Source organism: Leptodactylus fuscus, chromosome 1 (genome assembly GCF_031893055.1).
Source record: "Leptodactylus fuscus isolate aLepFus1 chromosome 1, aLepFus1.hap2, whole genome shotgun sequence".
NCBI lineage: Eukaryota > Metazoa > Chordata > Amphibia > Anura > Leptodactylidae > Leptodactylus > Leptodactylus fuscus.
The window spans coordinates 193717854-193789942 of NC_134265.1; the positions used below are offsets into that span (position 1 = coordinate 193717854).

Sequence of the window (72089 nt, forward strand, 5' to 3'; positions counted from 1 at the left end):
CCATGTCTCTCAAATAACACCAAACTATGAACAATTTGTATTTTTTTTTTATTATGGTTTCCACATTTATATCACAATTTGTCCACCGAAAGGACCAAAATTAGCAAAGTTGCCCTCTTCTGCATATCAGAAATACAGAAGACTTACTGTACATTCAACTAAGGCTTTTGTTTTTTTCTTTTTAGGTTTTATTTTTTGCAAAGAAAAAAAAAGAAAAAAGAAAAAAAAAATTATGTTTATGATGAAGATCCCATAAGGCAGATTACATCTAAAAGGAATGATAGCAAGTAGTTTTGTTTTTGTGTTTATTTTTGTTTTCCCAGCATACAAACCAGCCCCCTCTGTATTATGTCTGGACATTTTAGAAGCTGTTAGCACCATCCGTCACCTTGAAGTTTTGGAGGTGAGGGTCGTTTGAAGAACTGACAAAGGATGGGACCTGAAAACACTGAAAATAAAGTGATAAAATGTGCTTTTTAAAACAAGAGTCAATACCAAATCTGATTCAGTATTGGGCTTCTACACACAGTGATTAGCAGCAGCTTAGGGATCAGTTCCTAACAAATACAGAGGCTGAGGGAGGTTAATACAAATCTTTAAACGAAAAAGTAAAACTTAGTAGGGAATGAATGGTTTTAAGACTCTTCCCCTACTCTTGATACAGGGACCAGTTGTGATGCTTGGAACTGAACACTTGAATAATTTGCCCCTCCATTTGGGACACTTTACTGTTAAATTTTCAAATGGAAATAAAATATGTAAAAAAGAAAAAACGGGGAAAAAAAAGAAAAGAAAATTTCAAATAAATAAATGCATACTCTGTAATGGTAACTTACTCTCAACTTAATTAAATCCTCTTTCACATAAGTTTTAGGTACCTGTCTCATATATATATATATATATTTTTTTTACTCCAGCCCTTTATCAGGTACCGGAAAATTCACTTTTTTTGCATTTGAAAGGGTAGATTTGAACTTAACACTTGAATTTTCACATATTTTTTGTTTTTTATTACAGCCAACTTGCTATAGGAGTTTCAAAACTCCAAACGCACACCCTTCCATTGCATTTCTTGACCCCCTTCTTCAATCCTTTAGTAAACCGGTAGCAGCATTTAGCACAAAAGAACAGGTGTAGCAGACAGTAGGGGGAGCTCCGGCAGGGGAAGGCAATTCCCAAGATGTAGTGGACACAAAGCTTCTCCTCTTCCAGGCGCTCTACAACCCCACCCTCCACATTCCCTGAAACAGGGAACTCCTCTCTCATTTAAATCTTCCATATTGAGCAGTGGTCGCCAAGCGACCTATGGTTTGCAGTGAAGACTGCAGATATGAGAAAGCAGATTTTGGACAGGTGCTCAGTCTAGGCAGACATAAGGCAAGATGTTTAATCTACCATCATCACCATGTGGATCCAAGGCAATGCACTGCGTCCAATCATACCAATTGCCCTGTGTATCGTGACAGCCATTGACACCAGGCCAATGTTGTTCATGTAGTCTGTCTATGTCAGCACTAGTTATTTCCCTGTTTTTTCCAGGCAGGTCACTAGGTAGGGCAAGTGGCACTAAAACATGAGTTTTTCTGGCTTCTCGCTTAGTGCATTCCTCCTGTTTTAAATATTCAGACATATAATAATGCGCACTCTGCGTCTGTACACCAGAGGAAGACAACAAGCTGCTTTGCCGATTGAGATAGGACTGGATGATCTCATTTCGAGATAATTCCTTCCAGTTTGTCTGCTCAAAAGGACTTGGCAGACCAAATTTGGGGTCCTGTTTATCTGTCTCAGTCCTGTGCTGTTCTGAGGGGGCTGAACTCTCATTCTGAGCTGGATCTTTGTGAGTTAAGGGTTTTATTTGCCCAGTCATGAAATCAAATTTTAATTTACGATCCTTTTTTACTCGTGTCTGTTTGCTAGTCCCATCTGTAGAATACCCTTCTTGTTCACCCCGATATCGGGATTTCTTTTTCTTTCGACTGTCTGATCCAGATGTAGCATCATCGCTATCCACTCTGGAGGGCTCTGGTGAAAAGCCACTGCGTGGTGTCAGAGGGTCTATATAGGGCTGACTGATTCGTGGCGTGTGCTGTTGTGTAATCCTAGGAGACTGCTGGTGGTGCCAGTCAGCAGGGAGTGGCTGCTCCACAGATCTGTGAGGTGAAGAGATTGCCATCTCTCTTATCGGAGACTCAAGTCTTTTTGCTATGGCAGGAGGTGTAGCAGGGTGGCCAGGGGATTGAGAAGAAGGTGTATGTGCAGTGTCCACTCCAGGCAGCCTTTGGGAGGGGCTGGGCGCAGAACCCTTTGGTGCATATGTGGTGTGCTGCCGTGCCACTAGCTCTGCTCTAGTGCCACGAGGGCTGAAAGAAGAACAGCGGGGACTACGTGGTTGATGAGAATGGGCATCTTCAAATGCTACGCTATGTTGCTGCAGGACGGCCGCTTTCAACAACGAGGAAGTGCTTGGGTGTTTTACAAGTCCTGGGGAGTTGGTGTGAGGCCGCACAGCATTTACAGGGATTTTGCCATGCTTATCATTCTCAGTCTCCAGCCGGTTAGTCTGTGAGCTGCCATCAAGTGGACTGAGCAAACTTTCAGGGGGGCTACCACCAATTCCATTTGTTGGTAGGGGTGAGGAATTTGGAAACAGCTCATGACTAGGTTTGGCCACTTTGTTAGCAGGCCCCTGGGTACCATCTCTAAGATCCCCCTTTCTTTTCCTATTAGCCAATTTTTCAGTCTTGGGAGAATTTGCCTTCTGAATATCATTCCGAACTTTGAGGTCTTGAACAGGCTTGCCACTCAACAGTACAGATGGGGTTGTCTCCCCCTTACAGTTGTGGGTACTGCCTCCATTGGCAGAACCTGGTGGATTCGGAGTGCCTCTGGCCGATTGCTCATTCTGCTGTACAGGCTCTATCAGTTTTTGCCAGCTACGCAGCAGTTTCTTTGCACGTTTGGCAAGCTCCTCGTTGCTGGTCTTTTTCCGAACATCATTGATCAATTTTCCTAATCTGGTTTCCTGTGTAATAAATAAGTAAATAGGTATTAGAATATTTTCACATTTTATTTCTTAGGTGCATTTAATTTTTAATCTCTACAGTGACCCAGCCAATTCCGTTTTCCTGCCTAATGAAACACTCAGTTATGCAAGCAGCACTAGAGAAAAACATCTACATCTAAAACCTTAAAGTCTGCACAGGAGAATGCACCTAATTTATGACAAGGGGCACACCACCAAAAATCAGGCACATCTTCTGATGGACTATAATCTATGGTAGCTGGTAAGTGGTTTTAGATTTCAGGCATCAGTTACACTATCAAACTGGTGAAAATGATAAATGGTGAGGCCCTGCCAAGTTGTGTGCATGTAGCCCAACTTCTCTTTTTACTTTACCATTCACAGGTAAAAGAGACGCCCCCACCTCACTCAAAAAAGTACTTTATGGCCAAGGCCCCACGTTGCAGAAACACAGCTTTTTGTTGCAGTTTTATGAGCCAAAGACAAGAATGGCTAGAAAAGGAATTGGAAATATATAGAAAGCTTCTTATACTTCAACCTTTTGCTCAATCCACTCTTGGCTTTTGGCTCAAGAAACTGCAAATCTGCAACAAAAAAAAGCTGCGTTTCTGAGAGGTGGGGTTTTAGCTTATAACGCATGTGAATGAGATGTAAAAAAGAAAAAAAACACCTATTCAAGAGCAGTGGGGAAAAAAAAATAATTCCGATTTGCAGATTTGAGAGTATACTGCAGGTTGTAGTAAGCGTTTCTATTCAGCCAAGCATATATGGTTTATTTCAAAGGGGAGAGGAAAGTGAGCTTTGAATCCTATGGGAACAAAGGACTTGGTATGTTGAGACAACATTCAAATCCTTTTTTTTTACATGACTGCTGCTAGGGAAAAGATGAGGGGCCCTCAATTTACTTTAGGCACCCAGCTGATTATATTTTGTATATAGTCAATAGTTGACACTGGGGCATCACAAGTATTGGTTTTGAGTGAGGCTGTGACTCAATGTGAAGTCTCACTACAAAGTTGCAGGCGAGTAAAGCAGGGTTCACACTAGCGTCGGTGTCCGATGCTAATGTCCGCGGAAGATTTTAGCATCGGACGCTATCTGTGTCCATTTGCAATTTGCATGATTTTAAATGGGACATCATGTAGTGTCCGTGGGTGTCCTTAAGTGTCCGTTTACAAAGATGTCCGATTTTTCAAGGGGACAGCTAAATCCTACATGTAAACGGACACTTAAGGACACCTACAGACACTACATGATGTCCCATTTAAAATAATGCAAATTGTAAAGGACATAGCTAGTGTCCAATGCTAAAATCTTCCGCGGACATAAGCATCGGACACCGACGCCAGTGTGAAGGCCCCCTAACAATGTTTTGGTTGCACGACTTGCATGGGTAGCCACAGTCCCCATGTTGCTCTAATAAAACCTGAAGCTTGGGTTTGTAATTGTGAATCCCACATTTATCAAAAATACTACACCTACCTCCAGTGCCTCTTTGGTAATGGGATACTTCTCCAAGCTGGAGATCACTTCTAACACAGCCACCATGTTAAGAATCTGCATAGAGATTAAAAAATAAAATAAATAAATTTGAAGTCAATAAATGGATTGTAGTCAGTCAAGGCAAAATTTCCTCATAACTTGTGTTGCATTTCTGTGCTGGACAGCTAGTTCAGCCAGTGCGGTGACTTACTTTTTGTAATAAAGACAGAAGTTACAAACCCATAGTCCACCAGAATGCAAAGAACGGGAGCGAAAGCAAGACTTAGAAATTAGACCAATTTGGTTTAGTTCAATAACTAGTTTGCACTATTTTGTACATCTAACCTTTATTAGTAAATTAGAAATGCTCCTGTAATTTTTTTTACAGACAATTCTAGCATTTTATTCTACTATGCCAGATATTTTTTGTCAAATACGTTTCAATATTTGCAATTCAAAAGTGGGAGGCTAACCCATCCATGCCAGTTTTATGGCATAGATGGGCGTAAATGAAGCACATCTCTGGTGCACAATGTGCCAAATTGTTCATTTAGAAACTTGCTCATCATTTTTAATGAAAGCGAATGGAGCATGGTGGCCACAGCTCAGCACGAAAATTTTTTCCTGTGACTTACGACAGAAAACTGGCGTGTGATATATCTGAAATCTACCGTATGCCAGTTCCTGGCTAGCAGATACTTAAATTATGGCGCATGGGATTATTGAGGCCTCAAAGCAAGCAAAAATCGCAACACCAACGCACACAGATTTTGAGGCAAAATCTGCCTAATAAAACGTCTCCCATTCATTTCTATGAGCCACTAGCTGGAAGAATACCAGAATAGCTGTTTCTTGGTTATCTCCTTTCAAAACCATGAAGATACATAAGTCTTAAAAAAATATAGCCAGATAAAATGTCAGTTTTATGCACATTATGTGGGTTTTTTTTTCAGTAGGGAGATTTTTGACATAAAAAGAATTTTACTATGCCACTTGTATTTTAAGTAATTTTAGTGGTGGTAGACTCCCATTAAAGAGGACCTTTCATCACTTGGAGCACATGCGGTTTTATATACTGCTAGAAAGCCAACAGTGTGCTGAATTCAATGCACTGTCTGCTTTCACAATCTGTGTCCCGGGTGAAGAGCTATCAGTGCCGGTACCGTAACTCTTCACCGTCAGAAGGGTGTTCCTGACAGTCAGTCAGGGACACCCTTCCTCACAGCAGCGCCTATAGCACTGTACAGTGTGAGCGGGGAGGAACGCCCCCTCCCTCTGCTCGCAGTGCTCGCCCATAGACGAGTAGTATCAGGAGGGGAGGGGACCTTCCTCCCCGCTCACACTGTACAGCGCTATAGGCGCTGATGTGAGTGTCTCTAACTGACTGTCAGGAACGCCCTTCTGATGGTGAAGAGCTATGGTACCGGGACCGATAGCTCTTTACCCGGGGCACAGATCTGGAAAGCCGATAGTGCGCTGAATTCAGCACACTGTCTGCTTTCTAGCTATATATAAAAACCACATGTGCCCTAAGCGATTGAAAGGTCCTCTAAGTATTCAGTAGGAAACTACAATTTCCAGCTCATCCTAAAGTGTTTAAATCACTTGCTTTTATTCTACACCATGACAAAAAAGTTCCCAAATCAGTTATTCTTGCATATGTTTACATTGGGATGTTTGATACACTTGTTAATAAAGCCTAATAAAGACTACTCTGTATTCGGTATCTGAACTTAAAAGGGTCATTCTTTTATTAGGCTTTGCTCACATTTTCAGCTAGCTTCAGGTTTTAAATTTTTTTTTTTTGACTGACTCAAACACATTACTCCAGGCAAAAACTGACAAGAAGGAAACTAAGGTTTGGTTCATATCTGTGCTAGCTTGCACCAGTTCAAAAAGGATCAGTCAGAATCCTTGCCAGAAATGTAAAGAGAACCTTATATGTTTATTCTACACATTTAGCTTACAGATGTTCTCATTAGAATGTTATATCGGCCTTCAGAACTGCATCAATACCTTTAGCTAGTCTTTGCCATGGACATATATACTCGTACACGGATCTCAGCAGACTCTGGAATACCAAACACCATTACTCCACTAGCCTCACCACTTTTTTTTTTTTTTTTTTTTGTTAATTCATGCTGGTCGTGCCAGAAGTTGACCCTCCCAGAAACTTGGTGCAACAGAAATCTGGATTTATTTGATGAGATTGAGATGATGCTTTTCCTCTGCCCTGTGATCCCAATATTTCTGCCCTTTCATCCTCCACGGTCTTATCCGTTTCCCTAAGGACAATGGCACTTGACCTCATTGTTAAACATTCAGACATGTTAGTAGGAGCGCCAGTGTTGAATCTGGTTGATCAAAACACAATTTTGGGATTTGGTGCATATAATTAAGTTAGCATTAATCTATTTAGTTACTCCATTATGTCTGTATAAAAACACAATTAATTTTTGCCATCTGTTGGGTCATGTGATCTTATAGACACCTGCTGAAAATGACATGTCTTTTCAGGGATAACCGTTCCACCTGAATTTTGGGCAAGCTGAAATTGCCTGGACTGTTCCACACAAGTTCTCCATCTTGTTATAGCTAAAGATTAGACATTTCCTGACACACAAGTCATACTGAAGATGACAGTGTAGCCTCCCTGGCTTTACACTTATGAGCCCATGAATGGTAATATTTAAAGAAATAGTTTCTTAGGAATTATAATTGATAATTTTTTTCTAATGAATTAAGTGGAGCTTAAACACTTCTGCCTAATCATGGCCATCAGCTATTGATAAAAGGAGTCAAAGTCGGACTGTAAAAATAAAGGAGTTGCAGCTCTGGTGAATAGTGGTGATAGGAAGCAGCTAGTAATGAAATCTCTGGTGTAAATACCTACAAGTATGATGGCAGCAGTTGTTAGGATTTCAATGCCTGTCACAAGCAGGACAGATGACGGGGAGGAAGAAAAGAAATCAGACCCATTGTCTCTTACTTATGCAAGTAATTGATCTTTTTATATTGTCTTCTGAAAGTAATTTCTTTTAGGAAAAGGTGGGATAGTTAGAGAGACAGGGAGGAGAGAGAGGAAGGAGGAGGAGGGGCTTGGTGAGGAATGAGGGGGTGGTGAGGAAGGAGGAGAAACCCGGAAAACTCCTTTAATGTGCGGCATAAAATACACAACTTTATTCTGCAGTTTGGAAATATTATGGGGATAATAAGTGTATAGAGTAAAGTAGTAAAGTTCTAACTCCGACATTATAAAGTCTACAAACTTGCTTTTGGTGTCATATGAAATGAGAATTTAATATCTATAAACATTAAATAAGAAAGCTTATCTAGTGAAGTTTCCGCTGCAAACTTCTATCGATCTTTGGAGCAGCAGCCTGTCCCGTCAGTTGTAAAATAGGCAGTTGTGTACCTAAACTTTTACAACAATTTTTTTTTTTTCACTGTAAAACAATAGTGCAGGTGTTGGCCACTTTCAGGCCAACACTGACACACCAATGTGATTTGTCTAATAAGAGAATATCCACCTATACCTTTTTAGTTTTCCAGTGGGGACAGAATTCTTGTTCGGCTGAACAAATCTACGTATAAGCAACAGGAGTAGAGCAGAGACAGAGAGGTCTCAGAATGCCACAGCGCTGAAGAGTCTGAACCTAGAGACAACTGGAACCCATTGCCAAAGATGGAGCAGAGCAAGAGCGTACAAACATCAGCATTTTCTGGCAGGATTCCTACGAGACTGCTTGTCAAGACCAAGCAGAAAGTGCTTCAGATACAGTGAGGATAACCATATTTATTTCATTTTAGTTTTAGGGAAATAATGCTGGGTTGCACAAACAAAGGGGGTCAGGTTCAATGATAAATAATAAAAACAATTTTTTTTTAAGTAACTAACTTTCAAAAAGGATATGCTCACCCTTAGGAGGTGTTCACACTACTGTTGGAGACAGTCAGTAGTTTCCATTGCTATTGTCCGTTACAAGATTTTAGCAATGGGCACTAGCAGAACAGTCACAAAACCGTTAAACTTTCCAAACATTTCAATGGGATTTCATCTGTGTCCATTAACGTCAGTTATATGCCCATTCAATCACATGTCCATTTTTTTTTGTGGACAAAATATCCTACATGCAGGACTTATGTCTGTTCAAAAAGGATTCATGACGGACATCAGGTGTCTGTTATTTTCCAATATTGAAGTCTATGGGTAACTGATAGCCATCATTTACTGTCTGTTGCTTCTGCGCATACTCACACTGACGATAATGTGCCAATTTCCCAGACCCCTACATAACAGAATCCAAAAGGTAGTGTCAACCCTGCCTTAACCCCTTAACGACCGGCCCATAGGGAATCTACGTCGGCACTTGCAGGTCCTTCCTGACTGCCCTATAGGAAAACTACGTCGGGCAGTCAGGGAAGGATTCCCTGTAAGTGCCGACATAATTGGATGGGATTTTAGCTGTATCTAACAGCTAAGACCCCATTCCATAACCCCCCATCGGAGGGGTCTCCGATCGGGGGTTTTTAACCCCTTCAGTTCCGTGATCAAACATGATCACGGAACTGAAGCGGTTCCGTGACGGTGCCGGCCGAATCGGCACCCCCCGCGGCGAGATAGAGGGGTGCCGATGTCTCTAACATGGAGCCTGGGGTCTGGCCAGTGACCCCAAGCTCCAAGAGACCCCCAATACCTGGTTGATCCTGCCGCTTTAAGAGGAAGTCAGACGCAGGCAGCCCCTGCGTCTGACTTCCTCCAGACGCTGCAAGACACTGACAGCTGTGTCCTGCAGCGTCTAATAGAGAATTAGTGATGCTTTTATCAGAGCATCACTAATCCAAGTGTCCTAAAGGGACACATGAAGTAGTAAGAGAAAAAAAGTGAAAAATAAATAAAGTGTCTGATAAAAATGAATAAACTTATAAAGCCCCAAAATTCCCTTTTTTCTATAGAAAATGAATTATATTAAAAAAAAAACCTAAAAGTTAATAAAAACAATACATATTTGGTATCGTCGCGTCCGTAACAATCTGAACAATAAAACTGCAACAATATTTAATGTATACGGTGATCGTCGGAAAAAAAACCCGGAAAAAACCCGCTGGAAGTAGTGATTTTTCGCCATCTCACCTTACAAAATATGCTATAAAAAGTGATCAAAAAGTCATAATCACTGCACAACAGTACCAATAAAAAGCGCACATTGTCCTGCAAAAAATAAGCCCTCAACCAACACTGTCAATCAAAAAATAAAAATGTTACGCCTCTCAGAAGATGGCGATACAAAAAACATTGATTTATGTCCCTAAATGTGTTTTTATTCTACAGAATTAGTATCGCATTAAAAAATAACAAATGAGGTATCGCTGTAACCGTACCGACCCGCAGAATAAAGGTCACATGTTACTTATACTGTACGCTGCATGGCGAAAAATTTAAAAGGTAGAATGCAATGCCAGAATTGATTTTTCTTTAGAAAATCCAGCAAAAAAGAGTTAATAAAATGTATTCAATAAGTTGTAGGCACCCAAAAATGGTGTCATTACAAAATGCATCTCATCCCGCAAACAACAAGCCCTTATATGGCCACGTCACCAGAAAAATAAAGAAAATATAGCATCTAGTAATGTGAAGGCAAACAACCCCAAAAATCGCCAAATCATTAGAACACAACTGGCTGCGGCAGGAAGGGAATATATAAGCTGTGCGAGCGAATATCAGGGGACACCCCAGATTTAGAGTTTATGAGGGAACAGACACCAGAAGTGACCCCAAAGTGACCCCCAGAGTGACTCCCCCAATCATAGGAGCTACTGGGACATAGTAGGGAATTTGGTGTTTGCAATGTTCTCCGCACAGCTTATATATTCCCTCTTCGCCATCCGCTGTGCAGTCACATCTGGGATACTAATACTCACTACACCCCCTGAGAAATTCTTTGAGGGGTGCAGTTTTCAAAATGGGGTCACTCCTTTGGGGAATCCAATTTTCTGGTACCTTACAGGCTCTACAAACATGACATGGCATCCAGATACCAAACATCTGAATCTGTACTCCAAAAGCCGCATCGCGCTCCTTCCCTTCTGCGCCCTGCTGTGTACCCCAACTGCAGATTAAGCCCCATGTATGCCACATGTATGACACTGGTGTACCCGGGATAACGTACATAATGTCATATGTGGGTATAAACTGATATTAGGGCACAGCCGGACACAGAAGGGAAGAACGGTTATTGGGTTTTTGGAGCACAGACGGTTTGGTTTTTGGATGCCATGACACTTTTGCAGAGCTGAAGCGCCAGTAACGTGGAATCCCCTCGTATGTGACCTTATTTTGGAAACTACACCCCTGAAGGATTTATCCAGGGGTACAGAGAGCATTTTAACCCCCAAATGTTGCTATAACTTATTATCCATAAATGAATACGCAGATGATTGTGAAAGGTGAAAATGACCATTTTTCCAGGAATCTGTCATTTCAGTGCATAATATGTTGTGCCCACCTTGTATCAGAGATGAACGCTCTAAAAGCTGTTGTGCCCGGGATACCTGCTTACCAGAGTTTGGAGTGTCTCTGCTGACATAAGTCGGGCACAACATATCAGATACTGAAATGGCGAATCTCTGGAAAACTTCATTTTTAACTTCTCATTATCAGCCGCAATTTCATTTCTGAAAAACAAATAAATGCAACACTCAAGGGTTAAAAATGCTCGCTACACCACTTGATAAATCCCATCTGTGGGCTAGTGTCCAAAATGGGGTGACATGTCTGCGGATTCCACTTTATTGGCAATTCAGGGGCTTTGCAAAAGTGACGTCCAAAAACCAAACTGTGCTCCAAAAACCAAAATAGCGCTCCTTCCCTTCTGTGCCCGGCTGTACCCAAACAGCCGATTCTACCCACACATGGCATTAAGTCCGTTATCCAGGGTACACCAGTGTCATACATGTGGGCATACACTGCCATTTGGGTACACAGCAGGGCGCAGATGTGAAGGAGCGCTATGTGCTTTTGGAGTGCAGATTTAGATTGTTGGTGTTTGGACACCATGTCATATTTGCCGAGACCCTAAAATTTCCCCTACAAAATGGGGTCACTTCTTGGCGAATTCCAGTTTACTGTCACCTCCAGGGCTCTGCAAAAACAACATGGCGCCCCAAAAGTCCCTCTAACGCTGTACCCCAATAGCTAAAAAGCGCAGTGCTCCTTCCCTTCTGAGCCCTGCTGTGTGCCCAAGCAGCAGTTTACACCCAGATATATAATTTTCTGCCCCTCGGGATGGCCCCTTAATAGTTTTAGGAGTGCAGGTCTCTGACAACACAAAGTGGGTGCAACGTATTGGGCACCGAGATGGCAGATTTCTTTAAAAATTAAAATTTTCATTCTGTACATTAATTTTTGGGAAGCATTTTTAGGCTCAAAATGATAATACCCCTTGATACATTCCTTGATGGGTGTAGTTTTTAAAATGGGGTCACATCTGAGGACTTTCCATTGTATTGGTACTTTAGGGGCTCTGCAGATACGACATGGCACCTGAAAACTATTCCAGCAACATCTGCCCTCCAAAAGCCAAATAGCGCTCTTCCCATTCTAAGCCCCACCATGTCCCCATACAGCAGATTATGGCCACATATGGGATATTGCCGTGTTCAGGAGAAATTGTGTAACAAACTGTGGGGGGCTTTTTCTCTTTTAACCCCTTGTGAAAATGAAAACTTTGGGGATAAAGGGACATTTTAGTAATTTTTAACCTACACATCCCAAGGTTAGTAAAATCTGTGAAACAGCTATAGGGTCAAAATGCTCACTATACCCCTCAATGAATACCTTAAGGGGTCTAGTTTATAAAATGGGGTCATTTATGGGGGTTTTCAATTGTTTTGTTAATTCAAATCTTGTTTGAATGTGCAATGGGCCTGAAATATCTGCAAGCAAAATTTGTGTCTTGAAATCCAGTTGGTGCTCCCTTCTTTTTGGGCCCTACCGTGCGTCCGTACATAGGATTAAGGCCACAAAGTGTACATTTTTGAACACAGGAGAAATGGGGTCATCTATTTTGGGGTGTTTTTCTTCATTTTCATGTGTTATGTGCAAAAAAACTGCCTATAAAATGACACTTGTGTAAAAAGTATGATTTTTTTTTGTTTGACGCAAATTTTCTCAAAACTTATGGGGTCAAAGTACTCTCTATACCCCTCAATGAATACCCTAAGGGGTCTAGTTTATAAAATGGGGTCATTTATGGGGGGGTTTCAATTGCTTTGGTAACTCAAATCTTGTTTGAATGTGCAATGGACATAAAATAACTGCAAGCAAAATTTGTGTTTTGAAATCCAATTGGCCCTCCCTACCTCTTAGGCCCTACTGTATGTGCGTACATAGGACTAAGGCCACAAAGTGAACATATTTTAACACGGGAGAAGTGGGGTGATATATTTTGGGGTGTGTTTCTTTTTTTTAATGTGTTGTGTGCAAAAAAACTGGCTTTAAAATGACATATATTTGAAGAAAATGAAAATGTCATTTTTTTCATCATTTGTAATAATTCTTGCAAAACAATATTTGATCAAAATACTCACTATACCCCTCAAAGGATACCTGAAGGGGTCTAGTTTTCCAAATTGGGTCATTTAATGGGAGGTTCTGTCATTATTCCACCAATTCCTGTCTGCAAACAGAGCTTGGTACAGGAAAAAATGACAAACTCAAAATTTCCAAAATTTGCTTATAAACTTGATAAACTTGTAAATTGTCTAAGTTACTCAAATATGCTAAAAATAATTCAAATATGCTTGAAACACAAAAGGAACATTTGGAAGTATATAACTACTAACTTTTTTGCCCTGTATTATTGTGTATATGTGAGATATCGCAGCTAAAAATGGAAAACATTGAAAAATTTTCATAATTTTCAGCATTTGGGAGTTTTTAAATAAATTTACACAAGTTATATCAGTCTAATTTTACCTTCTCAGTAAAGTACAACATGTCACGAAAAAACAATATCAGAATCGCTTGGATGTGCTATACTGTTACAGAATTATTCACTGATAAAGTGACACAGGGCAAATTTCCAAAATTTGGCTTGGTCATTAAGGTCCAAAATAGGCTGCTCACTAAGGGGTTAAAGGGGTATTCCCATGCACATAATCATATCTATATTTGTAGATAATTAAAAGTTAAACAGTTTTGCAAATATAAGTAATTAAACATTCTGCAGAGTTTTAAAGATTTTCTCTAACTATCTTAGTGGTGACAGTCTTTTATCTTGATCGGTTGCCATGGATACGACTAGAGATGAGCGAACACTAAAATGTTCGAGGTTCGAAATTCGATTCGAACAGCCGCTCAATGTTCGTGTGTTCGAACGGGTTTCGAACCCCATTATAGTCTATGGGGAACAGATACTCGTTAAGGGGGAAACCCAAATCCGTGTCTGGAGGGTCACCAAGTCCACTATGACACCCCAGGAAATGATGCCAACACCTCTGGAATGACACTGGGACAGCAGGGGAAGCATGTCTGGGGGCATCTAACACACCAAAGACCCTCTATTACCCCAACATCACAGCCTAACAACTACACACTTTACACACTCAATACCACCTCTCTGACAGTAGGAAAACACCTTGAAACATGTGTATTTGGCACTTGCAGTGAGGAGAGCTTGTCACCAGCAGTGAATTTGGCCCTTGTAGTAAGTTGAGGTTGGCACCAACATTTGTTTTGAAAATCAGGGTGGATTGAGCCTCTAACCAGCAGAGTTTGGGCAAATTCATGGTGGAGGGAGCCTCTAAAAACCCCAGTTTGGACCAATTCATGGTGGAGGGAGCCTCTAACCAGCCCAGTTTGGGCAAATTCATGGTGGAGGGAGCCTCTAAAAAACCCAGTTTGGACCAATTCATGGTGGAGGGAGCCTCTAACCAGCCCAGTTTGGGCAAATTCATGGTGGAGGGAGCCTCTAACCAGCCCAGTTTGGACCAATTAATGGTGGAGGGAGCCTCTAACCAGCCCAGTTTGGACCAATTAATGGTGGAGGGAGCCTCTAACCACCCCAGTTTGGACCAATTCATGGTGGAGGGAGCCTCTAAAAACCCCAGTTTGGACCAATTCATGGTGGAAGGAGCCTCTAACCAGCCCAGTTTGGACCAATTAATGGTGGAGGGAGCCTCTAAACAGCCAAGTTTTGGGAAATTCATGGTGGAGGGAGCCTCTAACCAGCCCAGTTTGGACCAATTCATGGTGGAGGGAGCCTCTAACCAGCCCAGTTTGGACCAATTCATGGTGGAGGGAGCCTCTAAACAGCCCAGTTTGGGCAAATTCATGGTGGAGGGAGCCTCTAAAAAACCCAGTTTGGACCAATTCATGGTGGAGGGAGCCTCTAATTAGCCCAGTTTGGACCAATTAATTGTGGAGGGAGCCTCTAACCAGCCCAGTTTGGACCAATTAATGGTGGAGGGAGCCTCTAACCACCCCAGTTTGGGCAAATTCATGGTGGAGGGAGCCTCTAACCAGCCCAGTTTGGACCAATTAATGGTGGAGGGAGCCTCTAAACAGCCAAGTTTTGGGAAATTCATGGTGGAGGGAGCCTCTAACCAGCCCAGTTTGGACCAATTCATGGTGGAGGGAGCCTCTAAACAGCCCAGTTTGGGCAAATTCATGGTGGAGGGAGCCTCTAAACAGCCCAGTTTGGGCAAATTCATGGTGGAGGGAGCCTCTAACCAGCCCAGTTTGGACCAATTAATGGTGGAGGGAGCCTCTAAACAGCCAAGTTTTGGGAAATTCATGGTGGAGGGAGCCTCTAACCAGCCCAGTTTGGACCAATTCATGGTGGAGGGAGCCTCTAAACAGCCCAGTTTGGGCAAATTCATGGTGGAGGGAGCCTCTAAACAGCCCAGTTTGGGCAAATTCATGGTGGAGGGAGCCTCTAACCAGCCCAGTTTGGACCAATTAATGGTGGAGGGAGCCTCTAAACAGCCAAGTTTTGGGAAATTCATGGTGGAGGGAGCCTCTAAAAAACCCAGTTTGGACCAATTCATGGTGGAGGGAGCCTCTAATTAGCCCAGTTTGGACCAATTAATTGTGGAGGGAGCCTCTAACCAGCCCAGTTTGGACCAATTAATGGTGGAGGGAGCCTCTAACCACCCCAGTTTGGGCAAATTCATGGTGGAGGGAGCCTCTAACCAGCCCAGTTTGGACCAATTAATGGTGGAGGGAGCCTCTAAACAGCCAAGTTTTGGGAAATTCATGGTGGAGGGAGCCTCTAACCAGCCCAGTTTGGACCAATTCATGGTGGAGGGAGCCTCTAAACAGCCCAGTTTGGGCAAATTCATGGTGGAGGGAGCCTCTAAACAGCCCAGTTTGGGCAAATTCATGGTGGAGGGAGCCTCTAACCAGCCCAGTTTGGACCAATTAATGGTGGAGGGAGCCTCTAAACAGCCAAGTTTTGGGAAATTCATGGTGGAGGGAGCCTCTAACCAGCCCAGTTTGGACCAATTCATGGTGGAGGGAGCCTCTAAACAGCCCAGTTTGGGCAAATTCATGGTGGAGGGAGCCTCTAACCAGCCCAGTTTGGACCAATTAATGGTGGAGGGAGCCTCTAAACAGCCAAGTTTTGGGAAATTCATGGTGGAGGGAGCCTCTAACCAGCCCAGTTTGGACCAATTAATGGTGGAGGGAGCCTCTAACCAGCCCAGTTTGGACCAATTAATGGTGGAGGGAGCCTCTAAACAGCCAAGTTTTGGGAAATTCATGGTGGAGGGAGCCTCTAACCAGCCCAGTTTGGACCAATTCATGGTGGAGGGAGCCTCTAAACAGCCCAGTTTGGGCAAATTCATGGTGGAGGGAGCCTCTAACCAGCCCAGTTTGGACCAATTAATGGTGGAGGGAGCCTCTAAACAGCCAAGTTTTGGGAAATTCATGGTGGAGGGAGCCTCTAACCAGCCCAGTTTGGACCAATTAATGGTGGAGGGAGCCTCTAACCAGCCCAGTTTGGACCAATTAATGGTGGAGGGAGCCTCTAACCAGCCCAGTTTGGACCAATTCATGGTGGAGGGAGCCTCTAAAAACCCCAGTTTGGACCAATTCATGGTGGAGGGAGCCTCTAAACAGCCCAGTTTGGGCAAATTCATGGTGGAGGGAGCCTCTAACCAGCAGAGTTGGTGGAAATCAGGGTGGAGGGAGCCTCTAACCAGCAGAGTTGGGGGAAATCAGGGTGGAGGGAGCCTAGTATTAGCAGAATTGTGCAACGCTTATGGTGGATGAGTATGAGGATGCGGAGGAATTGGAGAGGTTGAGTACAGACATGGAGTTTCATGTTGGGGTGCTTTACACAGGTGGGCACAAAAATGACGGCTCTACCCAGTGGTGGTTCATTTTTATCAAAGTGAGCCGGTCGGCACTCTCAGCTGACAGACGGGTGCGCTTGTCAGTGATGATGCCACCGGCTGCACTGAACACCCTCTCAGATAGGACGCTGGCGGCAGGACAGGACAGCACCTCCAAGGCATATAGGGCAAGTTCAAGCCACAGGTCCAACTTCGACACCCAATACGTGTAGGGCGCAGAGGGGTCGGAGAGGACAGGGCTGTGGTCGGAAAGGTATTCCCGCAACATGCGCCTATACTTCTCACGCCTGGTGACACTAGGACCCTCCGTGGCGGCACTTTGGCGAGGGGGTGCCATCAAGGTGTCCCAGACCTTAGACAGTGTGCCCCTCGTTTGTGTGGACCGGTGAGAACTTGGTTGCCTACTGGAGGAACTGCCCTCCCTGCCGCCAACGTCACATGCTGGAAACATCTCCATCATATTCTGCACCAATTGCCTGTGGCAAGCATTGATGCGATTGGCCCTCCCCTCTACCGGAATAAAAGACGAGATGTTGTTTTTATACCGGGGGTCAAGGATAGCAAAGATCCAGTACTGGTTGTCCTCCATGATTTTGACAATACGCTTGTCGGTTGTAAAGCACCCCAACATGAACTCAGCCATGTCTGCCACAGTGTTAGTTGGCATGACTCCTCTGGCCCCACCGGAAAGTTCAATCTCCATTTCCTCCTCATCCTCCATGTCTACCCATCCGCGCTGCAACAATGGGACGATTCGAAGTTGCCCGGAAGCCTCCTGTATCACCATCACATCATCGGACAACTCTTCTTCCTCCTCCTCCTCCTCCTCCTCCTCCATTAAACGCAGTGAAGCGGACAGATGTGTGGACCTACTCTCCAGCTGTGACGGATCGGATGCTATCCCTAACTCCTCTGTGTGATCTGAGTTATCCCTGATGTCAATCAGGGATTCTCTCAGAACACACAAGAGCGGGATTGTAAGGCTCACCATCGCATCCTCAGAGCTCACCCTCCTTGTGGACTCCTCAAAGACCCGTAGGATGTCACAAAGGTCTCTCATCCATGGCCACTCATGGATGTGAAACTGAGGCAGCTGACTTTGTGGCACCCTAGGGTTTTGTAGCTGGTATTCCATCAAAGGTCTCTGCTGCTCAACCACTCTATTCAACATCTGAAACGTTGAGTTCCAGCGTGTGGGGACGTCGCACAAAAGCCGGTGTTGTGGCACATGCAGGCGTTGCTGGAGAGATTTTAAGCTAGCAGCGGCTACTGTCGACTTGCGAAAGTGGGCGCACATGCGCCGCACTTTCACCAGTAGCTCTGGAACATTGGGGTAGCTCTTTAGGAAACGTTGCACCACTAGGTTGAAGACGTGGGCCAGGCATGGAACATGTTGGAGTCCGGCAAGCTCCAGAGCTGCTACCAGGTTCCGGCCGTTATCACAAACGACCATGCCTGGGCCCAGGTGCAGCGGCTCAAACCATATTGCCGTCTCATCGAGGAGGGCATCCCTCACCTCGGAGGCAGTGTGCTGTCTGTCCCCCAAGCTGATCAGCTTCAGCACAGCCTGCCGACGTCTACCAACGCCAGTGCTGCAACGTTTCCAACTCGTAGCTGGGGTCAATCTAACAGCGGAGGAGGAGGCGGTGGCGGAGGAGGAGGCGGTGGCGGAGGAGGAGGCGGTAGAGGAGGAGGAGGAGGGGGGTGTTCTTCTCGTGTCCCTGCCAGGAATGTTAGGCGGGGAGACGAGGTACACCGGGCCAGTTTGGGAAGCAGTCCCAGCCTCAACTACATTCACCCAGTGTGCCGTCAGTGAAATGTAGCGTCCCTGTCCGCATGCACTTGTCCACGCGTCGGTGGTCAAGTGGACCTTTGTGCAAAGCGCGGAACTAAGGGCCCGCCTGATGTTGAGTGACACGTGCTGGTGCAAGGCGGGGACGGCACACCGGGAGAAGTAGTGACGGCTAGGGACGGCATAGCGAGGTGCCGCAGTTGCCATCAGGTCCAGGAAGGCGGGAGTTTCAACAAGCCGGAACGCCAACATCTCCTGGGCCAGCAGTTTAGCGATGTTGGCGTTCAAGGCTTGCGCGTGTGGGTGGTTAGCAGTGTATTTCTGCCGCCGCTCCAATGTCTGAGAGATGGTGGGTTGTTGTAAAGAAACGCCTGATGGTGCCTTTGATGGTGCAGGAGAAGGAGATAAGACAGGACCAGGGGAGGATGAGGTAGAAGTCAACAAAGTGGCGGAGGCAGATGAAGTGGTGTCCTGGCTCGTCCTCTGGAGTGCATCGCCAGCACAGTCAGCAGTGGCAGTGGCAGAGGCAGAGGCAGAGGCAGTGGCGTGAACGGCAGGCGGCCTTTGTCCTGCCGTTGCTGCCTGCCACTGATTCCAGTGCTTGGATTCCAAATGACGGCGCATTGAAGTGGTGGACAGGTTGCTCTTCTCAGAGCCCCTAATCAATTTCGAGAGGCAAATTGTGCAGACAACACTATATCTGTCCTCGGCGCATTCCTTGAAAAAACTCCACACCTTCGAGAAACGTGCCCTCGAGGTGGGAGTTTTTCGGGGCTGGGTACGAACTGGAACATCTTGGGAGATTCCGGGTGTGGCCTGGCTTCGCCTAAGCTGCTGACCTCTGCCTCTGCCTCTAGCTACCCTTTTTGGTGCTGCACCTGCCTCAACATCCACACTACTTTCCCCGCTTGACATCCCCCCTGTCCAGGTCGGGTCAGTGTCCTCATCATCCACCACTTCCTCTTCCAACTCCTGTCTCATCTCCTCCTCCCGCACAATGCGCCGGTCAACTGGATGCCCTGACGGCAACTGCGTCACATCATCGTCGATGAGGGTGGGTTGCTGGTCATCCACCACCAAATCGAACGGAGATGGAGGAGACTCTAGTGTTTGAGCATCTGGATACAGATGCTCCTCTGTTAGGTTCGTGGAATCGTGACGTGGAGAGGCAGGTTGAGGGACAATGAAAGGAGCGGAGAACAGCTCTGGGGAGCAGGGACAGTTTGGGTTATTGTTCTGTAAAGCTTCGGAATTTTGGGAGGAAGGAAGACAAGACTGTTGGGTAATAGGAGGAGAGGAGGCAGAGTCTGACTGGCTGCTGGACAATGTGCTGTAAGCGTTCTCTGACAGCCATTGCAAGACCTGTTCCTGGTTCTCGGGCCTACTAAGGTTTGTACCCTGCAGTTTAGTTAATGTGGCAAGCAACCCTGGCACTGTGGAGTGGCGCAATGCTTGCTGCCCCACAGGAGTAGGCACGGGACGCCCTGTGGCTTCACTGCTACCTTGCTCCCCAGAACCATTCCCCCGACCTCGCCCACGGCCTCGTCCACGTCCCTTTCCGGGAGCCTTGCGCATTTTGAATTCCTAGTTAGAAATTGGCACTGTATACCAGTAGTAAAAATTGTGGGTGCACGTAACCCCAATATATTCTTTGAATTACCAGTCAGAAACTGGCACTATATGGCAGTAGCAAGAAATGAGGGTATTTGTATTCCCAATATACTCTTTGAATTCCCAGTCAGACAATGGCACTGTATACCAGTAGTAAAAATTGTGGGTGCACGTAACCCCAATATATTCTTTGAATTACCAGTCAGAAACTGGCACTATATGGCAGTAGCAAGAAATGAGGGTATTTGTATTCCCAATATACTCTTTGAATTCCCAGTCAGACAATGGCACTGTATACCAGTAGTAAAAATTGTGGGTGCACGTAACCCCAATATATTCTTTGAATTCCCAGTCAGAAACTGGCACTATATGGCAGTAGCAAGAAATGAGGGTATTTGTATTCCCAATATACTCTTTGAATTCCCAGTCAGACAATGGCACTGTATACCAGTAGTAAAAATTGTGGGTGCACGTAACCCCAATATATTCTTTGAATTCCCAGTCAGAAACTGGCACTATATGGCAGTAGCAAGAAATGAGGGTATTTATAACCCCAATATATTCTTTGAATTCCCAGTCAGACAATGGCACTGTATACCAGTAGTAAAAATTGTGGGTGCACGTAACCCCAATATATTCTTTGAATTCCCAGTCAGAAACTGGCACTATATGGCAGTAGCAAGAAATGAGGGTATTTGTATTCCCAATATACTCTTTGAATTCCCAGTCAGACAATGGCACTGTATACCAGTAGTAAAAATTGTGGGTGCACGTAACCCCAATATATTCTTTGAATTCCCAGTCAGAAACTGGCACTATATGGCAGTAGCAAGAAATGAGGGTATTTATAACCCCAATATATTCTTTGAATTCCCAGTCAGACAATGGCACTGTATACCAGTAGTAAAAATTGTGGGTGCACGTAACCCCAATATATTCTTTGAATTCCCAGTCAGAAACTGGCACTATATGGCAGTAGCAAGAAATGAGGGTATTTGTATTCCCAATATACTCTTTGAATTCCCAGTCAGACAATGGCACTGTATACCAGTAGTAAAAATTGTGGGTGCACGTAACCCCAATATATTCTTTGAATTCCCAGTCAGAAACTGGCACTATATGGCAGTAGCAAGAAATGAGGGTATTTATAACCCCAATATATTCTTTGAATTCCCAGTCAGACAATGGCACTGTATACCAGTAGTAAAAATTGTGGGTGCACGTAACCCCAATATATTCTTTGAATTCCCAGTCAGAAACTGGCACTATATGGCAGTAGCAAGAAATGAGGGTATTTGTATTCCCAATATACTCTTTGAATTCCCAGTCAGACAATGGCACTGTATACCAGTAGTAAAAATTGTGGGTGCACGTAACCCCAATATATTCTTTGAATTCCCAGTCAGAAACTGGCACTATATGGCAGTAGCAAGAAATGAGGGTATTTATAACCCCAATATATTCTTTGAATTCCCAGTCAGACAATGGCACTGTATACCAGTAGTAAAAATTGTGGGTGCACGTAACCCCAATATATTCTTTGAATTCCCAGTCAGAAACTGGCACTATATGGCAGTAGCAAGAAATGAGGGTATTTGTATTCCCAATATACTCTTTGAATTCCCAGTCAGACAATGGCACTGTATACCAGTAGTAAAAATTGTGGGTGCACGTAACCCCAATATATTCTTTGAATTCCCAGTCAGAAACTGGCACTATATGGCAGTAGCAAGAAATGAGGGTATTTATAACCCCAATATATTCTTTGAATTCCCAGTCAGACAATGGCACTGTATACCAGTAGTAAAAATTGTGGGTGCACGTAACCCCAATATATTCTTTGAATTACCAGTCAGAAACTGGCACTATATGGCAGTAGCAAGAAATGAGGGTATTTATAACCCCAATATATTCTTTGAATTCCCAGTCAGACAATGGCACTGTATACCAGTAGTAAAAATTGTGGGTGCACGTAACCCCAATATATTCTTTGAATTCCCAGTCAGAAACTGGCACTATATGGCAGTAGCAAGAAATGAGGGTATTTGTATTCCCAATATACTCTTTGAATTCCCAGTCAGACAATGGCACTGTATACCAGTAGTAAAAATTGTGGGTGCACGTAACCCCAATATATTCTTTGAATTACCAGTCAGAAACTGGCACTATATGGCAGTAGCAAGAAATTAGGGTATTTATAACCCCAATATATTCTTTGAATTCCCAGTCAGACAATGGCACTGTATACCAGTAGTAAAAATTGTGGGTGCACGTAACCCCAATATATTCTTTGAATTACCAGTCAGAAACTGGCACTATATGGCAGTAGCAAGAAATGAGGGTATTTATAACCCCAATATATTCTTTGAATTCCCAGTCAGACAATGGCACTGTATACCAGTAGTAAAAATTGTGGGTGCACGTAACCCCAATATATTCTTTGAATTCCCAGTCAGAAACTGGCACTATATGGCAGTAGCAAGAAATGAGGGTATTTGTATTCCCAATATACTCTTTGAATTCCCAGTCAGACAATGGCACTGTATACCAGTAGTAAAAATTGTGGGTGCACGTAACCCCAATATATTCTTTGAATTCCCAGTCAGAAACTGGCACTATATGGCAGTAGCAAGAAATGAGGGTATTTATAACCCCAATATATTCTTTGAATTCCCAGTCAGACAATGGCACTGTATACCAGTAGTAAAAATTGTGGGTGCACGTAACCCCAATATATTCTTTGAATTCCCAGTCAGAAACTGGCACTATATGGCAGTAGCAAGAAATGAGGGTATTTGTATTCCCAATATACTCTTTGAATTCCCAGTCAGACAATGGCACTGTATACCAGTAGTAAAAATTGTGGGTGCACGTAACCCCAATATATTCTTTGAATTACCAGTCAGAAACTGGCACTATATGGCAGTAGCAAGAAATGAGGGTATTTATAACCCCAATATATTCTTTGAATTCCCAGTCAGACAATGGCACTGTATACCAGTAGTAAAAATTGTGGGTGCACGTAACCCCAATATATTCTTTGAATTCCCAGTCAGAAACTGGCACTATATGGCAGTAGCAAGAAATGAGGGTATTTGTATTCCCAATATACTCTTTGAATTCCCAGTCAGACAATGGCACTGTATACCAGTAGTAAAAATTGTGGGTGCACGTAACCCCAATATATTCTTTGAATTCCCAGTCAGACACTGGCACTATATGGCAGTAGCAAGAAATGAGGGTATTTGTATTCCCAATATATTCTTTGAATTCCCAGTCAGACAATGGCACTGTATACCAGTAGTAAAAATTGTGGGTGCACGTAACCCCAATATATTCTTTGAATTACCAGTCAGAAACTGGCACTATATGGCAGTAGCAAGAAATGAGGGTATTTGTATTCCCAATATATTCTTTGAATTCCCAGTCAGACAATGGCACTGTATACCAGTAGTAAAAATTGTGGGTGTATATAGCCCCAATTCTATTGCTAGGGGACTTGCAGGGTATTTCTGGGGTGAAGGTGGGGGGGCACACCGTTGGAACGGGTATCGGGGTATATATCGGGTATACGGGAATACACTGACAGTGTATTCCATTCAGGATCCTGGGAAAGCTGGGTTGCGGCGATTGAGCCCGTCAGTGCCACGTTACACTGACAAGCTTCTCCCTGGAATTTAGCTCTTACAAGAGCTGTTGGTTGTCTTCTCCTTCCTATCCTAGCCTGTCCCTGCCTACCCAGAATCTAAGCCCTAGCTAGCTGGACGGAAACCTCCGTCCTCGGTGAATTGCAAGCTCAGAATGACGCGAAGCTGGGCGTCGCTGTTCTTTTAAATTAGAGGTCACATGTTTTCGGCAGCCAATGGGTTTTGCCTACTTTTTTCAACGTCACCGGTGTCGTAGTTCCTGTCCCACCTACCCAGCGCTGTTATTGGAGCAAAAAAGGCGCCAGGGAAGGTGGGAGGGGAATCGAGTAATGGCGCACTTTACCACGTGGTGTTCGATTCGATTCGAACATGCCGAACAGCCTAATATCCGATCGAACATGAGTTCGATAGAACACTGTTCGCTCATCTCTAGATACGACCACTAATGCAGAAACTTTCTATGGTCTGGGACTTGTCAGGAACCCAGCTATGATTTTCTTATTGTAGCCGGGTTATCAGGCAGGGACACTACATGTATCAGAAGATATCCCGGCCACAATAAGGACATCATGGCTGATTTTCTGACCTTAGAAAGTTTTTGCATTGGTGGTCGTATCCACTGGCAACTGATCAAGATAACAGACTGTCACCACTGAGAAGGTGAGAGAAAATCTTTAAAACTCTGCAGAATTTTTACTTCTATTTGCAAAAATGTTTAACTTAATTATCTACAAATTTAAAAATTATGTAGATGGGAATATCCCTTTAAAAACAGTGTGTGATGTCAACAGTGAAAGGGTCATAATGATTCTTGCACGAGTGCCACAAACCCCAAAATGCTGATCAGTAAGGGTCCTTGGTGTTGCACCCATCTCAGAGGATGGACCTGTCACATAAGTCTTCTGACAGGACAGCTCTCCTGTTTACAAAGTCTTTCAAGTCAATGATCAGATGATTGGAAGAGGAGCAAGTGAATGCAGATGTCTTCACTAACTTCTTTATAATATTCCGGCACAATTGGAATTTTTTTTTTTTTTATGTAGATTGTGAGCCCCACATAGAGCTCACAATGCACATTTTTCCCTATCAGTATGTCTTTGGAATATGGGATGGAAATCCACGCAAACACAGGGAGAACATACAAACTCCTTGCAGATGGTTTTATGCCCTTGGCGGGAATTGAACACCAGGACTCCAGCGCTGCAAGGTTGCAGTGCTAACCACTGAGCCACCGTGTGGCCCCACAATTGGAATTTTTATCTCTAGTCCACACAGTTACTGAGCAATCAATGCTGTTAGTTTTGGTGCATGATATGCTATTTAGGCTCTGTAGTGCCCAAACCACAGTGTCACGCAGGTGCAGTCAAAGGGTGCGATTCTGCGGTCTGACAATAGCCGTCTCTGAATGGAGCTGTGAATCACACCCCCCTCCCCCCCCATACCACCCTTCTGACATTACAGACCTTATGCTGTGTGCACACTCGTGCCTGATGTCCGCCCAGGGGTTTCTGTCCTAATCCTCAGAGAAATTGCATAGCGGACAGCTTTCCGACAGTTTTAAACCTATTCCTTTGAATGGGATTTTAAAGCAAACCGCCAGGTGTCCATATTTTTTTTATTTTAATTTTTTTACACAGACACAAAGTCAGATATGCATGACTGTGTCCGTACAAAAAAAAAAACAAAAAACTTTCACCGTGGAGAGACGGCAATACAGACACCGGTGGTTTGCTTTAAAATCCCATTCAAAGGAATAGGTTTAAAACTGACTGTCGGAAAGCTGTCCCCTAAGCAGTTTCTCTGGGGCTTACGACAGAAACCCCATAGGCGGACACGGTTGCAAATGAGAAAACCCCCTTGAACAGCATATCAGAAATTTTGAGGGCTATAGCAAAAACTCCAAGTGCGCTAGAATCAATGGAGCATTGCCTACTAACACATGCTAAGAACTTGAACTGATGAAGGAGGTGAAAGGTCCTCTTTAAACATGGATGTGTCAACCACTGCTGTGCATTACCAGTAAAGTATGGGGTTAAATTTTAAAGAGGACACTGCACCTTAGTCTGTTTACAGTTCAGGGCTCCCGCCCCATAATGCCCTGGGTCAGTCCTCTATAAATAGAGAGCAGAGTGCTATTCATAGGAGCGTTTGTCAGGACAGCGATCAGGTTATAAGTGATTAGCACACAGGGCAGTGGCACTATAAAGATGCAGAGAGGGCTGGAGCAGAGCGGACACACTATGCAGCCCCAAACCACACTGCCATGTCATAACTTACATAGGAACGTTACTTGTCGCTCAGATTGCCAGGCAAATCCTCATGAAACAGCTGACAATGTTCTCTTCAACTAGAGCACACCATGTTACAGACTTCAATATATGTGACAAAACCTGCATTCATCTCCAGGAACAGGAGAAAAACCTTTCATAGAGCTGGGAATTGTATCAGTAACGGCTAGGAGCCATCCGTGATCAGCTCATTCACAAAGGTCAAATCTGTACCCATTATACAATATTGGCCCGAACCCTCAGAGTATCAGATACAGTAACAAAGTTCAGAGGAAATATACACACAATGTAGTAAACCCTACATCTCCTAATCCAGTTTTCCCGTTAACACTTTCCCAGTATCAACAGGAAAGGGTAAAAGTGGGGTGGGGGATTGTCTAACCACTGGAACACCCCGATCTTTCATGAAACCTAGGCTCTCCAAATTACTATGTGTAACAGTTGCGGACGTACACACGCAGGACCATCGCTTCACTCACACCAGTAGCACTAGCAGAGATCTGTACTCAATCTCCATCGGTCATAAAGAAGTAAATGCTGTGCAGGTCAAACAATCCAACACCACAATGGACTCTAGGCCACCACATCTCGGGATTAGCAGAGGTCCCAGTTATAAGACCCCATCCTGTAAAAATAAGTGGTGTTCGTGGGAAAACTAAAAGACTGACCAGTATGTCACCAAATTACAGCTCTCAGGCTACTAAATAAAAACTAACAGCACACTGCGTACTTGAGTATTTGTTACTGAAGAGACGCTCTAGACTCCTCCGCCATCTTAAGATGGAGGAAAGTCTTAGCACCCCCTTTTTAAATTCATGGCAAAGGGTTTTTACAGTTATATTGTAAATAAGCAGAGCTAAATCAATTACTAAAGGGAAGGGGGTCACTTCAAATGGCTTTATCTTCAATTTTTCCGCCTTGTGTTTTTTTTTGGCGCGGCATCCCGCTTTTGATTAGGCCCAAATGATTGGGCCTAGACAGGAGCGAGTCTCGAGTCACGTGCGCTGTGGATGACTCAGCCACGAAATCCAGGGCAAGGTCATGTCGGCTTCTTTTTTTCCCCACTACTAGCTAGCGGGGGGAAAAAGCGAACGGCTCCCATTGAAGTCAATGGCAGCCATTTTTGCATGCGGATTCCGTGTCAAAATCCGCCTGCAAAAAAAACTGTGTGAACATACCCTTACACTACCTAGAAAAACAGTCTGAATTTAACTTAATATGTAGCAGTTCACTCGTGCTGCATATAAAATTACATTCCCAAGTGGGTTTTCAACTAGTGATCTTTCAGATTCCATTACAGCTAGTTCTTAAACCTTGGCATCGTAAGAAAGCTGATAATATCTGGAATTGCTAGGTGGTATAATACTGAAGATACAGCCATGTGAAGTGACCATCCCCCATTTGGGAAATACTTCAGCTCTATATAACAGTACAGACAAATGGCCAACAGGAAGGCAACCTTCCAAGACAGAAGGTAGTCTGCCAACTTGTTGTATGCGCCTGGAATGTTAGATCATTGACAGAGCTGTAACATACTGCTCCAACCTAAAGAATAGAGTAGAAGGCTTCTTGTAAGGCCGTACAGCTTCTAGTGCCCCCTGAAGGTTCAGGTAAGCAACCATAGTGGAGCCGTTGGTCTGGAGTCTGACCGGACGCCCTTGGAGGAGAGAGATTCAATGAGTTCCAGAAGGTTGATCTGCAGGGAGGCCTCGGATTCATTCCACAGGCCCTACACAGATAAGGCATCGAAGACCGCTCCCCAGCTGGAAAGACTGGCGGAGGAGATCACCTGCCAATGGAGGGGAACAATGAACTAATAAGGGAAGCTGACGAAGTAGTAAGATTTTGTAGTCTTAACTAAAATTATTAAACATATGGGAACCGGAGCTCTGTCCTGGCAACTTTGCACCTCCACTTCACATAACCATTCAAAATGCAAATTAGGAAACCCCATTTTAATAATAATAAAAAAAAGTGCATATACATGTATCTTTTAGGGAGAAAAGTTAAATTTGACTTCCACAATTATACCTAACTCAAACCTCTAAGTTAAAGCTGGTCTGGCAAACCACTTATTATTGAGTGAAACTTCAGTCCAAAATGTGGCAATACAGGCCAAATATCTTATGCCTATACTTGGATTACCAGAGTAGTTAGTCGGCCTGTACCCCTGAGGCTAAGTTCACACTCACTCCAGGCTGTCACTCGGGTCCCTCTTATCTCTAAAATAGCAGTTACCTGTAGAGACTCCATAGACTATTATGGAGTCCGCAGTTTTTATACTGAAACCAGCAGAGAGAAAAGTCCTTTGTGCAGGGACTCAGCGGAGCCTCAGACGCACATGTGAACCTAGCCTAAGACATCAGTTGCTCCAACTGGGCACATGGAATGGTGCTGGCAAGCATGACAGGAACAAATGCAAAATGCCAAATATAGACCTCTGCAATACCTATGAACTTTGGGGGTCTATACAACATGGTTCATCTGGTCACAAAACACAAAGGGTGGGTCTGGTGGACAGCAGAGTCCATAGCTAGCTACATTATAATATCTTATAAAGGAGGAAAAAAAGGAAAAACTCAGGATTCAATTTATTATTTATTACACTTGTACTTGATATTATAGTGCCTTAGATTATTCATAAAACAGAACAAAAGATTTATCATATACTTCAGAGAGAGTAATGCAGCGTTTCACACTTGTGCCTTGACCTGTCTGTCATGATTCCACCTAAATCCCAGGAAAAACTGCTCAGGGACAGCTTGCCAGCGGTCAGTTTAAAAACCCATTCGTTTGAATGGTTTTTAAAGCAAACCGCCGGTGTCCGTGTGCAGCCTCTCCTCCATCAAACCGGGTTTTTTTTTTTCTTCTTTTGGGGTAGGGGTGGTGGTGGTTGCATGGATACAAAGTCAGAAATGCTTGACTTTGTGTCCGTGCAAAAAAAAAAAAAAAGTTTCACAGCAGAGAGGCTGCATACGGACACCGGCAGTTTGCTGTAAAAACTGTTTGAAATGAATGGGTTTTTAGTAGAGATGAACGAACACTGTTCGGATCAGCCGATCCGAACAGCACGCACCCATAGAAATGAATGGAAGCAACTGTGACGCCGGCAAAGTCAGCGTCACAGGTGCTTCCATTCATTTCTATGGGTGCGTGCTGTTCGGGTCGGCTGATCCGAACAGTGTTCGCTAATCTCTAGTTTTTAGGGCAAGTTCACACTGGGCTTGTGACTACATATTTTGGTTCCGATTCTGACACGGGAAGCTGCGTCAGAATAGGACCAAAATATGCCTGCTGCGACTTCAGACAGTCGCAGCTTCCCACTCAGGAGTAGGTGCAAATGAATGGGCCTAGTCTGGTTGGTGCTGTCACGAGGCGGACGCCGCGGCTCAATCAGCCGCAGAGTCTGCTTGAAGAAAAGGCAGCTTGCTTCTTTTTTCCGTGAGCGGGAACAAACCGTTCACGGAAAAAAAGAATGCTAATGGTCTCCATAGACCTCTATTGTGAGAGGGTGGATTCTGCGGTGGATTCAGCGTCAAAATCCACCCCCCTCTTGCCCCATGTGAACGAGCCCTTAAAGGGAATCTATCACTGACTAGTGATTTTTAACTAAGCATATATTTGCATAGCTTTTAGAAAGGCTATTCCAGACATACCTTTTATCCAGTAATCCTGCCAGCCGTTTTTTGAATTAGCCCGCTGATATTGATATGCTAATTTGCCTCCACAGTGCATCAAAGTGTCTGATGTGGGCCAATTTAAAAATGACTGGGAGGATTACTGGATAAAAGGTATGTCTGGAATAGCCTTTCTAAAAGCTATGCAAGTATATGCTTAGTTAAAAATCACTAGAGCCAATAATAAAATTCCTTTAAACTGACAGCTGGCAAGCCTATGCAGTTTTTCCTGGATTTAGGCGGAATCACGGCGGACAGGTCAAGGCGCACGTTTGAACGCCGTATAATACATGCGCAAACAAAGGTGAGGCCAAATATGGAAATGCAGTGATTTTATGATAATTTTGCCTGTGTAAATGCTGTGTTTTCCCCTTACAATAAAATGGCACCCAACAGTTTACTCACAATTGACTGAAATAGCCATAATTGGAAACAAAAACAATCCACTTTCATTTTAAAAACAGACACTTGACGGACCCCATCATAGGCAATATGGACCAGAGCAATGGACAGCTGACTTTATTGTGAACCTGCTGAATAACCCATTTAGAAGGAAGAAAACACTAATCTCCCCAACACACACAAGCAGTAGTCATGTTTTAACACAAGTGTCTGGTACACAGGGAGCATAGTTACTTGGTGTTCCTAACAATTGATCCAACAACAACCAGTACTGCATTCCAGGGCAAAGGTTTCCAGGAAGCCAAACAGCAAGACAAACTGCTGTCTAACCAGACCACAAATGAATCAAGTCATTAGTCTACTAATGCTCTTATCTCAGTCACTACTCTTACAGAAAACTTTTGACAAGTCAAAGTCACGTCACAAACTTCAATCACTGTGGGTCTAGGAGAGATGAGGATCACTGAACTTTGGCACTGTTCCATGTCAGTCTTGATAATCCCTGCACCCATTTTATGATCAGGTGCTCACCAGGTTTCAGCCATTTTCGACATTACCTTACACACCACCATACCGTACTACATAACATGTCCCATATTACCCAATAAAAGCTTGCAGGTCCTTCAATCTTAACAGCTTTACTGAAATATCCCATTATCAGAATTACAGCACAGAAGTCGCTATCACATGTCCACACTAACTGCTGTGTCTAGTAGGCACCACCCAAAGTCCATGTTCAATCAGGTGGTTTAGGGTTAGAGCTGCACTTAGCAGAGGCACAGGTACTTAACCTGGACAATGGCAACAAATGCCAAAGCAGAGAGAATGTTAGCTGTGACAGAATGGCAAGCCAAGTCCACCAGACCACAGCGCGATCACACTCGAAGCAGAAACCCCACTACCTATTGGGTCCACGTGGCCAAAAAGAAGATCATTATGAACAGGTCTCCATTATCAATCATTGTATATACCTTATATTGTCAGAGGATCAGCACAAATATGGCCTGTGTCACAATCGTGTGAGGCTAAGGCCCCATGCGGCTGCAGCGGAAATGCATAGCAGTTTTTCCCACAGCACTTTTCACAAAAAAAAAAAAAAAAAAAAAAAAAAAAAAAAAAAAAAAAAGGAAAACACTGCAGACTTACTGCTTCAAATATACTTATAGAGAAACCTGCTAACATTTCTGTAAGTATAACTGACATGCTGAGATTCCTAAAAGCGCAGTTTTGGAAATTGCAACATTAGCCCTGCTGACATTTTCTGCACAACCCACTTTGCAAGGACTGTAAAACGCCACAGTTTTTGCCAAGCTGTCTACCATACATGGGGCCCTGCCTAAAACTGGCATTCATCTGGTGCAGCCTCAAGGATTTGCTTTTTTTTTTTATTTTTTTTAACGTTTTTATCTACTAGTAGTAAGTCGTCCACTTTACAACTTAAAGGGGTATTCCCACGTAGGCATACTCACCAGTCTTCGTTGCTGTAAAATCTTCTGTCTTCCAGCTTTGTTGCGTCATTGGTGGGAGGGGTTACATATGTAAAGCCAGCGGCGAGATGCCGCTGGCCCTGCATGAAAGCTCATAGATGGTGAGACCAGTCTAGCCTTCACAATGCGAATACAGACCCGGCATCCGCCTCTATTACAGCGGATGCCGTGTCTGTATTGGCATTGTGAAGGCTAGACTGGTCTCACCATCTATGAGCATGGACGCAGGGCCAGCGGCATCTCGCCGCTGGCTTTGCATATGTGAATACAGACCTGGCATCCGCTGTAATAGAGAGGCGCATGCCAGGGATGGTTAGATGCCGGCACAGATGCCTGCGACATCGCTATGCTCCTGCCCAGGGCAGGAGCATAGCGATGTTGCAGGCATCTGTGCCGGCGTCTAACCGTCCCCGGCATCCGCCTCTCTATTACAGCAGATGCCGGGTCTGTATTGGCGGCCCCTTCCCCCCAAAGGGTAAACCACCACCCCCCTTCCAGGCTCGCTCCTGTGCACTTAGCCCCTCCTCCCTCCCCCCATCAGAGCAGCAGATACATCACTTGACTTATGACCAGATAAGTCAAGGGATGTGTCAAAAAAAAAAAAATGAATAAAGTAAGATAGTGGACAAACAAAGCAGTTTTGCTGAAGCAATGTATTTAGGAAAAGTCTTACATTCACATTAGCAAGCAGTATAGATAGGATCCTTGTGATGGGACAACCCCTTCAATCCTACATGGAAGACACAGTGGAACTGTTGTCTATACCAACCAGATTACTATCATTTTTCAAAAGGATAACAGCTGACATCAAATTGGTGTAGGTAAATGCCTCATTTTAAATTTCTCCACCACTTTTGATAAATCACCCCCACATACTCTTTGGGCACATTAAATTTTTCAATCAAAACTCTTGAAGAGCTGGCAGGAAATCATCATAACTTTGGTGGGTCCCTTTAGACCCATAGTTTACACTTGGGAATGAACAGGTACTCTCTCTAGTGAACAGTAAAAAAAGAAAGAAGAAAAAAGAAGAAAAGAAGAAAACTTTGAGAACTTGAGAAGAAACTTTGTAATATATACTCTTTGTGCCCCCCCCATGCTAAGAAGCTGCTGGAATCAAATTAAACTAGGTGTATGATTAGAAAGACATTGTAAGTTTATCGCAGAAACTGTACAAGTGAAAGGAGGCCCAAGAACCCTATTGGGCCACCTCTAACCTAGACAAAAGAGGAGAGGCTATGATTAGCCATGGATGCATACAGCTTTCTTAAATTATCTCACAGTACACCTGACCACAGTTGCAGCTCGGCCTGTAGATACTGTACATTTGAGAAGCATTCACACGGTGTAAAATGGCGCCGATCCTGGCACAATAACTCGCATAAGAATCAGCGCTCATTAGTCCCCGTTCACAGGGGAGAGGAAGGGTGAATTTTGGCACAGAGTGTGACGCGAGGAGCCGCGTCACTCTCGGGCTAAAATCCCCCTACCACAACTGTTGCGGCTTCCGACAGTCGCGGCTTTTACCTCTGGAGTAGGCTCAAATGAATGGGCCGACGCCGGAGGTTGCTGCCACAAAATCCGCCTGAAGAAAGGACAGCTCGCTTCTTTTTTTCCGCTAACGGCAACATGCCACTAGCGGGAAAAAAAAAAATTGCGAGCAGTCTCCATAGACTACCACTGTGAGGAAGCGGATTATGAAGTGGATTCCACGCCATAATCCACCCCCTCTGTGCCCGTGTGAATGGGCCCTTAGACTCCCATTGACTTCAGTGGGTTCCGTTTTCCATGCGGAACACATTGAAATCAATGGGAGGCTTTTTAACCCACTGATTTCAATGTGTTCCACGCGGAAAACGGAACCCAATGAAGTCAATGGGAGTCATAATCAGCGCTGATTCTTACCCAAGTTATCGTGCCAGAATCAGCGCCACTTTACCCCGTGTGAATGCCCTCTTAAGGCTGCTGAAGCTGGTGTCATAGCAGGTCCCATAAATGCTGAATTGGAAATAAACCTGGTGGAAATTGGAAATAAATCTAGCGCCAAGTAAGCACTGCAATCTGGTAGACTCATTCCTGGGACACCCTCGACGTGCGTGCAAAAGCATTATCCTGCTAATAAATGCCAGTTGGAAGCACTGCCATGAGAAACACCATTGGCTGCAGAATGTCCTACACATATTGCTGAGCTGTCAGCTTCCCTCATATAACTACTTGGGGGTGACTGCCTGTCATACGTGATGACTCCCCAGATCATTACAAACAAGTTGGGGAATCTGTTGCTTCACAGGAAAGGCAGGAATTGTGTTAACTGATTTACAAAATTTCAACGAAAATCAATAAGCCTAATAAGTAGTGAAGAAAGCTTTTACTCCTTTCATATGAGCTAATATCCAGTATTAGGTCACACGCGGGCTGGGTTCTCTGGCTTTTAGGTCTTCCAGGGGACCCAAACAACTGAGACACCATCCGCTAAAACAGCAGTTACCCATGGACCACAAAGCCTAGAATGTGATCCACTAGATGTCTTGTTTTTATACTGAAACAGTGCAGGACATTTCACTGACTATTTCTGACAGAATCCGCGGCAGAGATGTCTACGGAGACTCAGATGTGAACCTAGCCTTGTGTTTGTTTTTTATATTCACTTTTATTGTTAATTTATAAGACACACAGATGTCATCTTTCTTTTTTAGCATCACCCAGTGAAAAGCAGATGAAACGTGGACAGCAGAAAAATGGGAAAAATAGGCTGTGTGAATGTGTCCAAAGTAATACATTTGTGTGCTTTGTATTTTGCTGCTCGGTCCTTTCACCTTAGCATTAAAATAAAAATTTCACTCTGTCCCTTCAGAAAGGTACATTTTATAATTTTCTTAGTGTTGGATGTATTTGTCAGTTATTCATGCCATTGTAATCCACAACTGTACCAAGTGCAAGTTACTGTGCAAGCGGCCATTTTCTCGTGGCCTGTGGGCATGCGCAGTCTGCTCTGCCCAAGGCCCGAAAGTTACAAGCCACCGCCGGAAGAAGAGGCTGAAGAGGATGCTCCTGACAAAGATGGAGGCAGCGCTGGAGAGAGTTCTCTCGCAGCATTGGGGACGGTCCCAGTGCTGTTTGTGCGCTGCCCCCCCCCCCCCCCCCAGTGCTGCGAGAGCTAATTTGCATACCAACAAGAACCGAGATTGTAGGCGAATGGTGGTGTGGAGAAGACAACAAAAGGTAGGAGACGAATAGCCTTTTTTAAGGCTATTCCGACGTGGTACCTAGAAAAAAAAAAAAAAAAAAATAGTGTGTGAATGATAGGATCCCTTTAATCTTGCTTTTGCTGTGAAGCAACATACTACCCCAAATGCAGAAGTGATAATCTGGGGAGATACTGCATATGACAGTCACCCCTCGTAGCGATACAAGGGAAGCTAACATCTAAGCAGTATATGCAGCACATCCTACAGCCACTGACTTCTCTCTCACTGTAGGGCTTCCAACTGTTATTTTTCAGCAAGATAATGCTCACCTATACTCCATACTGCAACACTTCCTTCGCCTGCCTGGTCACCAGATTTATCACCAACTAGGCAACTTACAAGTGTACAGGCTCCTACAGGCCCAACTACAATATCTGTGGACAAATGTACCACAAGATACCATGTGAAACCTTCAATACTCACGTCAGGGCTCATTCACATCTGCGCCCAGGACTCCTGCTGGCATCTTTCAAACCTATTCATTTGAATGGGTTTGAAAGGTGTCTGGCCGTGAGCGCCGGTGAGCGTTTTATGCTCTCTGCGGCGAAACCGGGTTTTTTTTTTTTTAAACCGGACACAGAGTCGGACATGCAGTACTCTGTGTCCGGTTTTAAAAAAAAACGGTTTCACTGCGGAGAGCTCAAAATGCTCACGGCCAGACTTGGCATGACAAGTTTCCGTCTTCTGCATGCAGAAGACGGAAACCTTATAACGGAGTGCAGACGCTGGTGTGAGCCTAGTGTCACAGGTACCTCATCTTCTATCCAGGATAGAGGCAAACCAACAGGGTACTACAGACTGTACAGTTTTCCCCCAATAAACGCCTTCTTTTGCTCCTATATTTAAATTACTTACATATATCATTACATTCACATAATTTGATTCCAGCAACTTTTTAAGCACTTTTTCTTAGTAATTATACTATTACACAAACTCTACCGCTTCTATATAGAACCTGGCCTTGTCACTAGAGCTGTGGAGTCATTCAAAATAAAATGATTGTCATGCCATTTTTAATATTGTATACTTAGATTTAATTAAATATATATATATATATATATATATATATATATATATATATATATTTGCATTCACAAGAAACAATCATTAACTTTTAATGAATTAGAGGATCTTTACTGCTTGTGACTGACCATAACTTTCAGGCATTTATGAAGGAATCTGAATCAGAGCAGGAGTTGGCCTGTAGAAGAGTAAAAGGGGCCAGAGGTTTGGCTTACCAACCATGCTAGCCATACTAAAATAGGGCCACTAATATAAAGGGCCAATACCAAAATTATTAGGTTGTGTACAAAGTGACAAGCACGCTCGTCTGTAGAGTACTTAGGACAAGATACCAACTTCCACTCCTATTTTTACACGGCCACACTCCTGCATAAATGGCTGACATCTGTGGTCAGACAAGCACTAATTTATTAAAAAGTCAGTAACTGAATCCCTACAAAAAGTAAGTATGCAAAACTATACATCTAATTACAAAATATTGATAAGCTGTTTATTTTGACGCAGAGTGTAAATTTTTCCAATTCCACATCCTTGGTCAAAACACCCCTCCCTCTGAATCTAAGCCCTGGTTCACATCTGCGCTTGGGGGTGGGGTCCGCTTGGGGACCCCCTTCCCAAACGGAAACCTATACGCATAAAAAAAAAGCAGTTACCTGGGAGACCCCCATAACCCATAGACTATAATGGGGTCGTGGGGTTTCCGCACGAAACACGCGGAGAAAGCCCTGCAAGCAGCACTTTTCTCTCCACGTTTCATGCGGAAAATGAGCAGAAACCAAACGGAACCCATTGTAGTCTACGCGGTCTGTGGGTTTCCTTAAGTAACCGCTTTTTTAATGCATACAGGTTTCCGTTCGGGGTTGCCCCAAGCAGACCCCCAAACGCAGATGTGAACTGGGCCTAACAGTGATTTAATCTGTATCCACATATGTCTATGAATCCTCACATGCCTCCACACTGGATTCTGTGCAAAACACAGGCAAAGTTTTGGGGGTTTTTTTTGTTTTTTTTTTAAATCAAAATAGTGGCATGTTCCATTAGATGTCACATTTCAGACTTAATCCTGTAGAAGAAGCACCAAACATTGAAAATGTACAGTGCCATGGGATCTCTTATCTTACACACCAGCAGCACATTTCTGGCTACCTGGCGTTTGTATACTGTTGCACTAAACCTACAATAAACACCCTGTCAGATAGAAAAATTCACTGCCTTTATTCAGTAGGTTTAAGTGTGGGCCTGAAAACGCATTTTGTTATACATTTCTGTATACTTGTATTAAGGCCAATTCATGCAGTTTAGACATAAGGTCCTTGCAATTTCAAAGTGACTAAGACTTGGCCAAGAAGCTTATCCTCTACCAATGAGTATGCTGCTAGCTTCAGAGCAATGCAATGGTCTACTTAACTAAAAAAAAAAAATGGATGTAACACACTCTCTCATAATATAGATTGTGTGCATATGAGGCATTTCTCATCTTAGGTGGGGTTCACACCACCGTTGGATTTCGGTCTGAAGAGGTCTATTTAAAAAAACAAAAACTGACACCTATCATAACGAACAGTAACTGATGGCTATCAGCTACTGTCCATTATAAGTCTGTTGCCCATAGAAATCAATGTTAAAATAACGGACACTTGCTGTCTGTTTCTTTTTTAGATAACGGACAGAAAAGTACTGCATGTAGGATTTTTCTGCCGCTGGAAAATAACAGACTTGGGTGTAAACAGACAAGATAAAATCCCATTGAAATTTTAACGGAGTACTGACGATTTAAACGTGGCTAGGTCTACACAGCAACATGCGCCATCTGACAAAAACGTTCATATTACTGCGACTTGGCATTAACTTCCATTAATGTCTATGGTAATAATGTGGAATGGATTTTTACAACCAACACTATGGTTAGGTTGAATGGATTTTTGTGACTGTCATGTCAGAGTTGAACAAATTTGCACATCACAATGTGACACCATTGACAGACACTGGATGTGCCTTTTTGCTATGCAAAACATGTTGCCATGTAGTACTAGCCAACTCCCACAGAGGTAAACAGGCGTTAAAGAAACAGTGTTGTACACCAAACCACAATGTTTCTTTAACTCCTATTTACCTCTATGGAAGATATGGAATCAGTCAGATACAGCATAATTCCTGGCCTGGTGGTCCGAACTTACAGCAATGTATTCCCACCTAACTGCCCAACAATATATGTCACAACACTATGGACGGCCTACTGAAATATTCTATCTTCAAACCCAAAGACATCCAGCTGTAAAGGGCACACAAGGCAAAAAGACCACAGCCTACCCAAAACTGCCAAAAAAATAAATTATATATAATATTATATATAGTTGCTGGTCCCTCTTGCTAAAACTAAAGTAGTTAAAAGCATTGCATGAAAATGAGGTTAAGGCTAGGTTCACATCTGCACACGGACCACTAAGGCCGGGGCCCCACTGGCTGGAAACGTTGCGATTCGGCCGCGACAAATGCCGCTTTAAAAATCGCACGCTCTACAGTACTTGCAAAGTAGATGGGATTCATGCAAATCCCGTGCCCACTGTGCAGGAGGGGAAATCGCAGCGCTGACACACTGTCAGTTTTGAAAGTCGCAGCATGACAATTATATCTACGGAAACGCCGACAGTTTTCCTAAAGGTATAACTGTAACAAAGTCTGCGGAGGAAAACCCTGTGAACTTTCTGTTGAAAGCACTGCGGGAAGTACTGCGATGCGTTCACGCCACAGTTCCCGCAGTGCCTTAGCGCTGCGTTTCCTACCTGTGGGGCCTTAGCCTAAAACAGCGTTTCTGCAGTTTTTATACTGAAACCAGCATAGAGAAAAGTCCTTCGTGCAGGGCTTTCCTCTTTGCCGATTTTCAGCAGTTTCTCCAACAGAGACTCTGGTGCAGATATGAACCTAGCCCAAGACTTCTACATAGCAGGTTGTAAAGACTAGTCTTTCAGTAAACATGACAAAAATGTAAGTAATATCATCATAGACTTCAACATTGACCCCAAAAGCCCTTAAACAGTAAGTAAGCAAGTTTAGAGTTGTACTAAATCTGTGTACTAAATACAGTATAAGACTAACTGGCTTGGAAAACATGGAATGACCCACAAGCTTGTAGGTGTTGGGTATCCAGGATGGTAACATTAAGTACAAGAGAGGATTCTGAACAATATAGAAGAAAAAAAAAAAAAAAAGTAAAGGATGAAAAAAGAGATATACAACAAAGTCACCACCACCACACGACCTTAGAGCATTATATATGATCTGTACAAATCTCATACACAGACAGCACCACAGCCTATATACACAGTAAACCCCTCCTCTTTCAGCAGACCCTATTTTCTGCGACAGATTAGCAGTTTTCTATATTAATGAGGACCTTTCACATCCTCATCGGTGTACGGTATTATATACCACTAGAAAGCTTTATCTGCTTTCCCAGTATGTCCCCCGTTGCAGGAGATATCAGTGCTGTTAATTTCGGCATCAATATCTCGCCATTGTCAGAAGTGCAGGCCTTACAGTTAAGCATCATCGCTGGGCTGTGAGGAACACCCCACTTGACTGTACTCTCCCATAGACTTGTATTGTCAGAGGGGGTGTTCCTTACTACCCAGTGATGATGCTGAGTTGTAAGGCCTGCCCTTCTGTCAGTGGAGAGATATCAGTGCTGATATTAATGGCAATAGTATCTCCAGCACAGAGGCACACACAATGAGAGAGCTGGCAGTGCACTGAAGTCAGTTGGCTTTCTACCGGTATATTATAATCAACGTTGATGAGTATGTGAAAGGTCCTCTTTAAAGGGGATGTTGCGGCTACAAATTTGTACATTCACCAGTGGAGGTGAAAAAACAAAACAAAACATACCTGTCCCCGATGCCTCCCTGCGCAGTATGGTCCTGCAGTGCCATTGTTATCTTCAGGCAGAAGTACCCGCTGCACATGACTGCTGAAGTCCATCAGTAGCCTCAGCGGAAGGGAACAGGGACATCACAGCCAGCAAGAAATTAAATAGCAAGAAAAAAGCCAAACATCAGGACCAGACAGCCTGGGAGGACACCGGAGCAGTGGGGACAGGTGAGCATTCCACCCCCCCCCTCCCTCGAATTAGAAATTTATCTTTTAGTCTGCACAACCTCTTTGAGAAGCCCATGAAGACGGCTTTTTAATTACATTTTGGTTGGTCGTTGCCTTCAAGAGGTTTCAGTGTGTATGTTTGCGTATATACATATATTCTCTGTGACAAGCACAATTACCACAACCTGAGCCTACATACGTGAAGACAGGGAGAACATAACCTCTGCCTATATAAGAAGCACACACAGACCAACACACCTACCTGAGCCTATATATCCACACAGATCCGACTACCTGAGCCTATATATCCACACAGATCAGACTACCTGAGCCTATATAGCCACACAGATCAGACTACCTGAGCCTATATATCCACACAGATCAGACTACCTGAGACTATATATACACGCAGATGACACCACCTGAGCCTATACATCCGCACAGATCAGACTACCTGAGCCTATACATCCGCGCAGATGACACCACCTGAGCCTATACATCCGCGCAGATGACACCACCTGAGCCTATATATCCACACAGATCAGACTACCTGAGCCTATATATCCACACAGATCAGACTACCTGAGCCTATATATCCACACAGATCAGACTACCTGAGCCTATATATCCACACAGATCAGACTACCTGAGCCTATATATCCACACAGATCAGACTACCTGAGCCTATATATCCACACAGATCAGACTACCTGAGCCTATATATCCACACAGATCAGACTACCTGAGCCTATATATCCACACAGATCAGACTACCTGAGCCTATATATCCACACAGATCAGACTACCTGAGCCTATATATCCACACAGATCAGACTACCTGAGCCTATATATCCACACAGATCAGACTACCTGAGCCTATATATCCACACAGATCAGACTACCTGAGCCTATATATCCACACAGATCAGACTACCTGAGCCTATATATCCACACAGATCAGACTACCTGAGCCTATATATCCACACAGATCAGACTACCTGAGCCTATATATCCACACAGATCAGACTACCTGAGCCTATATATCCACACAGATCAGACTACCTGAGCCTATATATCCACACAGATCAGACTACCTGAGCCTATATATCCACACAGATCAGACTACCTGAGCCTATATATCCACACAGATCAGACTACCTGAGCCTATATATCCACACAGATCAGACTACCTGAGCCTATATATCCACACAGATCAGACTACCTGAGCCTATATATCCACACAGATCAGACTACCTGAGCCTATATATCCACACAGATCAGACTACCTGAGCCTATATATCCACACAGATCAGACTACCTGAGCCTATACATCCACACAGATCAGACTACCTGAGCCTATACATCCACACAGATCAGACTACCTGAGCCTATACATCCGCACAGATGACACCACCTGAGCCTATATATCCACACAGATCAGACCACCTGAGCCTATACAGGCACACAGATCAGACTACCTGAGCCTATACATACACACAGATCAGACTACCTGAGCCTATACATACACACAGATGACACCACCTGAGCCTACACATACACAGTTGTACATACTAAGCCTACATAACCACACTTATAGGATCACAGTGACGTCTTCGTCATAAAACGACACTTTCAAAAACATGTGCCACCCCTGGAGCATGCTTATTCCATGGCCTCACATAATCTCAGGGTCTCCTGGTTGCCGGGCTCCTCCTCCAAGGACAAGCCGCCTATGACTGTAGAGACAGGCCTAAGCCGCGGTCTTTCCTGAAAATCACAGCCCAGCCGGGCAAGTGTAATGAATGGGTAGGGGAGGTCGCCATGAGCTCTGGCGGACACTACAAGAAGTGTCTGGTGTCGGTCGTGGAGTCCGCCACGGTGCGCTCCATGAGGGACAGAGTCCGGCCTTGTGCGGTAGGCTCACCCCTACCGGCCAGACCGTCCACAGCTTAGTATCCCCACACAGGGTAGACATTGTACTCGGCGGCCTCATTAAAGTAGCAACAAGTGTGCAGGCCAGAACCTCACATGTCCCCGGGACCACGTCTGACACTTCCTGGAAGCAATGCACCCAAACTGGCCGGCTGTCAGTGGCACTCTCCACGCAGCCACCACCGGCCTGCGCCCTTCACACTACACACACCGGGAACTCTTTTTCCCCGAAAACGTGACTCTCCCACCAGAAGAGAAGTGCGGCCACAGGCACGGCTGCCCAGCCTCAGACACAACACGCTGCTCGCCACATCTCCGGCGGCCGGTACGCTGTTCCGCCTGCCTCTGCTGCCTCACGTACACCACTTACTACTCCCGCCGCTCTAACGGCTATGGCTGGCTTTCCGGTTAGCTCGGTTACCGCAACTCCACATCTCACAGCCCCCCGTCCTCCAAGCCCCGAGCCCGGTACTCACGTTGCTGTGCGTATCGATGGCCTGCATCAGCCTCTCCCTGATCTCCCGCGGGGATACCGGAGCCGCTGTCATTGCCTCTGTCCGGGGATCACTGCGGAGGGCGGCGCGGCATGTTCCCGGGGAGGGAGGGACACAGTGGCCTGGGCACCGGAGACTCCCAGGCGCGTCTCTCCAGCTGGAGTCGAGCGACCGGGAGCCCCGAGGCACGACGGGAAATCCGCCGCCGCACGCTTTGTGACGCCACTGAAGCGACGTATAGCGTCACAATTCCTCTGGGCAGCACGCACGTCACGTACGTACGTACAGACGTAAATTCCCCTCCCCCAAGAGGAAGTGTCAGACCCAGCACGTAGAGGTGTATCACTGTGTGTAGTGCTCTGTCTGCCTGCTTACTATTTTATAGTGAGGTCCATGTGAAGAGTAAATTTGGCGCTGCCCTACAGAAAGACACGGTCCTCTAATGATGTGTCAGCTTGTAGAGACCTTGTGTTAAAGGGATTTCCCCAAAATGTTTAAACATTTGCATAAAACTGGACTGAAATACTAAAAGTTTCAGGTACCACAGTGTCGTGGCTCAAATGTATTTTATTTTTTTAAATACCTTTTCAAAGGTCGTAAACATAAAAACGCCCATATAAGTTAGATATCACCTAGATATGTACCCAAACCCAATAAACAAAATTATAATGACATATACATGAGTCCCCCTGCGAACTTCCGGTTGACGCATGCGCAATGGAAGGGCGGCAAGAAAACTTCCGGTTCCTTAGTGAATTAACCAGGGTTGGGTATGTACTTCAGGGTATGGTCCTCGGGTTATGACGAGCCTGCTGCAGAACCTCATTTTCTGAATGCTATACAGTGTATAGCATTCGGCAAATGAAGGCTGATTGTGTAGCAGGCTCGTCCTTGCTACGAGCAGGTAAGTATGCTGTTAGCAGTTGACTTTTTCTCATTGAAATGAATAGACCAGCGTTGATTGGCCAGTGGCCAGTGATTTGGCCAATCAACGCTGGTTCTGCCAGAGGCTCGTCTGAGGAGGCGGAGTCTAACATCGGACTATTCATTCCAATGAGAAAAACTCTTGCCTGCCCGTAGCAAGGACGTGCCTGCTGCAGAATCAGTGTTCATTTGCCGAATGCTATACATATATATAGCATTTGGCAAATGAATATATATACTGTATAGCATTCAGCAAATGAGGTTCTGCAGCAGGCTCGTCGTAACCACGAAACAGTATGCCTATACCCCTGCTAGACATGGCAAACTCTCAAAACCGGAAAGAGATCTTCGACCGGAAATAGGAAGGGCGGGACATAATCCTTTGTTATTGTTGTCAAAGGGGGACTCATGTATATCCTATAAAAGGCAAAGAAAAAAACCGCACACAGCCTATGAAGGACCAGTGGTCAAGTGCAATGGGGACCAGCTGTCCCACAGACCAGGACATATCGTGATCTTTATCTCAGTGAAGTTTGGACCTCCATTTTTCACAGTGGTTCTTTTCCTGCAGTGAAGGGATGAGATACAGAACCCACATCAGTCAGCTGATGCAGCCATGAGTAGGACTGGGGTTGCAGTTCTAGACACTACTATAGAATACAGAGCTCCGTATTCTGTATACTGCGGAACGGCTGTTTTGTTGGCACTTGCCTTTCAAAAAAACTGAATAAAAAGTGACCATATACTCCCTAAACGGTTACCAATAACTACTGCGTATTACGTCACAAAAACGCCTTTATCTAGTTCCATACGCTGAAATGTAAAAAAAAAAGTTACAGGTTATGTCGCAAAAAATAAGCCCTTCCTCAAACGCATGGAACAAACAAATTTTTTAAAAGTTGTGGCTTTTGAAAGACAGTAAGTCTGAGGCCACACATTGCGGAAATGCAGCTTTTCTTTTGCAGATTTTGTTAGTTTTTTTGGGACAAAGCCAAGAATGGCTACCGAAGGAATGGGAATATATAGAAAGTTCTTATACTTCCACCTTCTGTTCAGTCCACTCCTGGATTTGGCTCCAAAAAAAAAAGTAACAAAATCTGCAACAAAAATAAACAGCATTTCTGCAACGTACGGCCTTGGCCTAAAACACAAAACAAAGAATAGCAGTGTCCTCAAGGAGTTAATATTCTATGGTAGGAAAGGCTGCCCCAACCACACTTACCTAAATAATAACAGACATATGACATACACCGACAGATATACAGGGATATATAACATATACTGACAGGATGCCAGATTTTATATATTATATATATTTGCACACAGGTATATATCTGAATGAGGACTAAGGACTTCGGGAGCAACTAATTTCAGTTGCTCCTTAGCAACATACTGCAAATGGTCAACGCCAACTGTTCCTGTCAATGGCAATGAGCATCTAAGGCTAAGTTCACAGAACCTCCACAGAAATCGACTGGAGAGAACTATCCTGCACAGAGGACTTTTCCCTCGGTCCTTTCTGGAACAGCAGACACCCAGTGAACCCCATTATAGCCAATGGAGTCCGCATGCCTGTTTTCCTGCTGTCTGTCATTTAGGCTGAGTTCACACAGAGTTTTTTGGTCAGGATTTTGAGGCCGAATTTGCCTCAAAATCCTGACCAAAAAGACGGCTCTCATTGATTTCAATGAATGGACATTTTTCCCGTGGCGCTTCCACGACAGGCGAATCACAGCGTTTAAGTCCCGTGGGGCCCCAGCCTAAAAATGGTTTATAAGCTGTTTTGGTGGTGGGATACTCCATATAATGATGAAAGCTGTGACTGAAAACAATTACTAATGTCCTGTTCCTGAGTCATCGTGCGGCAAGCACACAGACCCCATTCTAGTCTATGGGGTCCGTGTACTTTTACAGCACAGCGCTTGCAATTGCATTTGTATCCGTTCGGGGGGTTTCCATGCGGACTCTCCTCGTACGGAATACAAAAGCAGATATGATCCAATCCTAAATGGATTAAGGTGTCTAGTTATGGCATTTTTTTCTGCAATTTCCCAATTCTTAACATTGTTATAAATAAACATAAAAACAGTAAAATGTAGTTAAATGTAATTTAAGCATTTTATTTATGTATTTTTTTTATAATGCATCTAAATATTAAAAAAAAATCCTCTGTAAAATCTCATTGTGGTTGTCTAGGATTTGAATAAACTTGGGCTAGAGCAGGCATAGTATAATGTAAAAATAACTGATACTCACTTGTTCAATCCCCTGCCACTCCAGGCGCCCTAGTCCGTCTCGGTTTACTGGTCCTGCAGCAATACATGCATGTGACCAGTCGATCAGTTGCCTCAGTACAGTATATGACCACTAATGATAGGCTGCAGCTGTTACATCCATGGATAGCAAGTCATCGCTGCAGAAGCAGTTAGGGTCAGTGCACACAGATTTTTGGCGCTTATTTTGACTCTGAATCTGCCTCAAAATCAGCCTCCCAATAGAATTCTATTGGGAGGCTTTTTTGGAGGCCGATTTTGAGGTGCATTCAGCGTGATAATCAGCGACAAAAAACTCCATGAGCACTGACCCTTAAGTGCACCCTTACAGCTTCCAAGGGAATTAACTGTGTAAACAGTGTAACCACAAGTGTAAATGCAGACGGTTTGCTAGTTTAATGCTCTAGAGCAGGGGTAGGGAACGTACGGCTCTCCAGCTGTTGCAAAACTACAACTCCCAGCATGCATACTTGCTCTGCTGTTCTTGGAACTCCCAGTTCCCTACCCCTGCTCTAGAGCATTCTATTGGGAGGGGTTTTTTGGAGGCTGATTTTGAGGTGGATTTTTCCGCCTCCCATTGACTTCAATGGGTTTTTCCAGGTGGAATCCGCCTGAAGAAAGGTTGTTGCTTTTTTCCTGCTAGCAAAAAAACCCCAAAAAACTGCTAGCGGAAAAAAAAACTGCTAGTGATTCCCATTGAAGGTGGTTTTTCAGGTGGATTCCGTGGCAAAATCCACTTGCAAAAAAACAAGTCAATGGGAGGCTTTTTTTTCAGCGCTGAAATCCCACACCAAATTCCTCATCATTTTCCTCTGTGTGAATGGACCCTTAGGGTAAGTTCACATGGAGTTTTTTGGTCAGGGTTTTGAGGCCGTATTTGCCTTAAAACCCTGACCAAAAAGACGGCTCACACTGAAATCAATGGGAGCTGCTCAGGTCTTTTTTTCCAGGAGCCGTTTCTTCTGGCTGCCAGAAAAAAGAAGCGAGGTGCTCATTCTTCAGGCCGAGTCGCCTCGCAATTCGGCCTGAAGACACTCCCTCCTCCGGACTAGGCCCATTCATTGGGCCTAATCCAGAGCAGAGTGCGCGGCTGGATGCTGTTGCAGTGCACCGGCTTTCACTCGGGGCTAGCCAGTTTTTGGATTGGAACCGGAGGCGGCCTCTGCCTCAGGTTCCGATCCAAAAACCCAGTGTGAACTTATCCTTAGATGGTAGAGGAGATGACTGGAGTTGTGTTGCTAAAGTGGCAGGGAACTGAACATGTGACTATTAGTTTTCTTCCCCCCCCCCCCCCCCATTGTGTGCAACCCTGTTCATTAAATTATCTGTCTTTTTCTGTGCAGACTTCTCTCTCCATGGTAACAGACTACAAATCCACAGTAGTCCGATTCTGCATTTATACACACTTCTATCTGTACTATAACTTTTCCCAACATCATTTTAGTGCACTCTAGTTTCACTCACTGCACTAAAATTGATACAATCTACACAATTATCTATGGATTTTGACGTAGCATTAGGGGGCGTTCACACTACCGTCGGTGTCCGACATGTAGTGTCCGCTCCTAGTGTCCGCTCCAAATCTGTCACGGACACTAGGAGTGGACACTAGCTGTGTCCATGACACCTGTCATTCACTTGAATGGGCATCGGGTGTGTTCTTTTGCACTCCGTGCCCGTCCTTCCCTGTCCGCAAGAGAAGATGTCCGACTTCTCAAGCAGACAGAAAAACCCTGCATGCAGGGTTCCTCTGTCCGCTTGAGAAGTCGGACATCTTCTCTTGCGGACAGGAAAGGACGGGCACGGAGTGCAAAAGAACGCACCCAATGCCCATTCAAGTGAATGACAGGTGTCACGGACACATCTAGTGTCTGCTCCTAGTGTCCGTGACAGATTTGGAGCGGACACTAGGAGCGGACACTACATGTCGGACACCGACGGTAGTGTGAACGCTCCCTTATACAGCAGAAAATCCTTCATGAGTGAAGATGGGCTTATAAAGAGTCATGACTTACAAGTGGGTATCACATTTTCAAACAGGAGGCCAAGCAGAAGAAAAAAAATACAATGCTTGTTGGTATATTTACTTGAATTCCCAATACACTCAGGATGAAAGGAACATGGGTCTGCTTTCATTTAGGCTTGATCTCGAACTGTTGTAATTTGGACATTGTACGTGTACATGATAACGTAGAAAATATAAAATTAAGTAGTCACTGAAATCAAAGAACTGTATAAACTAGTTGTGTCCTGTCCGTAAAGAGTGCCAGCTATGCCAAGAACATAACCATTTAGTGTCATCTTCAGTGAAACATTCACCAATAACAAAGTAGTAAGGAATGTTTGTGCTTCAGCAGTACACTTATATATAACTTGTATATATCATACCATTTCTGGCACTAGACAAAATACCATTATATTTATTTATGGACATTCTGTCATTCTATAGTCTCTGTAGATATTCTGTGCTAGTCACAAATTAGTCCAATATATACAATTTTACAGTCCCCGTCATCTGCAAATAAACAAGTACTCTGTGATAACTATGGAAACTGAGGTTGGAGCACATTGAAGGTCGCAGGGTAGAAAAATCCATATAGCCACACAGAAACATCCATAGGTACACAAGGTTTATTTTATGAGCCAAACAACCTGAAAAAGGAAAAAAAAAATAATTAAAAACATGCATTTTTTTTTATACATAGATTATAGTGCTGTGTCAGGAAAGAGCCCCTACCTCTCCTACTTCCCACCCCTTCCACAAGTGAGTGGTGTGCTTACAATGTATTTCCCACTAGCTTCCCAAGCCTTCTGTAATGAGCATTTCTATCAAATTGATGGAAGCACTCATTATTCTATGGAGCAGGGGTTACACATATCTTGGAGCACCATGTGCCAAACAGAGGACATTAGAGTTTAATGGTTGGTATGCTGCATGAGAGGCAGCTTCGCTGGACCCAGGATAGGAGAGTATTATAACTATTTCTTTTTAATGGTTTTTTTCCTGTGTGTCTTGTTTGCAGAACCACCAACTGGATTTAAGGATTATTTCAGATACACAGCAGATTTTCTATAAAAAGGTCAAATATTTTTCTAATTATAAATATTTTTAATATTTGTGTGTGTTTTTTTTTAATTGTATTACTAGTGCCTTATTAATGGCCACTGTCTGATAAATAGCAGCCTTTACTAAACCACTAAAAAAGGTAACACTAATAACCCCTTTATTATTAACTCAGTATCCACTGCCACCAGGGATGGTGGGAAGAGCCAGGTACAATTCAGTATCTAATGATGGTAGACGCTGGGGCAGCAGCAAGCTAGATACTAATAGACTGGGAATAACTAACATTACTAAGGCAGTAGAAGTAATAAATAATAATAATAAAACAAAAAACACACAACACGCTCATGGAAGAAATTGAGCTGCGGATGCATGCCTACATACAAGCTGGCAATACTACATCTGTACACGTTGCAGAGTGAAAAGCTACTAAACAATGGCTTATACAACCCAAATTCTAATGAAATTGGAATGTTGTGTAAAACAAATAAAAATAGAATATGATGATTTGCAAATCCTTTTCAACCTATATTCAATTGAATTTACTACACAGACAAGATATTGAAAGTTCAAATGGATAAACTTTATCATTTGCAAATATTCACTCCTTGTGAATTTCATTCCTGCAACACATTCCAAAAAAGCTGGGACGGGCATGTTTACCACCCGTGTCAAGGTGCTTTCACACGGAGTTACGCTCCGTTCATTCAGACACGAAAGCACTAGAGATGAGCGAGTACTATTTGAAATGGCAGTTTCGAATAGCACACACCCATAGGAATGAATGGACGCAGCCGGCCGCTCCCATTCATTCCTATGGGTGCGTGCTATTCGAAACTGCCATTTTGAATAGTACGCGCTCATCTCTAGTAAACACGTGTCAAAGTGACCACAGTAAAACACAATCCCATAGACTTCAATGTGTGCTGGTCTTACGCACGCTACACATTGAAATCAATGGGAAGCTTTTAAACCCGTGTGAAACCACCATAACATCACCTTTCCTTTTAACAACACACTAATTAGAATGGATAATTAGCATATCAATAAAAGCAGGCGAATTTAAAAAGGGCTGGGAGGATTTACACACAAAAGGTATGTGTGGAATAGCCTTTCTAAAGGCTATGAAAATATATGCTTATTTAAAAAAAAAAAAAAAAAAAAAAAAAAAAAAAAAAGAGTTTTCCCAATGATAGACTCCCTTTAAATATCTGGTCTTTGTAGTGTATTCAATTGAATATAGGTTAAAAAGGATTTGCAAACCATCTATTTTTATTTATGATTTACACAACATCACAAATTTGTTGGAATTGGGGTTGTATAAGTCACGTGTACATGAGGATTAACATGATTTCTGGACATAGGTTAGCTTATGCTGAAAACCTTTATCCAGAAGGTCAGTTGTGCTTTAAAATGGTTCAACTCAAAGGAAATCCATGTTATAAAGTGCAGGACATCAAGTGCTAAATGTACATTGGGGCGGGTTACAAATCTTGTCACAGTTTTACTGTGGCTCATTCTGGATGATAAATTTGGTGCATCTACACACAGCTCTGTCTAACATTATACTATCTATTGCTTGGCTTACTTTGTGGCAAAATGTAATCTCAAATTACTTAGCTTTTTGGCACATCTTTAGCCATACCCCTTTCCTAACTTGTATTTTTAAGCTTATTTGTACAGAAACCTGAAATATTTTGCATTTTTACACCACTCACTCTACCTTTGAAATGCGTGTAGTCAGCATGAAAGAAGCCTAGGGAGCGACAATCAATACTTACACAATCATACAAAACATCATAAAAATGTTCCACATGGCGATAAAAATTCTGAAGTAGCGTAAGCTGAGCAGAAATTCTCGAATGTTGTCACCTGAAAACATACACAAGTCAAATTAGCTTTAGTTCAAGGTGGAACACACATGGCCTACTGTGAGTCTGTATTGCGTCATGTTATTTACTTGCACAATCTTATTCATGTTTTATAATCTGATCTGATTGGTAGCCTAGTCTTATTTTATTCTATGCTCTGCAAATTTTTACACAAGATTTTAAGAAAGACGCCATACTAGTTCAACCTATTATCTTGCACTGTTAATCCTTCTGACCATGAATAAGAATACATTTCTTAATTAACCGGCCATATTCAGCAATCTATTACACAAAACTTTAGGGGAAGGGGATTCATTAAGGCTGGCGTAGTGTACAACTTTAATGATTTTCTGCATTGCAAAGCTACTAAGTGAAGACAAGGGAATAGAGCCCTGCAATAGCTGCGGCTAAAGATAATACAATGCTGGTATTTTTGTCACATGGTAACATATAAAGTATAAAGAAAAACTGTATTGCTGTAACCTCTTACACACACACTATACAATTTTATATATATAATATCACACACACTGATACATATCAAGAATAAGGCAAAACATATGGATATTGCCTTCTGTTTTACCATGGACCAAATGTAGATAATAAGATAAGCATGGAGCACAGGTTTATCATGCAAATAAAGTGATCACCATTCCCTCATGAGTAGGCTGGGGACATTTTTCCAATAGGATTATGTTAAGCATGCTTACATCTTATCTGTGAGGATCCCATAATACTACAAAGGAGAACAGCTTTTCAACAGGTACATGATGTGTAACAGGCTCTTTAGTCAGGTGCAAAAATGTAGAAAAAACAAAACAACAAACTGGAACAAAACAGAGAATGTTTCTTATTTCTCTCTCAACCATCAATCCCCTCCCCCCACCCTGACACCAATCACAGCTGTTAATGCTTTAGATGACTTGCTCACACTTAGCTGTGGCGTCTAAAGTGCGTAGGTGCAATGGACGCTTGCATTTTTAATCGATCACTGCCCTCCAGAACATCATCAGAGGCTGACGCTCAATTGGCATGACAGCATGGAGGATGTGTATACTCCATTTTGGATTCTAGGGCTATGTGGGGCCATGACCATGCCTGCAGCCATTTTACATTCCTCTTTGTTTAGAGAGTTCATCCCTCCACAGCCTTAAAGGGGTATTCCCACCTACTATTCCCTATTCCCATACTCATTAGTCTTTACTGCTGTAAAATCTTCTTTCTTCCTGGTTTCTTGCATCATTTAGTGGGCGGGGTTTCACATGTAACCTGCCATTTAGCTCCACCCCCAAATTTGTGTGTAGCTCCGCCCACCCGTATTGGACTATGAAGTACAGGCAGCAGCAACTCCATTCTGTGTTACATACAGAGACTGCCTGTCTCTGCCATAATGAACACAATTGAGTTAGCTAGCCTGATAACTGGGAGAACAGAAGAAATGAAAGCAGCTCCTCTCCTCTATCTGAGTGCAGGACCTAGGTCACGTGGTGTAGACACAGGAATAGCTAGATACACAGGCTCGCTCCCTGCACTTAGCCCCTCCTGCCTCCCCCCTGAGAGCAGGCAGATACATCACTTGACTCATAAGCAGCTAAGTCAGGGCTGTGGCCACAATGAATTGAATAAAGTAAGATAGTGGTCAAACAATGCAGTTTTGCTGAAGAAGTGTATTTAGGAAAAAAGTCTTACATCCACATTAACCAGCAGTATAGATAGGATCCTTGTGATGGGACAACCCCTTTAATGGGATGCGACTCCTTTCCAGTTTCTAATCCAATAGCCATGAGCCAAAACTATTTTATAACTTTGCCAAAAATGCCAGAACTATTAAAATCTAAAAATAATTATCCCATACGGTGAACGTCATAGCATTTTTTTTTTCAAACACTTTGTCGCCTATAAAAAAAAAAAAAAAAAAAAAAAATGGAATAAAGAGGTCAAACCATCAGACCTTCCCCAAAATGCTATCAATAAAAAAAGTATTACACATAAATGTGAAAAAGATACAGGTGTCAGAAAATGGCGGTAAAGATATTTTTCTATTTTGCAAAGTTTTTTGTTTTTTTGTTTTTTTTTTTAAAAGGAATCAAAACATTTCAAATACTATATAAATTTGGTATCGCTGTCTTTATACTGTCCCACAGAATACAGGTATCAGACTCCCTTTTAAGGACACTCATCCCCTGGGATAAGTGACAGTTTGCTGGCATCCGACCACAGGGTCCCCCAGCAAGCAGGAGAATGGGGGACCAAAAATCATCCAAGTCTTCTCTTCATGAATGGAGCACCAATGTGCTCGTGTGACTGGCCCTCCATTTACAGTCATGCAAGCGCATTGGTCATCCATTCTCAGGGAGGTGGCATTGGGGACCTGGCAGTCGGACCCCTAGTGAGCTGATATTCATCCTATAATGGGGACACACAATTTACATTCTGTATTTACTGTAGTATCCCCCAACCTCAGACTTCAAAGAGAAAAGCGTCACTACCCTGTATGAACCAGGCTTTAAAAAAAAAAAAAAAAAAAAAAAAACCTTCTACTCTTAAAGATCTCAATAAATCTTACATATGATCACACAGATGGTCAAGTGATCGAGGAGGTTACAGTTAAAACAATCTTAGAAGTGCATACACTGTAAATACATGTCACTGAACATAATTTGTCAATTTTAAAGATGAACTTCTCAAGTTATAGTCCTGGCCAAACCTGACAAACTGGTATTATACACAGTCTATCAGAATGTAGATACCTCCTCTTGTGAGTAACACATGGCTATACATATAAAAATACTTGAATACATATAGCTATTAATCTCACAGATTCCTTCAGGCTGGAAATCATAACTATCCTGAAATATTATAGAGCTGTTTATGATCCTCATTCTTTCATTTTACGGAGTACTTAACTCCATGTACATGACAAGTGCTCAGTGTAATACGTACCCTGACAAACTGCAGTCTGAGACCATTTCTACAGGAAGTTTGTATTGGTTTACAAATTTGTGTCCACCTATAAGGTTGTATGAACATACTATACACTGTTTACTATGTATAAAGCATATTCATATACAGCTAAAATCCAACATTCCTGAACCTTCTGCCCTCTTACATATGACGTTAAAAGGCTTTAAATAGGCATAAACACACACTGGCAAATATTATCCAGATAGCCACAATATGGCCAAAAATGTATGGACAGCTTGACTCTCATATGTTCTGACATATGAGATAAGTCATAGCTACCAAATAGCATATATAAAATAAACTAAATAGAATAACTATTGCTTCTCTGTTAAATATTCTACCGTTCCATCATCACTGCCCCATTGAATCTCACCAGTCCTATAGCAAGGATGTCACATACAACATTCATGTGGTTACTGCACCCATTTCCTGGCCATAGCAGTCACATGCCATGCAAGGAAGTGTCAAGCCAAGTGACCGACTTGTAGGAGCAATGGCCTTGGAGGATAGACTATCAATATTAAATTCCAACTGAAGTCTAGAAAACCCCATTAACTGGCAGGTAATAATTGATGTGGGTGAGTTGAACCATCGCCTGCTTTAAGGTTATATACTTAAAATCCCAGACAATCAATTTCTGAGAATTCTGACAACATGCAAATCATAAATATCATCTTTCAATGGATAGGCAAACCATCACCAATCTTGAGTGTGTTAGGCCATATCTCCTGCACAAAAGAGGCTAAATGTGTGTCACTTTCTGCAGCGGTAGTTCACAGCTTGAGACTTTTCAGTTCTTACAAAATTACAACTCCTAGCCTTAGTTTGTTTGATGCAGAAGGTGAAAGTCAGACTGAAGAATACTGCTCGACAGAAATGTGGAATCTCCTATATACTTTGACTGATTCCCATGATCAGTCCTGCATTAAGCCAGTGCCGGTATACTGTACCTTTATAAATTCAACTTCAGAATTTGTTGTCAAGAATACAATTACAGTCAAAAAGAATTAAGACTCGCAAGAAGTGTATGATATTTATTTTAGATGACTTAACAGATTACCTTTCCATTATGTGTGCTATACAATCACACAAAGATTTCTTTCCTCAGACAAGAGATTCTCTCGATACTTGACTATCATATATTCTTTGAATATGGAGATCTAGGCTGGCTAAAGTCCATCTTCGCCCGAGCTCCTCACACCTGTATCCTCTCTCAACTCCCCTACTAAGGGGACTGTCAATTCCTCTACTGATTTACTGCAGGAATTCCACTTATATTACTCCAAACTCAACCACATCCTACTAATATTATAAATGTGAAAGTTTGTGTGTTTGGATGTTTGTGTGTTTGTTAGTCAATCACGCAAAAACAGCTGAATGAAATTTGGCACACAGATAGTTTGTAACCTCATAACACATAGGCTACTTTTTATCCTGGTAAATGACATGGCTTCACGACTGTTATGAATTTATGTACATATACTATATTAAACTGCTCTTGCAGCAGCTTATCTCAGGTTCTAATAAAGCCAGGTCTGTTTTCTCTCTGTTATCTCTCTGTGTAAACACCCAGCTAACCCTCAGTGCATTATGTACCTGCATTTGCATATTATCTGATCTGCTGCAGGCAGTGCTGACACACTGACATGGGAAAACAACTTCAATCCAAACTGGCAGTTTGCCAATTTTAAACATGCCGGGAAAAAGAAAATCTAATTTGTCACAAACAACGAGAGCTATGAAGGTAGCCAGAAGTCAACAGAGTTCTCCTCATGCGGAGCTGGGGGGGGGGAATCATCGACACCCACAACACGCTCATTATATAGCTTCTCAGCAAGCTGCCGAGATGCTGGTACAATCACGAGCACAGCGCGAGGAACAAGTTCAGTGGCAGGCCAGCTTGACAGCTGCTGGAGCAGGTGGATCATCAACACGCTCATTATATGGCATCCCAGTGAGATGCTGGAACAATCACAGGCATGGTGTAAGAAACAAGTTCAGCGGCAAGCCAGCTTGAGAGCTGCCAAAACGCCAGACCATACGGATCATCAACACCAGCAACATACTCGTTATATGGCGTCCCAACAAGCTGCTGAGATGCCAGAACAATCACAGGCACGGCGTGAAAAACAAGTTCAGCAGCAGGCCAGCTTGGGAGCTGCCGAAATGCCAGAGCAGGCAAACCATCAACAGCAGCAATTTGCTGAATATAGGCGGATCATCTACTCCAACAACATGCAGGTGAAGTCGTGGGAAGAGGCTAGTACAACATAAATACGCACCCATGTCCCCATCACTATCAGAGTCATTTTCCATCCTGAATGGGACTGGGCAGGGGTGTACGCTTTCCTTCCCTCTTATACATATTAATGATTGGGTCTCTAGTGAATGCTCTCTGGTCTAATCCATGGCTTGACAGTTGAGTTAGAGCCAGGTCTTCTAACTCAATTATTCCCCATTGTTTTGGGACATAGAGGAAGACCTTCACAGATGGTCTTCAGTCACACTCACTCCTGAACAGGCTCTCCTGTCTATGTTCCCTGGCCCCATCTCCAAATTGAAAAAGAGCCTCCTGAAGCACTTCATTATGGTTATGCGTGTATCATCCATAGATGATGAAAATTCACACTTGCTCTGACTTGATCGCTGTGGCTGGAGGAGCTCAATTGTATTATGCGACTAGAAGAGTTGGGGGCCAGGGATGGGTTCAAGCAGGAAGCTTTTGACACTACCAAGCATTCTTGGATCCTATTTAGGTGGTCAGTGAAGTCTAGGAGACTTTACCTGAGGATACAATGGCCACTGTAGATAATTGCTTGGCTCATGTAACTCCCACCACCCTTCCTACACTTTCCTCCTTATGCCTACCACCTTCAGGATTCTTTTCCTTTCCTCCTATTCTTTACCTGTATTTTCTATCTTCTCCATTGTTCTCAAATGATTATGGACTGGTAATCCAGATCAATAGAGTGTTATACACATTTCTGCTACCTGTATTCTGGGTGCACACTGCTGTATAAAAATTTGCCTTGAATGTCCCAGTTTGCTTTTAATGTCTTGTTACTGTGGCAGCCGTAGTTGACAGCTGATGCACCGGTGTGTTTTTTCCAGTTAGAAAAGACTTCTGTTCTGTATAAAATTCCTGTTTTCAATAAAATTTGATTGAACCCTAAAGAGGACATGTTTATCCAAATCTATTCTATTCTAAAACCCTGTTAGTGTTAATGCAAATTAGAGTATATTAGCTAAGTAAGCGAGGTTTCCCTGCGGATGGGGTATGTGTGCTGTAAGCCATGCAATGTTGCCGCCCACTTAGCTAGTATCAGATGATCATTATTGGGCTTTTCACATCATGTGACATGTCCTCTTTGAATGTTATCTACTTTTCTGCTACATATACATATATTGCTCACATTAAAAAAAAATAAATGAATAGAACTGATTTCAACAAGAATATGTTGCAAAAAATATCTTCGGGGACCAGTACCCACCTGTAGTTGCCACTGAAGGATCATCTCCAAATCCCTGGGATTCTTTTTTCTTTCTGTGAATAAATATGGTAAGAAAACATGCGTGAACATCAAGCAAAGTAAATGCTATTGCCATATGTCAGTGATATTCAACCTTTAAAAGATAAGAGAGAGACACAGATTCACTAAACTCCTACACCATTCATGACTTTTTAAACAGCACTTGCAACAATTTTGCTGCACTCGCCATTTTACAACAAAAGGGGCATAGCGAGTGTGTACTGTGGGCAAAAGTCTCGCCACACCAGATTCATCATCAGTTATGCCAGTTTTCTTGTGATGCCTGAATTCTACACCAGTTATGAGCTGGAGTAGATATGAGATAGGTGCACAGCCCAGCTAAAGATGCTTCTGATTCATGATGAAGCTGGCATTTCGTCATAAATCACAATAATCCTCTGGTGGCACAGGGATCATCGAGGCCAGCATACAATACGCCAGTCCTGATGAATCTCCCCAATGTTGTGTCAATCAATATTAGTGAATCCCATCCATACATTGCAGAAAAATACACACAGCAGAAATGCTGCGATTATCAAAAGTGTCACCATTTTGTAAATCGCAGCATGTCAATTATAACTGCGGAAACACCAGCGTTTCTCCTATAGATATAATTGAGGCAGAAGGTCCACAGAGGACTTTTGTGAAAAGAGCTGCGGCGGGGGGGGGGGGGGGGGGGAGCGATGCATTTCTGCTTCGGTTTTTCCCGCAGTGCTTTTTTTTTGCTGTGGCCTGCTACATGGGGACTTAGCCTTAAGGTACATTTACATCCCCTTTGAAAAGTGCTGTCATGTCAATAAGGTATAAAGGATTAATTCGAACAAAGTAAAGTAGTCGTTGTTGTTCAGGTGTAGTTTTTTGGTTGTTTTTTTTTTTCCTATAGTGTACTTTATTTGACATGTTTAACTTGGTATGTGCTTTTTTATACTCTGCAGTGTTCCTTACAGTGAACAAGAAATCTGCAGGGCAGCTCAGGATATTTAGAATATCAAATATCTGGCAGATGAAGATTAGAACTAAAAACTTATTTTTAAAAAAATGCACAACCTGCTTTGACTCCCCTGAGATTCATAAGTTTTTCTGGCTGCTCTGCTCTACTTTATATTAGGAACTTGGTATCTAAAGGTTGTCCAGGATTCACAAACAATGACCCACTTGTGTGAAGTACCGCTGCTTAGCCACATTCATTTTAATAAAGCTGCTCTGCAATTCCTGGCACAAGCCATGAAGAGATGAGGTGCTACTTCAACGACCAGAAGGTCAAGCTTTCAGGTTTAACCTCCATGGAAATAAACAGAAAGGCTGGCAGATTCAGTTGTCCATTTGTTAACATTACACCTAGCAAATGAGAACTTACAACTTAAAGTTTAATACTGCTCCAGCGTTCACCAACAAGGTCCTGTTATAGAAGAAAATAGAAGACAGATTACATAAAGCAGTAATACAACACAGTAGCTTGGTTTCTGTTTAAACATAATAACCAAATAGTACTGTGGATTAAAGAGGTTGTCCGGGATAAATAGAAAATAAACTATAATAACTATAAATATACCTAAACTAAACCCCCTACCTCCCTCCGCCTAACTGCTAATTGACGTTATAAAAAAAAAAAACCAAACTATATTTACTTATTATATACATGGGGCAGTCACGTGACCGCCTCAGGCACATTTTCTGATGATTCGGTGATGTTCCGTTTCCGCATTTCTGGAAACAAAGAATCATCAATATTCCCCCTCCCTCTCATACTTGCCTATCTTCAGTCTACTGGCATGAAGAGTCACTTCCTTTGCTTCAGCCGACACCTGCACAATAGATCTTTATTGTACAGTCACCAGCAGGAGCAAAGAGCACATACCATGCATGTGCAAGAAGTCCACAGAAGAAAATGCCAGCAGGACCAAAGACACTGATCTCCAGGACACAGAAGACAGGTGTGTATGATTGGAGGGGGGGGGGGGGGAAACGGAGGATTGGGGCTGAGTGAATTAGGTAGGTAGATAGGGCTAGTAGTGAGGGCTAGCTAGGGAAACAGGGGCGGGGTGTGACATAGGGATCATGGGTGTTGTAGGCTAGGACAGCAGGAAGCTAGAAAAGCATGTAAACAAATGCAGAGGACGCCAGGAGGTCCCAGAGAAAGCCAGAAATCACTCTGCTAAAAGTATTTTGGTGCAATCGACTAATAGCACTAAAATACCTTCTTAAAAAAAAAAAAAAAAAAGCTTTTTTGCCTGGAAAATCCCTTTAAGCTTTTCAAAGATAAAACCCTTTGCTCTTATGCATGATAAAGGCATATTCAACATCACAAAAATCATAAAAAATGTGATATTATACAATATTTGATACAGATAAAGATGGAGTAACTTTTGGGTTTTCTGATGAGATTATCATTATTGTTATATAGCAACATTAATTCCATGGTGCTTTACATTTCGGGGTTTACACACAGTACACAACATATACAGGTAGATATAATACTAACAATGACCGACTGGCACAGTGGGGTAGAGGGCCCTGCCCGCGAGGGCTTACAATCTATGAGGGAAGGGGGTAGAGACAGAAGGAGAGGGGGAGACTGTACAGATGGTGGTGTGGTGATAGTGTTATTGGAGGTTGTAGGGGTCAGTTTTATGTGTCTTGGTAAGGAGTTCCAGAGTATGAGGGATGCATGGGAGAAATCTTGTAGACGGTTGTGTGAGGAGCGGATGAGAGCAAAGCAGAGTAGGAGGTCATTGGAGGATCTGAGATTACTTGTGGCAAGGTAGCGGGAGATTAGGTCAGAGATATATGGAGGGGACAGGTTGTGAATGGCTTTGTATATTAACGTTAGTAGCTTGAACTCAATTCACTGGGTAGTGGGTAGCCAGTGAAGGGATTGGCAGAGGGCAGCAGCCGATAAAGAACGGGGGGGGGTGGGGGGGGGGTGAATTAAGCGAGTAGCACAGTTTAGGGTGGGGCGAGGGAGTTTGTTGGGAGTCCATGGAGAAGGATGTTGCAGTAATCTAAGCAGGGAATTATGAGGGCATGGACTAACGTCTTAGCAGTTTCTGGAGTGAGAAAGGAGCAGATTCAATTGATGTTCTTGGGTTGGAGGCAGCAGGAAGCGTTGAGGGTTTGAACGTGTGACTTGAAGGATAGGTCAAAGTCCAGGGTTATCCCAAGGCATCAGACCCTTGGGACAGGGGTAAGTGTGGTTCCGTTAACTTTGATAGATGGGTCAGGTAGAGGGGCCGTACAGGGTGGGGCAAAGATTAACTCAGTTTTCTCCATGCTGAGTTTGAAAAAGTGGGAGGAGAGAAAGGAGGCTACGGCCACTAAACAATCTGGAACTCTGGATAGCAGAAAGGTAATGTTTGGTCCAGTGAGGTATTCTCCCATCCAACCCTGAGACAGGAAACCTAACTGAGGTATAGAGGGGTGTGGACAAATCTACGTCTTTTAGATTTCCTGCCCCAGGATGGGTGGTCTCTCTTGCATGGGTGCCATCATGGGCTGGGGGGTGGGGGTTGGAGTATTTAAAAATAAATAAATATCATCATAAGAGCACAACTATCCACAGGATCGCACATCTGGAGGCCAGAAGACCTGAGCTGAGGTGTGAAACTTATATCATCCTGATTGAAATGGGCAGTCCTACTTGCAGGAATGCTGTCATGGACAGTGATAAATACAAAGCATGTTTGTTGCAAGACAACACATGGTTATTGCTGGAAAAGAGAAAAAGTGATGGTTCTCAGAAGACAGGGATGAGAGAGAGAGAAAAAAACAAAAACAAAGACAAAGTATGCGTTAACCTGAAACCTAAGAAAACCTTAGGCTACTTTGGAAAATGAAGAATAATTCCTCTTAATTTTCCAGCCTTCGCCGTTCCGCAAAAGAATGCAACAGCAGAACATCAGCATTCCATTGGGGCTTTATGCCACTGATGATGCCCAAATTAACAGGCCTAATCATTGTGGAGTCTCAAGTCACAGACTCCACTAAACCAGCCACAGCTTCATCAAGCAGGACACTTACTTTTTGCCTGCTGAAGACCTGCTGCATTGATATGCAGATAAGAAGCAGGAGGATCTCAGTGCTCGGTGGGAGCAAGGTTGGGTAAAGTTTATTTCTATAGCATTATAATGTGGGGCCACTGGGAGGCATTTTTAGGAGTCTGGAGGCCACCTAGGGAGATATAATCACTTGTCTGGGAGCTACTGGGAGAGATTTACTTGCTTGGGGGCCACTAGAAGACATTAATTGTCTGTGAACCACTGGAAGACAATAGCAGATGTCTAAGAGACACTAATTGAAATTAGTTGCTTGGGCTTGCTGGGAGACAGTATTACTTGCCTGCGGGCCACTGGGGAGTACATAATGCATGAGGGGCCACTAAGGTAGTTTAGTAATGGTAAAAGGTGATTTTATTTTTTTTATTTTTTTTTTAAGTGTTGAGTGGAAGGAATAGAGCAATGTAGATTTAAGGGTGCATTGCATCAAAACTGCAATGGGAAAACGCATGTTGTTTTGATGCCGTTTTTTGGTGAGATAATCTAAATTTACAAGTAGAACAAATTTAAGTTCCAGTTATGAATTCAAACACTGCGCTAAAAACACATAAAAAAAGAGGTTTTTTTTAGTCTTGTGGTAAAAATTATTTGGCAGGGGTGTCGCCAGGATTTTTTTTAAATTTTGCCTAGGGGTCCCCAGAGTCTGAAAAGGTTGGGAAACATTGCTGTTGTCAGTAGCTACCTAGCAGGAATGGGAAGCCTGTATCTGATCTACTTCCAAAAAACCAGAACAGTACATTTTGCTCTGCCATTGTGTGGGGGTGTAGTGTCAGAGCAGGAGACTTGGGGAAATACATCTATAGATATGTGCAGTTACCGCGTTATTTTGTATATTACCCATGTAGGTTTGACTTTACATGGAGTTTACCAATAGATGTATATGTTATATCTGGGCAGCTACTTTTTCATGAAATTAGCAGATGGCTATGTATTTATTTATTATCTATATGAATTTATCAACAGCAATGGCTGGCTTCACTACTGTACCTAAGCAGGGGCCGCCTGCTGTCCGGGCTCCTGCCTCCCAGTTCTTGCATAATGACAGCGGGCAGAAGAAACATCTATCTCCTGCCTGCTGTCCCCAAACACAGATACCTTGTGCCAGCATCTATCCAAAGTAGGTTACAGGACCTGTGTCATAACGTCATCAACGGTCCTTTAACCTACTAAGGCAGACCTGGGCAATGTACGGACCGCAGGCCACATCCAGCCCTCTGTCTGCTTCTATCCGGCCCGCATAGCTAGTTGAAGTTTTTTCAAGGACCTGTGATGATGTTATCACAGCCTATCACCAGGATAGGCTATGACTCGTTAGTGGGTGGAGCCACACAGGACTGTGCTTTCTGCAAGCTGCCGGCGATGGAGGCTGTTGGATGATAAAGAGAGAAGAGACAGCATGTGTGAGCAAGAGGGAGGGAACTAGGGGCAGATGTAGGGGGGCAGTTAAACTGAATGCACATGGAGGGAGGACATTAAACTGGGGCAGCTGGAGGAGGATATTAAACCATGGGGGGTAGCTGGAGGGACATGTCTGCCTCTAGTTGCCCCCAGTTTAATGTCCCCCTCCAGCTGCCCCAGTTTAATGTCCCCCTCCAGCTGCCCCAGTTTAATGTCCCCTCTAGTTTCTGCTGGTTTATACTGGGGCACCAGGAGAGGGACTTAATACTGTGGGACATTTGGAGGGAAACGTTATAATGTTGGGGTGTATAATGTTAGGGTGACTGTAGAAGGATTTTACTTTGTGGGGCACATGGAAAAATTATTGAGAATGGGCAGAGTCAGTGGAGAAGGGGGTGGAGCTAAATTTACCGTTGTGCGAATGGCCCTCTAGAACCGTTACAATTTCTCTTGTGGCCCCATGGGAAAATTAATTGCCCACCCCTGTACTAAGGTATAATCAGAGTATTGTGTGGGCGGAGCTATCTAGATTGTACAGGACAGTTTATAATGGGGGGGGGGGGGGGAGAGTTGCAGGCTGCCTGTGAGCAATACAGGGAAATGGGGGTGGAGACTGAGTAAGAAGGGTACATGGGTGTGCAGGCTGTGTGTGAGAAAGTCTGCATCCCCATTTCTCAGCACCCCCCCCCATTCCCCCTATGTGAACAAGAGGAGGGAATGGATGGTGCAGGTTGTGTGTGAGCAAAGAGGGTGCCATGGAGGCGCAGGCTTTGTGTGAGAAAGAAGGGTGAATGGGTGTGGGTGAGCAAGAGTGTGGTGAAGTAAACGGTACCCCGTATTCTGCACCTTCATTCCACCCTCTTGCTTGCACCCTCATTTCTCCTCTTGCTCATACATACCCTGAACCCCATGTCACCCTCTTGATCACGTACAACCTGCACACCCACGTACCCCTCTTGGGGGGGGGGGGGGCATGTCAACAGTTCGCCACAGGGCCCCGCCATTCCTAGTAATGCCACTGAAACAGCCAATCTCAGCATGTCAGTCTCAATTGCAGTGGTTAGTAGCACTGGAGTCCAAGGGTTAAATCCTGCCAGGAACAACATCTGCAAGGAATTGGTATGTTCTCCCCGTGTTTGCGTGGGTTTCCTCCCAAACTCCAAAGACATACTGATAGGTAGCTGACATTGTGAGCCCTATATGGGACAGTTTCTGTAAAACGCTGCATCATGTGATGGCGATATACAAGTAAGCATAATAAATAAACTCCTGTCCCTTTCCTGGTAGTCTAAACACTCAATACTGCCAGTGACGAATGATGGCCATCGTCTGACTCCTGCTGCAAATACCTGCCAAGTATAACCCTCAATGTGCACACAATAAATGTTCTAGTTTTATGGCACTGATTGCGGTTTGTAGTGGAAAAAAAAACCTGCATGTGTCTGAACAACCCCTTTATTCTTAGTAGGAAGTGATGTGCGGTGTACAACAGGATAGGAAACAACATATAACAGATCAATGCAGCCATGACACCAGAATGTAAACAAATTACGTCATCCTAACAGACCGCTCCGCTCTAACGTGACGTAATAGGTAAACGAGTGTCTCAGTCTGTCGACGACCCCTCTTGCCCACAGAGACACGCCCGTTCTTACCCAAACAGCAATAGGTCCCCGATCATCCTGCCACAGCAGCAGCCAGCTCACCGGTGCAGACACACTTCCGCTTTCCGGCTGCTGAAGAAAAATGCAACCAATAGGCGGTAAGCCCTGCTCTGCCTGAGACGTGTCTTACAATCCTGTTTCACATGACGTCAAGGCCTCCATAGAAATGGCCGCCGCAAATCATCCGGAGTCAGAAGGAGGCGACGAAGTCTCTACTCCTGTGCAGTTTAGGCGCAGTGACCACGAGAGGGCAGTGTGTGCTGCAGAAAAAGCAAGGGACCTCCATTTATGAGAACTAAGGCTGAGAAAAACCAACCAATCGCTTCACTGCTCTCTGTTCTAAAGCTTTATACAAAAAGTGACTGATGGAATCTGATTGGCTACAGCCTAATGATAACTAGTAGGGAAGGCAAGGCCAGAGTTATACTGTAGACATCCCCATGGGCAGGCATGCTTTACCAATTTGAGACTATGCCTTTGCCACATAGTAACAGACTATCCAGTCTTGGAAAGGCCCACAAGTGAATCCCTGGAGGGCCACCCAGCTATGTGGGCCCCAATCAGTGGTGTAACTAGGAATGTCTGGGCCCCAACATTTGACATGGCCTCACGTCCTCATGGACTTTGGGCCCCAAGGTGAACATTTGACATGGCCTCATGGACTCACCCCTTCTTGCACAAGGGCCCCCTTCCTGCACACACTATAATGCCCCATAGTGGCCCCTGCACACACTATTATGTCCCATAGTGGCTCCTGCACACACTATTATGGGCCATAGTGGCCCCTGCACACACTACTATGTCCCATAGTGGCCCCTGCACACACTATTATGTCCCATAGTGGCCCCTGCACACAGTATTATCCCCCATAGTGGCCCCTGCACACACTACTATGTCCCATAGTGGCCCCTACACACACTATTATGGGCCATAGTGGCCCCTGCACACACTATTATGGGCCATAGTGGCCCCTGCACACACTATTATGGGCCATAGTGGCCCCTGCACACACTATTATGCCCCATAGTGGCTCCTGCACACAGTATTATGTCCCATAGTGGCCCCTGCACACACTATTATGGGCCATAGTGGCCCCTGCATACACTATTATGGGCCATAGTGGCCCCTGCACACACTATTATGTCCCATAGTGGCCCCTGCATACACTATTATGGGCCATAGTGGCCCCTGCACACACTACTATGTCCCATAGTGGCCCCTGCACACACTATTATGTCCCATAGTGGCCCCTGCACACAGTATTATCCCCCATAGTGGCCCCTGCACACACTACTATGTCCCATAGTGGCCCCTGCACACACTATTATGGGCCATAGTGGCCCCTGCACACACTATTATGGGCCATAGTGGCCCCTGCACACACTATTATGGGCCATAGTGGCCCCTGCACACACTATTATGCCCCATAGTGGCTCCTGCACACAGTATTATGTCCCATAGTGGCCCCTGCACACACTATTATGGGCCATAGTGGCCCCTGCATACACTATTATGGGCCATAGTGGCCCCTGCACACACTATTATGTCCCATAGTGGCCCCTGCATACACTATTATGGGCCATAGTGGCCCCTGCACACACTATTATGTCCCATAATGGCCCCTGCACACACTATGTCCCATAGAGGCCCTTGTCTTTTCAGACCCCAAAGTATAATGATTTGAGACCCTGGGGAGGATACAAACATAAAAAACAATGTTACTTACCTCTCCCTGGCTCCAGCGCACTCCCATCTATTTTCGTCCATCTTCAGTGTTGGACCAGATGTCACCTGAGCCAGGCGAGCGTCGTGACGCATAATGACGCTGGTGTGGCCCACATGACGTCTGGGACGTCACCAAACAGTTGATAGTGTCAACTTTTCTGTGTCTAGAGGATACAGATGTGTTGAATACAGTGGTGAGGTAGGGCGCTGTCCACTCCCTGTTCCACTGTTTGGCCCCCATCTCTGCTTCGGGAGCTGTAGAAACTATACTGTATAATGATGTCACTTACATTGCGTCTGCAGCTCCCCTTAAAGGGGTTGTCTAGACAAAAATGGACATGCCTTTTAACTTTTAAATCAGCCAGAGGCATTGAAAAAGAAAATGATACTCACCTGTCCCCAATGTTCCAGTGTCTTCCTGGCACTTCCCAGTTCTTCTGCTGAATGAGTTTCTTCCGGAGTTTCACTGAAGCCACTCATTGGCCTCAGTGGTCACGTGACCGAATCAGCGAAGGGCCTGCAACGTCACTATAACATTTTTGCCTGGACAACCCCTTTAAGTTATCGGAATCAGAGTTGTCTGAGAGAACAGCATGAGTAAGAAGAGAAGTGAGCATTAGGTTTTTATATGTGTTGTACAAGGACAGGGACATAATATTGTGGGGGCAACTGCAGGGGAACTTTAGGGCCCGTAACGACCCATTGAAATGAATGTAATCTGTTTTGAGCGCTCACATTCTGACACGTGTATACGTGCCAGAATGCGAGCACGTTAACTCCGTGTGAACTGGTCCTTAATCTGTAGATCAGCTGGATGGAAAAAAAAAAAAATTGTGGGTGCACTTGCAGAGGGACTTTATACTGTGGAGGCATTGGAGGGGGGCATTGTAGTGTGGGGAAGTACCATGTTAGGGTAACTTTAGGGACGTTATACTGTTTAGGGGCACAAAGAGAAATGAATGGGAGTGGGTGGAATCAAAGTGGAAATAGATGGAGGTAAATTCGCCATGGTGTGTGTCACAGGCTGCATAGAGCAGCTTGTCATACAAATGATGGTATTTTGCAATGCGTTAGCATTGTAATGTATTGCTTTAGTGATCGGACCCCTGAGGTTTAAGATCCCAAAGCGTCTAAAAATTACAGTATTAAGTAAATAAAAAGATAATTAAAAATTTAAATCACCCCCTTTCCTAGAATGCATATACAAGTAGAAAATTACAGTGAAACACACACACACATTAGGTATCCCTGTGTCCAAAAACACCCGGTCTACAAACTTATAAAAATATCTTTTCTGTACGGGGAACGCCATAGTGGGGAAAAAAAAAAAATCTAAAGTGCCGAAACAATGTTTATACTGTTTTGTCTCTGATAAAAATTTGAACAAAAAGTGATCAACACACTAGACATTCCCTGAAACTAAAAAGTATACCTGGCTCTGCAAAAAATGATTGCCTTATGCATCCCCATACATGGAAATATAAAAAAGTTACAGGTGCTGGGCCCTTTAGGTTATGGCGGAGGCAGGCCAGCAATAGGCTATTTATTTTCGTGCTGGTGGCGTGTGGCAGTCATATCGGGACTTCCTTGCTGATCTGATCCTGCTTCCTCTGGGCCTTTGGCAAGCCCTTCAGCTGTCCTACTTTCTTTCCTCCCTGTCCAACTCTTCGGGGTTTGATGGATTCCTCACAAAGTTTGAAGAGGCCCTTTCTGATTTTTATTCGTTTTTGGTCTCCCCTCCTCTGGGTTACCGGCCCTCTTTCTTGGCTAAGTGGGAGTCGGATTTAAACTTGTCCCTCTCCAACTCGCAATGTATCAGAGTCCTGGAGTTTGCCCATAAAAGCTCGATAGCAAGCAAATACCAGGAGGCAGGTACCATGTTCCGTTGAAGTTACATAGGATTTTCCCATCCTCCTCCATGTCTGCTGGCACTGTGGTTCAGAGGAAGGGACCTTCTTGCATGTGTTTTTGGGAGTGTTGTAGGCTTCGTGATTTTTGGGAAGGTGTCCATAGGGTGACTAGTGAAGTTTTTCAAGTTTCTCTTCCTTACTCACCAGCCTTCTTCCTGCTTCACCTTTCAGACCTCCCTCTCCGTTTTTACTGAAAGTCTTCCCTCCGTCAGGTGATCAACGCTGCCAGGGCTTGTGTCCCGACACTGTGGAAGTCCTCTAACCCCCTTCCCTCCGCCATTGGATTCACAAAGTGGAGGATATCAGAGTCATGGAAGACATGGGAGGCTTACATGGAAGCTTGGACTCCTTGGCTTCTCTTTCAGGGTACTCAAAGGTATAGAGATTTGGTTGGTTGAGGTTCCCTCGGCGGGTTGGTGGTTGTCGCAGGGGATCGCCTGTTTCCTGTGGGGTTGTTTTTGTTTGTTTTTTGTTTCCCCCTACGCCCAACCAGCAGCACAACTGGGGTATTTCTGCCCCTGTGAGCTGTTAGGACAGGTGGAACTTTTAATTAACTAACAGCTTTACCCCCTATAAAGAGGCTGCAAGACCTCCTCCCCCCCGTGTTTTTTTCTGTCCTGTGCGGACAGGACAGGGGGGAGAGGTGTTACAACCTCTTACTAGGGGGCACCTCTCCCTCCGACTTTAAGCTTACCTCCGCTCCTTGCCTCCTCCCGTCTGGGGTGCGCTCATCTTCCCCCTGTGCCGGCGTGTGTCTGCCGGCGCTTCGGCGGGTCAGGAGGCGGGGAGGAACTTCTCTTCCCCGGCGGCATAGGGGGAACTGTAGTGCGCGGCCGTGTTCCCGAGCAGTGTAACTTCCGCTTCCGGGTTTGCCGCGCATGCGCAGTTCTCCGGCCGTCGGTCGCCGCTAGCTGCGGGTTTTTTTGTGCTTTTCTTCCCCCCTCTGGGCGGATGATGAGGGGGGAAGTATTCAGGTCTCCTCCTGGATGTCTCCAGTTTCCAGGGGCCCCGGGTTTTCAGTATTTCGGGGCTCGGTTGTGAGGGGGTGGGGTCTCATCATAACTCCGCCCCCTCTTTGGTTTGCCCGGCTTATTTAAACTCCCCCCTGTCAGTACTGCCTTGCTTGCTCACTCTCTGGGTGCTCAAGCTGTCGGTTTGTCCCTCAAGCAGTAGTGTGATTGACCGTATTGTTTTCAGGTTTGGCAGGGGGGGGGGAGGGCGGGCAGACCTGGTCACTTGTATGGAGCCTGAATAACTTGGTATTTGTTTTTCTCCTTAGTATGTCCTCCTCTTCTTCTTCCGTGCTCTCCTCCCGGGGTAAGTCGACCTCCAAGAGGAAGCATTTATCCTGCGGTAAATGCAAAATTCCCTTACCCGACGGGTATGAATATAGAGATTGCCATGGATGCAGAGGCCCCCCATCAGAGGATACCCCCCTGCGTGATGTGGTCGGCTGGGTAAAAGACTTCGTTCAGTCTATGAGAGAAGTTAAGGATACCATCTCCCACAGGGCAAAAAGACCTCGAGTGGAGCCCAGTGAGCTCTCTCTCCCACCATTGGAGGATCTCCATATTGGGGAGCTGGATTCAGAGGAGGAATCCGAAGAAGTGGAGAAATCTGTATTTCCATTGGAAAAGATGCCCAGGCTGCTCAAGGCCATCCGGGCAAGGGACCGTGAAAGCAGGGAAGGATCCAGCAGAAGGTCCAGATCCTTCAGAGCAAATTCGGATTTAGTCCGAAAGATGGAGGCAGAATGGAGACGGCCGGAAAAAGCGTTTAACGCCACTAAACGCTTTAGATCCTTGTTCCCCATTGCCGAATCCCAGCAGGGAACATGGGGGTTTCCCCCCAAAGTGGATATGGCCGTGGCCAAGCTATCTAAGCGCACGGTGGTGCCGTCTGAAGACGGATCGAATCTGCAGGATCCTATGGACCGACGCGTCGAGGGCTCCCTGAGGCGGATATATGCAGCCTCCTCCGCCCAGGCTTCGGTGGGCATCTCCGCCAGCGAAGTGGTGTCAGGCCTTTGGGCTGAGTTGTCTTCCCTGGCTAGGGACATCGACACCGGAGTTCATCGTGACGACCTGCTATCAGCCATGTCAGATATTAATCTGATGGTAGACCATCTATCTGAGGCTACCTTTTACCAAACGAAGCTGGCTTCTAGGGCAATGGCACTTTCCACCGCTGCCAGACGCCCATTATGGCTCAAACCATGGAGAGTCGATAATGCCTCCAAATTTAATTTGTGCGCCCTCCCCTTCGAGCCTGGGAGACTATTCGGTAGGGAATTAGACTGAATTATGGAAGGCCTTGCGGATTCCAAGGGGAAGAACCTCCCTCAACCCTCCAACAGCGGAAGACCTTCCTTTCGGGGCCGCGGATTCTCCAGAAGGGGTTCTCGAGGCCAGAGACGCTCCGGCCCCCAGACCAGAGGGAGAGGTCGTGGCGCCTCCCGTGATCAGCAGAAGCGCTCATCCTTCTGACTATCCGACCTCCCTTCCCCGCGCTCCCGCAGCTGTAGGCGGCCGGCCTTCCCATCATTTGGCCGCCTGGATTCTTCATATTCAGGACCCCTGGGTCTTGCAACTGATCCAGGAAGGCTACAGGATAAGTTTCATCTCTCACCCTGCAGAGAAATTTATAACAACTCGCCCTTTTCAGGGCACCAAACAACTTCATCTCGAGAAGTCCGTCCAGGAGTACGTGGACAAAGCCACGCTGGAACCGGTTCCTCTCTCAGAACGCGGCCAAGGCGTCTACTCTCCGGTCTTCTTAGTTCCCAAGTCGTCAGGCGGTTGGCGGATGATCATCGATCTCAGGTACCTGAATCAGTTCATCCACAAGGTACGGTTCCGGATGGAAACCATCAGATCGGTACTCCCCTTCCTGCAGCCCGGGGATCACTTCGTTACCTTGGACCTAAGGGACGCATACCTCCACGTACCTGTTTTTCCAGCCCACAGAAAATTCCTAAGGATTGCTGTGTACTTAAACGGAAGGCTGTTTCATTTCCAGTTTACGGCTCTCCCATTCAGCATATCCTCGGCCCCCCACACCTTCACAAAGGTAGTGGCTCCGGTCGCAGCCGCCCTGCGCCTCCAAGGGATCTTTTTAGTTCCGTATCTAGACGACTGGCTCCTAAAAGCTCGGTCAAAGGAGGTTCTCGCCACACAATTAGAGACCACGGTGGCTTTACTGAACGAGCTGGGCTGGCTAGTAAACTGGCAAAAGTCAGTAGTGGTTCCATCAACCCGGATCCAGTTTCTGGGATTCATCTTGGACTCTCTCAGTATGACGATCTCCCTGCCCTCTCCTCGCAAGGAGAAGATTGGTCGAGCGGCTCATCACCTATCCATAGTAACCATAGTTACTATCAGGACGGCCATGAAGGTCCTAGGTCTCATGTCCGCCACCATCGAGGCAGTCCCCTGGGCCTTGTGGCACATGCGCCCCTTACAAAGCGAGATCTTGAGAGTCTGGAACCACAGTCCTTCAGGACTTCAGAAGCCTATCCAGTTATCCATCTGTACCCGTCGATCACTGGCTTGGTGGTCTCATCTCCAAGACGGGAAGTCCACGGTCCAGACCTCCTGGACCCTGTTGACTACAGATGCCTCCCTCACAGGATGGGGAGCGCATCTAGGGGAGACCCCAGTACAAGGTACATGGAATCGTCTGGAGAAAACGCGCTCGTCCAATTGGCGCGAGCTTACGGCAGTTCACCGTGCTCTTCTGGCATTTACGCATCACCTGCAGGGACAAGCGGTGAAGATAAGGACGGACAACTTAACAGCAGTTCACTACATCAACAAACAAGGGGGAACCAGATCCCCCTCTCTCCTGCAGGTGACCAACCTAATATTTTCCTGGGCAGAAAGGAATCTGTCCCAATTGTCGGCTGTTCACATTCGAGGTCGCTTGAACATCCTTGCGGATCAGCTCAGCAGAGGCCTGGTGACGTCAGGCGAATGGTCCCTGGATCCAGGAATCTTTCATCATCTTACCGAGATGTGGGGTCTCCCCGAGGTGGATCTGATGGCCACCCAGTACAACGCCAAAGTAGAAAGGTTTTGCTCCCTGTACCAGGAGGACAACCCTTTGGCGGTGGATGCCCTGTCAATACCTTGGAGGTTCAAACTGGCATACGTTTT

At 44.4% G+C, this 72089-nt stretch overlaps 2 protein-coding genes across 2 annotated transcripts; both read right to left on the reverse strand.

Annotated features, from left to right (window-relative positions):
• Positions 1 to 473: 473 nt before the first annotated feature.
• On the reverse strand, positions 474 to 42825 carry MED26 (mediator complex subunit 26). Its single transcript, XM_075281329.1, has 3 exons — positions 42543 to 42825; positions 4508 to 4582; positions 474 to 3025 (listed from the first exon to the last, which is right to left on the reverse strand). The coding sequence occupies exons 1-3, from the start codon at positions 42612 to 42614 to the stop codon at positions 1358 to 1360; spliced, it is 1815 nt and encodes a 604-aa protein (XP_075137430.1). The 5' UTR covers positions 42615 to 42825; the 3' UTR covers positions 474 to 1357.
• Positions 42826 to 48370: 5545 nt separating this feature from the next.
• SMIM7 (small integral membrane protein 7) lies at positions 48371 to 64507 on the reverse strand. The gene is made up of 5 exons (XM_075281866.1): positions 64292 to 64507; positions 58544 to 58585; positions 57148 to 57200; positions 50603 to 50693; positions 48371 to 48409 (listed from the first exon to the last, which is right to left on the reverse strand). The coding sequence occupies exons 1-5, from the start codon at positions 64315 to 64317 to the stop codon at positions 48394 to 48396; spliced, it is 228 nt and encodes a 75-aa protein (XP_075137967.1). The 5' UTR covers positions 64318 to 64507; the 3' UTR covers positions 48371 to 48393.
• Between the last annotated feature and the right edge of the window lie 7582 nt (positions 64508 to 72089).

What these genes read in the sequence shown, in the direction of transcription:
- SMIM7 (XM_075281866.1), bottom strand. Translation starts at nt 64,317, where the DNA reads ATGATCGGGGACCTATTGCTGTTTGG. An exon ending in GGGGACCTATTGCTGTTTGG is followed by an intron (nt 58,586 to 64,291) that starts GTAAGAACGGGC and finishes CTTCTATAACAG; the next exon opens with GACCTTGTTGGTGAACGCTG. An exon ending in GCAGTATTAAACTTTAAGTT is followed by an intron (nt 57,201 to 58,543) that starts GTAAGTTCTCAT and finishes ATTTATTCACAG; the next exon opens with AAAGAAAAAAGAATCCCAGG.
- MED26 (XM_075281329.1), bottom strand. Translation starts at nt 42,614, where the DNA reads ATGACAGCGGCTCCGGTATCCCCGCGGGAGATCAGGGAGAGGCTGATG. An exon ending in CCATCGATACGCACAGCAAC is followed by an intron (nt 4,583 to 42,542) that starts GTGAGTACCGGG and finishes ATCTCTATGCAG; the next exon opens with ATTCTTAACATGGTGGCTGT. An exon ending in TTACCAAAGAGGCACTGGAG is followed by an intron (nt 3,026 to 4,507) that starts GTAGGTGTAGTA and finishes TTTATTACACAG; the next exon opens with GAAACCAGATTAGGAAAATT.